The sequence below is a fragment of the Chionomys nivalis genome, chromosome 5 (genome assembly GCF_950005125.1).
Source record: "Chionomys nivalis chromosome 5, mChiNiv1.1, whole genome shotgun sequence".
Lineage (NCBI taxonomy): Eukaryota > Metazoa > Chordata > Mammalia > Rodentia > Cricetidae > Chionomys > Chionomys nivalis.
In genome coordinates, this window is record NC_080090.1 from 1,775,885 (window position 1) to 1,847,973 (window position 72,089).

Here is a 72,089-nt window from a genome sequence, read left to right on the forward strand (position 1 = left end):
ATGTATGCCCGCATGCCAGAAGAAGGTGCCAGATCTCATTACAGATGGTTGTGAGCCACCATGTGGTTGCTGGGAATTGAACTCAGGACATCTGGAAGAGCAGCCAGTGCTCTTAACCACTGAACCATCTGAATACAAGCCTGAGTCATCTGGGAAGAGGGTACTATTAATCCCAAAGATTCAAGGAGAATGACCTCTGATCCAAATCAACATGACCAAACTATTTAAAGCAGGTAGTTAAAGAAAACCTTTTTATTTGTGTCCATGGGCTGCCTTCCCCTAAGACAAGATTTGAGAGATCAGTGTTGGACAGGAGGGAGACAAAGTCTTTATAGCTCATGGGTAGGGGTTTTCCAATGGGGTATTTGGTAGGAGAAATAGGTGAGATTATATTATAGGTGCAGAATATAACAAGTTGGTCATAATGACCTCCTGAAACAAAGACATGGTTGCAAGGTGGGCATAATCACAGGTAGTCATAACAACAGGTAGTCATAACAAGGTAGTCATAAGCGGTCAAACTAACCTTTTGAAACAAAGGTAGGGTTGCAAGATGGTTCTTATGCTTCTTGAAACAAAGGCATGGTTACTGTTTCCTGAAACAGGTGGTACAGAACCATTTGTAGTTAAGGGTACAGGAGGGGCATTGTCCAATCCTTGAGAAACAGAGGTTTAATCATAAACAGGAATGAACCTAGTTTGTCTTTACTGTAAAATGGCTTTCAAGCTTAAATTGGAGACAAATTGTTTCATCAGAGACCTCGATTGAGAAAATGTTTCCGTCAAATTAGCTTGTAGCAAGTCTATGAGGCATTTTCTTGAATAGTAATTGTGTTGGCTAATTTTTAATGTCAACTTGACATAGGATAGAGTCATTTTGGAAGAGAGAACCTCAATTGAGAAATGCATTCACTAGATTGACATGAGGTATATTTTCTTTGATTGATGATTGGCGTGGGAGAGCCCAGCTCACTGTGAGCGGTACCATCCCCTAGGCTGTGCAAGCCAGTAGCCAGCATTTCTCCATGACCTCTGCATCAGTTTTTGCCTCCAGGTTCCTGCTGTAACTTCCCTGGATGATAGACTATAAAGCTGTAAGATGAAACAAATCCCCTTCTTCCCCAAGTTGCTTTTGGTCGTGGCGTTTTATCGTAGCAATAGAAACTCTAAGACAGTGACTGATGTGGGAGGCCCCTGCAGCTAGACCTGGGTTTTATAAGAAAGCAAACTGAGAAAGTCAGGGAAAATGAGCCAGGAGCAGTGTTCAAGGTTCTTCCATGGCCTCTGCTTCAGTTCCTATCTCCAGGTTCTTGCCTTGAGTTCCTGTCTTGGCTTCCTTCCATAATGAACAGTAACCTGAAAGCCAATAAATCCTTCTCTCCCCAAGTTGCTTCTGGTCGTTCTATTAGGAGTCTTACTCCAAGGAACATAGGTTCCCTGCCTCCCTTCATGTGGAAACACTGAAAGGCAAGGTGAACCTGAGGCTGAGGCAGGTCTGGGCATCAGTGTGAATGTGGAGGCAGTTATGGGAAGCTTTATAGAAACCGTACGAAGAACGTCATAAATCAAGACACCTTTTCAATAACATTGGTGGGTAGATTGGGTAGGCAGATGACGAAAACTGGGGACCCTTTGCTGGAGGCCTCAGCTGCTATTCGTTAGCTATCTTAGCTTCTGTGTTGATGGAGGTTGGGAATCTGTCCTACATTAAAAAACACACACACACCCAACCACAAAAACTCTGCCTAACCCTCCCTATGTTAGATCATAGACAGAGGCAGGCAATAAATGGGGTCTAATTACAGCCTAAGATAAGTTGTAATTAAACTCCTAGTTGTAATTCGGACTTGCAACATTATATTCTTCACAATCATTGAAATTTTAACCTGTTAATCAGTCTTTATAGAAGGTTCCACGTAGGGTACAGTTTTGTTCTAGAAACTTTTCTTCACAGTATATAAAAAACTTTCTCATTTTATAGCTGCCTAATTGTCTTTACAAGGATATACCACAGTTTATTTAACCGATTCCCTATTGATGGACAAGTGATTTTATCTTTACAGTTTCTTTATTCTCAGTATTTGTTTTTTGATTTATTTATTTTATTATGTTATGTATGTGAGCGTTTTGCCTGTATGTACGTCCGTGATCTATGTGCTTGATTGGTGCCCTCAGAGGCCAGAAGAAGGCATCGCTCCCCTGAGACTGGAGCTACGGTGGTTGTGAGCTGGGCTCCATCCTGGGTCCTCCGGAAGAGCAGCAACTCCTCTGCCTTTGGTCCATCTTCCCTCACAGTACAGATTTTAATAGAAATTTCTTCCTCTGGCATTGAAGGTGATGCAATGCTTTCTTGTTGGTTGGCTAATGGCTCTGTGTAAATGTCCCTGGCCAATGTTTAATTTTGTGTTTTCACAGCATCCCAGGCTGGCCTTAATCTCCCCATTGGGGCTGGGGATGACTAGGAATATTACAGGCATTTACTACCACATCCACACTGTTACGAGGGACCAAACCCAGGGCCTCAGGCAATCCAGGCAACTTATTCTACCAAGTGAGCTACAACCCCAGTCCCTGATACCAGATTTCCTAACTCTTCCCTTCCTCCTCCCCAACCCTTTTGTTCCTACAGTGATGGCGAGCAAGGACTTTGGAACATTTAGTTTCCGAGTCACTGTGCCGCCTAGTTTTCTCCTAACACTGCACAAGCTGCAGCCACTGGAATGCAGGGAGCCTCAAGTGAGAAAATGCACAGTAAGATCAGGCTGTAGGCAGGCAAGCCTGGAGTGCATTTTCTTACTTAGTGATTGACGGCGGAGGGCCCAGCCCATTGTGGTGGGGCCTCCCAGGCCCTGGTGGTCTGAGTCCTATAGGAAAGCAGGCTGAGTCAGCCACAAGAAGCCTGGTGAGCAACACTCTTCCATAGCCTTGTGCATCAGCTCCTGCCTCCTGGTTCCTGCCCTGTTTGAAATTCCTGTCCTGACTTCCCTCAGTAATGAGCAGTGCTGTGGAAACACGAGTCAAGGAATTGACCCTTTCTTTCCCAAGTTGCATTTGTCACGGTGTTTCACCACAGCAGTAACCACCCTGACTCAGCCGGCCAAGAGCGTGTCCTTGGCTAGTGCTGTTAGCCAGTGCTCACCCGGGGAGCTTGCTGGAATGGAGATTTCCATCCGGAATGGTCTGAGGATCTCGAGTTTGGAGCTGCTCCTCAGGAGCTAAGGTGTGAGGCCCTGGCTTACGGGAGCGCGTGTGCAGCCACACAACTCAGCAAGCTACTTGGCACCATTGACACGGACTGCCACTTTCTCTGACGAGCACAGCTTGTTAGGATGGTTTTCAAAAGTGAAGTTGGCGAGCCAGTTTATTAACCTACTGAACCAGTCATCTGTGTTGATGACTTTATCCCGTCTCTGGCTCAAAAGTGGGGCAAGTAATTTGCTTAACAATTTCGGAATGTCTGTGTCAATTGGTGTCTTAGTTCAGGTTGCTGTCGTTAGGGTTTCTATCTCTCTGATGAAACACCGAGACCAAAAAGCAAGTTGGGGAGGAAAGGTTTTATCGGCTTACACTTCCACATCACCGTTCATCACCAAAGGAAGTCAGGACAGGAGCTCAACCGAGGCAGGAGCTAATGCCGAGGCCATGGAGGGGTGCTTACTGACGTGTTCCTCGTGGCCTGCTCAGCCTGCTTTCCTATAGAAGCCAGGACCAACAGCCCAGAAATGGTACCACCCACCAAGGGCTAACCCTCCCCCATTGATCACTATTTGAGAAAATACTGTACAGTTGGATTTCTTAGAGGTATTTCCTCACCTGAGGCTCCTTCCTCTCTGATGACGCTAGCTCGTGTCAAGTTGACACAAAACCAGTCAGCACAGTGGGTAAGTCACCGACTGCCGTTCCCTCCAGCCGAAAGCAACGCAGAAGCCCAGAGCCTTCAGCACAGGGCTTTCTCTCTTTTAAGTTGTCTCCAGGTCTTGGTATGAATGGGAACTCCTCCCATTGCCTGCATATCTGTCTTCCCTGCTTCAAAGCTGCTGCTGTAGGGCAGCTTCCTGATCAACTTGTTCCTTGTGGGAGAGAGCAAACAGCAGTGAGTCAGGAGGAGTGGAGGTTAACTCACCTGAACAACACCTGCAAGTCCGGCTGTGCGAGAGAGCCTCAGAACATTCCCAAAGCGTCGGTGCCGGTGCCGGTGCCTGGGGTGCTGGCTTACTGGAGAAATTTTCAATGATACCTTTTTGTTGTTGTTTTTTGAGACAGGGTTTCTCTGTGTAACAGCCCTAGCTGTCCTAGAACTAGCTCTTGTAGACCAGGCTGGCCTCGAACTCACAGAGATCCGCCTACCTCTGCCTCCCTAGTGCTGGGATTAAAGGCATGCGCCACCGCCGCCCAACCAGAATACACTTAGCTTAGACAGGGACTAGAGTAAAGCCACGCAGCACTGGAGACGAGCAGCAGGAACGGGCCCTGCTCCTGGAGCTGCTATGGGCTGGCAGCACTGTGTGAGCTCTCACTGCATCTATGTATTTTCGTGTATGCAGTACGTTTAGGACAATGTGACCGCCTGACAAAAAGCTAGGTAGACTGCCTTTTCCAGATGTGTTCCCTGCACTTAGGGTCATAGAATTCAACCCTTTACATTGCAAGTGCTTCTGATCTTGCTCAACCCAGCGGAGGAAGAGCAAACCCTGCTTGCCCTTTCTTAGTCTGACAGAGCAGGAGTGTTGTTTTCTCTCGGCACAGAAGGCACGCCCCAGCTTTCCTAGTTCCTAGTTCCCTCAACACAGAAGGCGCGCCCTGGCTTTCCTAGTTCCTATTCATGCTGCTACTCCACAGACGCAATAAATCCGAGTCTGACAAGTGTAGAAGGAATTGAAAATACAGAAGAGGGACCAACAAGATGGCTCAGTGGGAAAAGGTGTTTGGTGTATGAAGTTAAACACCCGAGTTCAATCTCCAGAATCCAAGTAAAGGCAGAGAGAGAACTAGTCCGCAAACTTGTCCTCTGACCTCCACACACGCAATGTCCCCCGTTATGCACCGGCTGGGTGGAAAGTACATGCCCACATATACCAAATAAGCAACCAATATAAGGAAGGCTGAGTGAGGGTCAATGAGACAGTTCAGTTGGTCAAGGCACTTGTTGCATGCGCCTGACGACCTGAGAGAAATCGCTGGGACCCACTTAAAGGGGGGACCTGACTCTATAAAGTTGTCTTCTGACTGCCACACCAAAGTCACCCTTGGTTAAGTGTTGAGTTTGAGGCCAGGATGGGATACGTAAGACTCCGTCTCAGAAAAAAAAAAGTTGAGCTCTACAGCTGTGTTTATATGAATGCCATTTCCTTAAGTGCCTTTTGTTTTGGCCTGCTGGAGATTGAACTGGGGTCTTGTGCATGCATGTATATTATCACTGAGCTGTGTCTCCAGCACTCTTATTTAGAGATGGTTTTACTAACTTGCCTGGGCTGACCTGGAACTCAGTCTGTGGCCGAGGCAGGCAGTGAACGTATGATCGATCCTCTTTTTGTCAGCCTCCTAGGTGCTGGGATCACAGACCTGTGTCACAGGCCTGACTTGAAGCTCATCCTTGATCTGTGTTTCCTTCCTAACGTAATTTGTGCTTTTAGCTCTGACGTCCACCCCTTCGGTTTGGTGTCCTTTACTTTCCTCTCACTTTGCTCTGAGATGTACTTTGGAATGAGATGATCATCTAGGATAGACCCTGCGGGAGTGACTTCAGAAATTAACCTGGGGGGACTAGCGTAGCATAGGCTTTGTTTTGGTATTGGGGATGGAAACCAGAAACCAAACTCTAAATACTAAGCCTGGGCTCTTCGCCTGCCTGTTTTGGGATTTTGAGCCAAGATCTTGCAGTGTATTCCAGGCTGGTTTCAAACTCATGCCATAATCCCAGAAGGCTAATTCAGGATTGCTGTGAATCCAAGGTTAACCTGGGCTACCTAGTGCATTTCAAGGTAACGTGGGCTACAGAGTTAGACCCTCAAAACAAAAACTACACTGAGATTCTATCTCACTCATAGATTGGCATCAAGAAAGAGAAAATAACAAATGTTGGCAAGAATGCGGGGGGGAAGGAACTTTTCCGCACTGTTGGTGGCAGTGTAATTAGTCAAACTTCTGTGGAGAGGAGTGGGGAGGGCCTAGAGAGGTGGCTTAGTGTGTAAGAGCACTGACTGCTGTTTCTAGAAGACCTGCTCTGGATTCTCAGTCCTCATACGGAGACCCATTTTGTAACTCATTTCAGAGGAACTGTTGCCCTCTTCTGGTCACCATGGGTACTGCATGGTGCACAGACATGCAGGTGAAATACACAGAAATAAAAATAAATCTCAAATTAAAAAAACAAACAAATAAACAAAAAAGCAGAACTGAAAATAGGACTCCCATACAATCCATCCATGCCACTCTTAGGCACATCCCTGCGTGGGGCCACCACAGAGACACCCACATTTATCTTACTTCCACAACAGTTAATGAAAGTAACAAACCTGGAGTCCATCAGCGGACGAATACAGAAAATGTACATTTGCACCAAGGACCTTTACTCAACAGTAAAGGGTGCGATTGTGTTCTCTGCAGAGCTGGAGACCATGTTAAGTGAAATAGGCCAACCTTGCACCCATGCTTTCTGTGCGGTGTCCAGGAAAACAAAAGGGAATTAAAAGGGGATGCTAAGTGGAAGGAAGTGGTGAAGGTCAAGGAGGGCAAGATTAACCTAGGGCTGGATACAGCAATGTGTATTGTATGTATGGAAACATGAATATAGTTTATACTCTGTATAGTTTATACTAACCCAAAATGATCTGTATGAGTCCAGCTCAACAAAAATTCTTGTGTTGGGAGCAGGAAGAATTTTTGAAAAAAAAAAAAGTACTGCTGTTCCTTCCTGGCAGGGCGTGAGGACTGGTGGTCCCTGCTAATAGACTAGCAACATATGCCACAACGACCATAGAGCTGTTGGTGGCCTTGGACTGAGAAGTAAGTCTTTTACTTGTACACCCTGGGGAAACTACTGTCAGACCTCCATTACAATGCCTCCAAGCCTAGTCCTTTTCCCAGCACTGGGGATTGAACCCAGCACCTTGCAGATATATACTAATAGGCAAGTGTTCTACTGTCCTTTATCCACAGAGCTCCTGGCCTTTTCTCTGTTAATTCTACCACCAGTGGTTTTGCACCACTTGCTTTGATTGAGGGGGTATCTAGAACGACCACCCGCATGGCATCTCACTGCTCCTGCACTTTTTAGAATGGTGTGTGGTACTGTAGGGAGCAAAGCTTCAGGCAGGTGACAAACCCCACTGGATTCTCATCCTTCTCCCAATGCTGTGGACGTGGTGCTCACAGGGTTGCATGGTGGCTCTGGGTGATGTGTGAACACAGGGCAGTGGCTCAGGACAGTAGCTACTGAGATGGTATCTGTCTGTGGTCTGTGGTTGTTCCAAACTCTGGTCGTGAAATAAAGAAACAAGTAGACCTGGTGACAACACATTTATTTCTGTGCCCTGCTGTGTGACTGGGAGGTGCTTTTTCTCACCTTCCCATAATTGATTAGGTCACAACAATGAAAATTCCACAAGGTAAACTAGTGGTTTATTGTTGCTCATGAGCATAAGTAAACAGACATATGGTACCACATAAAGGAATCTTCAACACGTTAAACCTTTTGGCAGTATGAACCACTAGACTTTGGCAATAATAGCCTGGTTGGATTCCTATGCTAAAGCGTGTGGCTATCTTCAGACACAGCGGTAAAAGGTGGATTTAGTGCTTGAGCTTCAGAAATATAAAACTAGGGTTCTTAGGAAATTGGGAAAAGCCAACATCACTCAAGTTTGCCTTAGTTCTTGTCTGTGTGATATTTAGCTTACTCAAAGTGAGAGCAGCCGGCGGCCACACTCCACCAGCAGTGGTCACTGTTGGCTTACAGCGTTTGTTGAAAATAACTTCCTGCAGACGGTAGCTCTATGTTTAAGTAGTTTTAACTGAACGTCTTGTGCCCTAAAGAAACTCATGCAGATCTCAAGCCAAAGCACAGAACAGTAAATTTCCCGTTAGAATCCATCACTTCCAAGCAGCTGTGCCATTTCCTGTGTTCCCTTCCTGCTTGCAAATCTCAGTGTCTAATTTCTGAGGGTTTGGTTTAAGAAAAAAAAGAGGTAGTCACCGCTAGAAGAGGATCTAGGACTGGGCTGACCACCAAGGAGGAGGTTTACATTAAATTAATATGTCACGCTGTTGGAAACTGAGGGACACGAGTTCTCAGCTCCTACAAAGTATTATGGCTAAAGAAGCAGCGAACTCAGATGAGGAAGACAGCTAAGGAAGCTAACTCAGCACAGAGAAATGATAGGATTAGTGCCGTCTCAGGAATGCGCTCACCACTAGGAACTGGCAGCACACGGCATTTCTTTGGAGGTTAAAGTGCAGGCTATGAAATGGCATAGAAAACAGTGCATGAAACAGTGAAACCCCAAGGTGCCATAGTTCCCGTGCATGGCGCATAGCCTATTTCTTGTATTCCACTCTAAAAACCCAGCTGCAGCGACACCTTTTAGCTTATTTATTTAGGCATTAAACTGTTTTACCCACTCTTGGGCTACATACAATATTTTAACATTTCAACACATAGACTAGTAGCGCATACCTCTTGAAACTACTAAATTAAGGCAAGCCCCTGTGAAGTTCAGTACTCCAAAAATGTTTTACAAAAAAAAAAAAAAAAAAAAAGAAAGTTGGTTCTAAATCATTGGCTTTCGACCTGGGGCACCCCAATAGTCTCTACAACAGTAAGGTTACTGTTGACTGCCCGTTACCGCCAGGCTCTCTACATCAGATGGGAAGTCTGAAGAGCGGTGTAACTACCGTGGAGACAGCTGAGCAGTCAGTGTGGGAGGTGAGCAGGGCTCTGCGGGACAGGGGCCAGTCCTCTTCACCTCCCATCCATGTCTTGTCATGTTTGGATGCATGTGTGTAGTGTGTACCATGGATGAACTTATACATGGGAACGAGCCATTCACACAGAGAAACCACTTCTCTGTGGGGTACTTTCTGAAATGTGCTGTCAGCTACCCACAGCATGTAAGCTTCTGTCAGGAAATGCAAGACGTCTCTCTCAGGAGGTGGGCTATGTTTTCCCATGGCAAGTCAGTTTTAGCTACTAATAATGCGTGATTTGGAAAACTCTAAATGCTACTATGCTATCCCAAAGCACTGTATTAAAGTAGAGAAGACAACTGTCTGACCTGAGTTAGCTATTCTGAGTAAAGCTCAAGACACGCGAGCTGCAGGGCTTCATTCTCATAGTTATGGGTACTCATGACGCAAGTGCAAATCTGATGGGGACCACGGGCGTGCGCAGCAGACATGTCCCTTCTTACTGTGGATGCTCACTGTGAAAGCCAGGCACTCACATCAACAAATGGAAGACTGGTGATTACATTTAGGCTAGTTAGATGTAGTTTGAAAGAAACTTCTTACTGAAGAACTAATTTGAGGCTTATTTCTTTGATGCATAAGATTATACTCTGAAAACCTGTACTTTGATGCTTACCAAAGTCTTCTACCACAACAGTAGACTAAGAAAGTCAAGCTCTGAGTGCCCAATAGACCTCCTGCAAGGCTACGGTGATATGGCTACGTCCTAGAATTGCAAAAGCGAGACCTGCTGAGAAAACAAGTTCTAGACAAGGATCGTTATGGATGACCTGGGCTGACAAATCTTTTTAGGAAACTGTTTATTTTAAAATTACCTTCCCAACAAACCATGAGACACTTGGATGCCATGTTGCGGATTCTCACTGAAACATACTACATCATAAACGGACCTTCAAAGCCAGACTTGAACAAAACCCAAGGAAGGGCAGGATCATAAGGGGATAATCCTAAGAAGGGGCAGGAAGTGTCGCTCGGTGAAAGTAACCTAAAGGATGCACAACACATCGTGTCGGACGGAGGACACCCTCATGCTTCCCTCCCACTGTGGGATTACCAACCGTAGTTTTCCACAGACGTCAACTTTCACCTGGAAAGGGATAGTTTTGACTATCTCACAGCTAAATTACTATAAATAACTGAAGCCCAAAGCAACAGATGGTTAAAAGAACAAAACTACATAATTTAGTACATTAAAATAAAATAGGACAGTGATTGTTGGATGTTTCAAAAATATACAACGGGGGAAAGAACCACTTTACACAATTTGGAGAGTGTGAAGGTGACCATTCAGAAGGTTGGACAGTGCAAGACACTCTTTTCCAGTTACGAGCTCAAAACAGAGTGCAAAGAAATCTAAAGTTTCTGTCAGAGTTATCGCGGGAGCTCAAAAGCGGTATTCAAAGGCTTCGCCCGGCTCAGCCCTTAGATATGAAATGATCAAACTAATTTCACGGCACATTTTCTTCAAGGAACTTTCCTTCAGTTGGGTCCCTATTCGTCATGGTTGACCCATGAGCACAGTGACGAGTCAGCCTCAAGACTGCTTCCCAGAGGTCTGACATCTACACAAAGAGGCGTGGCCAGTGTACCTGAACCCTACAGAGAAAAGACACATCGATGGACTCTACAGTCTCTTGTGCCTGCGAAACCGGAGGACAAATGGACTGCCAATTCTCCCCTCCAGGCAAGCTGCTGCAGAGGAAGACATTAAGCGAAGGCGCAGCTCTACAAGTGGTGCAGAGGTCAAGATGGACACCAGTGCAAGAGCTGACCAGGCAATGCATGCACCCATCCATGCAGATGTAGGCCATGGCCCCAAAGGAAAACTGAAAGCATGTATCGAATAACTGGAAACATCCCTTGCCAGTAGCTTATAAAAATATAGTCAGTACTGTAGAACCTCTACAGTAACACTCTGCGGGCCTTCCTTACCCACCACTGCAACAGCACAGTATTAACTTCTCAGACATTCCAGACAAAGGTCACTTATAACAAACAAAAAGTCAACCTTTTTTTTTTTTAAAAAAAAAACAAAAAACAAGATAGTGTCCATTTAAAAAGTAGATTTTTTCTTTCAAGTGAACAGGACATTTTATGTATTAAACTTAACTTTGAGTCTGTCAAGAATGGTTTGTTAAAATCTGTTTGTAATGTGCATATATGCTGAAACAGACAAACTTAACACATCATCTGCACAGGAAAAACGTTAGCTCCCAAACATGATAGCATGGGTCTGGTTAGTACAGATCTATTGCAAAGTAAGAGGTTCTCTGCATCAGCTCCACCAGAGAAGCGCGAGAAGGGACGCCAACCACAAGAGCCAAGTGTAGGTTGTGTTCTGATCGCCTGGAAGCCTAAGGGACGCCAAGTTGCTCCAGTATCCTGACAGGAAGAGCTGCTTAAACTCCCGGCCACAGACATCTTCCCCAGAGCTACAGCCACATTCCAATTTACTTCCTGTTCCGAAGTCGTTTGGATTTCCTAAGAGAGTCTATGGCTTCTGTCGCCTTCCTTCGTTTCCGAGGAGAGTCCTCACCCTGCCCAGAACCTGAGGATGTTCCTACTGCACTTTCCATGACTTCTCGAAGCTTCCGCTCCAGCTCTGCCAACCGTGCGTTCTGTTCACCTATGATCTGGGTCTGCTCTAGCAGTTTCTGGTCTTGGTCTTGAAGCTGTTTCTGCTGTTCTTGCACTTTGGTGCGGAGCTCGGAAATGTCACGCCTGAGGACAGTCACACCAGCACCATTGGTTTTAACCTGCTGCTGGAGCTTGGTGACCTCCTGTCTTGAAGGGTTCTGCTTGGAGAAGAGCTGCATTGTCGTCAGGGCTGCAGATGGTCCGGGAACTGTGGAGAAAGCATCTGAAGGGTTAACTGTTCATGTTTCCTACGGGACACTTGAGCTTATCTAGGTTTTGGGTTTATTATAATAAAATCCATTTTAAGTCAGCAGTTGTGCTTTCATGCAAAGAATTAGCCATGAAATGGATCTAGAGAGCATAATTTAAGTAAAACAAACAAACAAAAACAAACCCAAACCAAAACAAACAAAAAACTGAGCCACATGCCAAGGGGAGCTGCTGTGCTGTGGCGCACACCCATGTTCCCAGCACTCCAGAGGCCAACATAGGCTATACATGGTCGGTTGCCAGCTTGGGGTACAGATACATAGTGAGACCCTGTCTGTAAAAGGAAAAAGCCAAAAAGATACCTGGAGGAGAGCCCATGAGTCTTCCAGACACATCTGATCCCGGTAACTTCCTCTTCAGAATGGGAACAATCTTCTCATCAAAGTACTCCATGGCCATGGAGGAGATGTCCCGTAGCTCCTGCAGCACTTCATGGGCTCGCTGAGGGGCTCTGGTAGAATTGACGTATCTCAGTACACGGTAAATCTCATCAATCACCTACAAGAAAGAATCTTGTTAGCACTTTATAAAGCTGTAAAAAAGAGATCAGCTAAATGGCAGAGGGGATGACAGCTGCTGTGAAGACTCAGAGCTCGGCATGAGCATTCACGGCACAGGCTCTGGACGACAGCACTTTACACCTAGACTCAGAAGCATCCTTACTGCATCAGGACACTGTGCAAAGCTAGAGTCAGAACAGACTACACCCCTGCCCCGAGGGAAATTGGAGCAACCAGGGAGACACATGAGTATACACCATACAACAAGAGCCACACACGCTGCTAAAGAAATTAGGATTAAATGCAGACATCACAATTCTGCATGGAGTAGTGGGAGGGAAGGCTACCCAAGTCTACACTCAAACCTGATCCTGTCCCCAAGCCCCAAGAACTCCTCTGACTCCTCTTTCTCTTGTGTGCTGCCACCATGTGCTCTGCCCCTTAAAGCTTTGTTTTTCCAAGAGTTGACACAGCGTGGAATAAGCTTCCAGGCCACACTTCTTCATCATTACCAAAGGGCAGCAAAATGTCCCTTTCTATTTTAATCGCAATGGGGAAACTGAAGGCATAACATCAATGAAGAAGAAACAAGTGCTTACCGCACTGGTTTCCAGCCCTCTCCTCTCCTACTTGAACAGTTTCTGAACATCCTTAGCCAAGCATGCTGAGCTTTACTCCCTGCCAGGGTATTGTTCACACACGCAGAGCTTCAATACAGACCTGAAAATAGTGATTCACATCTTTGAAGACCACAGTTCAAATAATGTCTGTTGCAATGGGACTGAATCTCATAAGAACTGGGGGCGATAAGCCAAACCATTATACCACCAGAGTCTCAAACCTCCTTGAACACCATTTTCCTATTGCTACATTCATCCCAACTCTGGGTTAGTCTTGTAATCTGCCTTCTCTTTTTGACTCAGAATAAACACACAGTGTTTACTAGTTAAAAGGAAACACAGAATCTAGCCTAATAGTACCTGGACAAAGCCTAGCCTTTAATGTTTTCTTGATTAAAGTTCAAGGTGACGATCCCTGATCAGTCTAGAATGACTTGTACAGTAAGTATCGGCAAAATTAAACTGTTAGGAGGAATGGTCCTTTGCATAAACATAAGATGACTTCACCGAAGTAGCCAGTTCTGTGGGTAAGGACTGACTAAGAATGAATGAGCTGAGGCAGAGGTCAGGCAGACTGAATGGGGGTAAGACATACTGTGCTGAGCTCAATGGGCAATAAGGTGATGCGTGTCAGAGGCGGCTGGGTCAAGGTCGGGAGGACAGGAGGCAAACTGTAGATGTGGGCACATTCGTCAGAGACAGACAGCACAGAGGGTCTGGGTCCAGAGAGAGAACATGGGATCAGGGAGTCAAAGGCACAACCAAAAAACCAATGGCTAGTGCTACATTTTTCTGCCATTACTATTCCATACAGAACTCATGGTAGAAGAAAATTAACTTTTACCTGGGCGGTGGTGGCACATGCCTTTAACTCCCGCACTCGGGAGGCAGAGGCAGGTGGATCTCTGTGAGTTCGAGGCCAGCCTGGTCTACAAGAGCTAGTTCCAAGACAGGCACCAAAAACTACAGAGAAACCCTGTCTCAAAAATCAAAAAAAAAAAAAAAAAAAAAAATTAACTTTTTTCAATAACTTATTCAACTAGAAATCCAGTATATAATGAAATGAAATAGAAAGCATACATCAGACAGACTACAGTGAGTTCCATGTACAAATAAAGTACTAAGTGAGACACAGAAGGCAAGGAGGTGTTCTCACCTAGAGAACTGGGCAGTCGAATGAGGGTATGGAAATAGCAACAGGTAAACTTTCAGCAAATAGGGGAAGGCAGAGAAGACAGAAGGTTGAATAAAAACAACAGTCAGGAGTGGTGGCCAAGTCTGCAACCCCAGTGCTTAGGAGGCTAAGGCAGGAAGACCACAAGTTCAGGGCCAGCCTAGGTTACCCAGTGAGATCCTATTTTAAAAGTAAGTATGTCAAAACAAGGAAAAATAAAGGAATGGAGCTGAGGCAGGTGGATGGCATGAAAGGATAGATGACAAGAAAGGCAATTAACTAACATGTGTGATATTGTATCCAAGGCATTTATTCTAGGGTATGTTTTTTAAAACAATCATTAGCTGAGCATTAGTGTAAGCCTTTAATCCCAGCATGCAGGAGGCAGAGGCAGGTGGATCTCTGTGAGGTTGAGGCCAGCCTGGTCTACAGAGTGAGTTCTATGACAGCCAGGGCTACACAGAGAAACCGTCTCAGAGCACATCATTTCTCCTTAACTGGCTAAGTTTGGTGGGGCACACCTGTGACCCAGCACTCATAGGCTGAAGCAAGTGAACACAACTGTAGGTCAATCCGGCTACTCTATCTCAAAACCAACAAGCAACAAAAAACAGAGCACAACAAAACAAATACTTCTTCTGGGAGGGAGCAGAAACGGTGGACCTCAAGGACTATCTAATGGCTGTTGTGTATGCCTTTCAAGCAATACACCACATACCAAACCCTAGCTAGGCTTGAAGCAAAACTACGTCTTCAAGAATATTTCTGTATTTAAGAAGTTTGGCACAGTCCCCATGTGAACCATTATCACATTTCTACACATAAACTTCACTGCGCGGAGCACACGTTCAAACTGTAAAATGATACCGATCATCTGCAACTTCAGGCTTTTGTGGGCAAGAGTTTATCTTTTCAAGTCTGCTGGTGAGCTTCCACTGGGATCCTTCCACCGCCTCCATCCTTCTGTTCTACCTCTGATTTTTTTACATTAACCTCATCCTTCCCACTCTTTTAATTTTTAAAAAATGCCTTCTGTAATCAAAATGGTTCGGAGCATTCCTTGTATGGCATGTGTTTGTCTGAATCCCTCTTATCTCACTCAGAACAACAGTTTGTGTCTTTAATCCTCAATTGCTATCCCGTTTCACTGTCACCTTTCAGTCTAGTGAGTCTCTGTTGTTTGCTTCCACTTAAGACTACAGCACATAAAAAGCAAATCCGATCTTCCTAGTTATCCAAGAAGGGTGCTTAAGTAGAGGACCTGTACAGCCGCCTATATTCCATTTCTGGTCTCTGTGGGCACTTACCCCCACATACACCTTTGTTTTTTAAAAGACCATTTCTTCAATTAAAGGCTTACATCTTTAATTTGAACTATTCACAGTAAAATAAAGAAATAATCCCAAGTAATCTTATGTTTAAGAGCATTTCATAAGAAATCTAATAAAAAAACCCACAGTGTTTCAGATACTAGATAAACCTGCATTGTCACCCCTCATCATAACTGACCTGTGATAATCAAGAAACTGAAGACTGCCTGGCGTGGTGGTCCACACCTTTAGTTCCAGCATTTTGGAGGCAGAGACAAGCACATCTCTGTGAGTACAAGGCCAGCCAGGACTACAGAGTAAGACCCTGTCCCAAGAAAGAAAGAAAAAAAGAAAGAGACAAGAAAGAACAAAAGAAATAATGAAAGAAAGAGAGGGAGAGGGAGAAAGAACTGAAGAAAAAGAAAGAAAAAATTATACCCGATTATTTTAATTATTTAATATTAATTACTTGGGTATGGTTGTGCACATCTTTAATCCAAGTGCTCAGGAGGCAGAGGCAGGCGGATCTCTGTTCAAGGCTCCAAGACTGACTTGTACATAGCAAGTTCCAGGACCTTAGAAACAAGGAAGGAGAGAGAGGGAGGGAGGGAGGGAGGGAGGGAGGGAGGGAGGGAGGGAGGGAGGGAGGGAGGGAGGGAGGGAGGGAGGGGAGAGAGGGAAAGGGAGAGAGAGGGAGAGAGAAAGAAAACCACTAGGAAAGTATTACTGTGACGTAATGAAATCTGAATATAAACTGTCAAGGATAAATAAAAGTATTTTATTAATGCTTAATTTCCTGGTTTTCTACCTGCATTGTGGTTATGGAAGAAAGACTGCCCTAGTTCTTAGGAAACATAGAACATATCTAAGAACCAAGAATTACTAATATCTTTAACATATTTTCAAATGGTTCAATAAAGAGTACATATTAAAGAGAAAACTGGCTACAATTGCTGGATCTGAACAACACTATTGGGCCCCTGTTTTCCTTCCTAGAACATGAGTAAGAAACCAATCACACCCACTGTGTACATTTTAGGTCTGTTTGGACATTTGGACAGTTTCTTGGCTCTGTACAACCATTCATACTTTGAAAACCCTCTCTCTGCGTTCCAACAGAACACAGTGGTATCAGGACTCCAAGTAATGGCTAGGAGCTGCGCTTACCCACGCCACTCTTCCTTGCTGTACGGTCAGAAGACCAGCTGCCCACCATTCACCCAGAGGAGGGCAGTCTTAGGTCTGGGAGAGGAGTGCACTATGAGAGTGGTGGGGAGGTGGTCAGCTACAGCCCCGTCTGGTCTGTGTATGAACATATCCAGTTCTTTACTCCACGTGTCCAGTTGTCACTCAGAACTGGAACCAGAAAACAGAGCCAAAATGGCAACTCCCTAGTTTTCACTGAAAAACACATGCTGATCCTTCCTCTAGAAGGCAAAGTCTCAATATTGTGATGTTTGGCAACCTAATTTAAATCACACTTTTGTTTTTCTCACTTAAGCAACTTAATAAATTACTGACTCTACACCTCAATTTCAGGGAAAGGGATATAGTATAATAATCTAAAGGAATATAATCTTGGGGACAAGAAACCATACACTAAATCAAGTTTACAATTAATAGGAAAATTAGCTATTAATGTGTCTAGAGTAGCCTCAGGAGGCTCACACATGAAAGCCTTGGTTTTCAGTTAGGTGTTACTTACAAGTCTGTTAAGAGGTGAGGCCTAGTGGAAGCGGTCTCATTAGGGGAATATCCTTGTTAAATTAGCTTTGGGGGGTGGGCACTTGAGACAGGGTTTCAGGGTTTCTCTGTATAGTCTTGGCTGTCCTGGAAGTTGCTTGGTAGACTAGGCTGGCCACTAGCTCAGAGGTCCACCTGTCTCTGCCTCCTGAGTGCTGGGATAAAGGTGGTGTTACCACCACCTGGCTTAAATTAGCTATTTTAATTAAGAAACATAAAGTAACAGCAACATATATATTTTTAAAGATTTATCTATTTATTTAATGAATGAGTGCTCTATCTGCATGTATGACTATGCCAAAAGAGGGCATCAGATCACACTATATATGTTTGTGAGCCACCACGTGGTTGCTGGGAATTGAACTCAGGACCTCTGGAAGGGCATCCACTGCTCCTAACTACTGAGCTGTGCCTCTAGCCCACAGCAACATATTTTTAAAAAATAATAACTATTGAGTAAAATGCTGTTGTTTCAGGCAAAACATAATATAACACAAATTCTAATTGGTCTTAATAATAACTCAAGTTAGCTATGAGGGGCGAAAGCTGAAGGATCAGAGAAGCAGAGCAACAACGTAGAGAGTTCCTGTCTCTACCAATGTTCAGACCAAAGGGACCATTCTGTCTCTAGGAATCCTGACTGAATCTCTTTCAGAAACCTCAGACTGCCTCTGAGCTCCTCCTCTCCCCTGCCTTATATTCCTCTCTCTGCTCAGCCATATCGCTCCTGTTTCCACCTCCCTAGTGCTGGGGTTAAAGGAATGTGATCCTAAGGGCTGGGATTACCTTTATGTGAGCTCTGTTTCTCTTTTAGACAGAATCAATCTCTCACAGAGATCCGTTTGCCTTTGTTTCCTGAGTGCTGGGATTAAAGGTGTGTGCCACCACTGCCTGGATTCTATGGCTGACTAGTAGCTTAGCTCTGCAAGCTGATCTTCAGGCAAGCTTTATTTGTTAGATTACAAACAAAATATCACAACATAAGCTATTAAAGAAGGTAATTTTAAAAAACAAACAAAAAATCCAAGTATGATAAACTATTGATCTAAATAAAAATAAAAGTTATAATGTTTGGTTGTTTTCAATCAAGTACTCGTTTGCTGGAGGAAAAAAAACCCTGTGGCAATGGATTCACAGTGAGGACGGCTGTAAGGATGCAGTAGGTGAGACGCCATGCTGGAGTAAACTCTGCTGCAACCAGATTCCCTGGGCTTCAGCTTTCTTGCCCATGAGACAGGACAGGAATGTCTGCCCCACCTCCCACATATGGCTGTGAGGAGCACAAGTGAGAGAGCGCATAGGAAAGGTGCTCTGACAACGAGCATGCGCTTCATGAATGCCCAGTGTGGTAACGACAAGAAAGGGAGAGGAGGACTCCATTTTCCCAGGTGAATGTCACACAAAACCCCTCCCGGGTAAGCTCTACTGTGGGCAAATGAAGGCCTGATCTAGGAGCTGCAATGCTGAGAAACCTGAAGATGTGGCCACTGTTGCCCACTGGTTTAGTACTAGAATTTAAACTGAAAAGCTAACAAGCGGTTCCCGAAGAGTAGAACTCAACTGGTCTTCACTAAAGTTACTCAGGCAGTACAAATCTACGATTCAGGCACATGAACCCAAATGAAGAATGGCTACAATGTCTGTAAAGGTCGGACAAAAAGCACTCATCTCTGCAGGCCCCCAATCCAGTCATAAACCCCTCTGTTAGAACAACTGGCTGCACTTTCTCTGAGAGCAGGAAACTGGAAGCTATGTCTCTCTTGCTCCTATCATTAAAAATGAGATGCACAGTGAAAACTGTCTATTGGAGAGGGCAAGTCATGCAGGCTCAAAGGACTTTTCAACAGCACACAAAGAGTTAAGGGCTGTACATAGATAAAATCTGGTATAAAAAATCTGAACCCGAGGCTGGAGAGCTGACTCAGTGGTTAAGAGCACTAGCTGCTCTCCCAGAGGTCCCAGGTTCAACTCTGAGCACCCATATGGCAGCTCACAACTACCTGTAACTCCAGCTCCAGGGGATCTGACACTCTCACAGACATATTAGGCAGGAAAACACCAGTCCACATACAATAAAAATAAATAAAAATAAAAAAAAAACTGAACCCAGTTTTTAGTTAGTCATGCTCTTACAGCATAATCTTATAAAAGCATTTGTAGTTTATATGGAGAAATAAGATACAACAAGGAAAACTTGAAATCAAAGTATACGCCATCAAACCAGATGCTACTGCAAACTGGGAATGGAATAGTATCCACACTCACTGTAGCGCTGAATTGTCTCTGGAAGTAATTTCACTAGGTGTCAAGAAGTTCCTACGACTGAAAGGACACTTTTGCCAAGGTCTACCAAGAAGCAAAATGATCTTTAAATCCATTCCCAGTGCTTCTATATCTCACTTGAACTGACACTTTTCAACAAGTAGGGTGCTTCCATAAGTGTCAGATCATGCAGTGTGGCTGGGTCCAAGTACCATACTTGGTGTGATAAGGAGGACTCCTTAACCCTGGTATATTCCCACACAACAAATACTGCTCTGGTTAAATATACGCTCATCATTACCAAACATTTCTCAGATAAAACCAAACCCAGCAAACCCTCCATCCTACCTTTCCCCAAACTCTAACAATCTGTATTTTGTTCATTGTGGCATTTCTGGTATTTTGACCATAAAGGTCAAAATGTTTTCTTAACTATGAACCCCCGCCAAGCCTCTCATTTCTAGCGTGCATTTTACAATTAAGACTTTTAAATGTCAATATCACACGAATGATATATATTTATAACTGTACAGAAAAGCTAAGTAAACCCACTAATAAAAATTCATTCAGAGAAGTAATATTTCTGACACCATAAAGTGTTTTAACATTTGTAAGACTTAGTTTACACAAGGCAGCCCAGCTTTCTGGGTACGCAGCACTGGTTACCTTTCCTGGTATGAAGCAACAGAGGTTGGAGTCCACATACTTCATGAAAGTCATATTTAACAGTGACAGCCTTGTTTCCACGGCAGCAAGGATATCTGCATGACGAGCTAAGGAATGGTTTCTCCTTTCTGACTCTCTCCTGAAATAACAATAAGTCAGTGGCACCCATTAAAGCAGTAGTGTAGAATACAATGTTAGCCAAACAAAATACCTTAATCAAACAGACGAACACGCTAATTTAGACATTTGCAACTGGGTCATAACTGTAACGCTCATATATCTTTAACAAGAACTACTGCTAACAAAATACCGGTTTCTTAAAAAAATACACAGCTGGCAGTGTAGCACAGTGGTAGACCATTTGCCCAGTACTTGTGAGGTCCTGAGCTTGATCCCGAAACCTTTTCTAACAGTTTTACTCAGAAGTAACTCACACATAAAATTCAGTATTTCTTTATTTAGAAGGCAGTTGGGCACACACTGTATCAAGGCCACAACCTATTTTGTATGTAGTTTAATCAGAATAGATTCTGTGTGTTTAAGAGTGGCATCACCATTACCATTATCTAAATTTGGCACACCATCACCATAAAAAGAAAACTTGCAGCCATCTGCCAACTCATCTACCTTCTGTTTCTATGATCTCCTTAGTCTGAACACTGGAATAAACAGTACTGTGAGGGGTAGCCCTTTGTGCATCCATTTCTATAGTCACAGTTCACCGAAGGTCTAACACTGATCTTTTAATTGCTGAGTAACACGCCCTTATACTTAGATATCATCCCTTTACACATCTGGGTTGTTTCTACATTTCGATTATAAATAGAGATCCTAAGGATATCTGTGTACAAGTATGTATTTTTGTTGTGCTGGAAACCACATGTGGTGGTTTGAAAGAAAACGGCCCTCAAAGGGAGTGGTGCTATTAGGAGGTGTGCTCTGAGGTTTCCTCAGAACTCAAGGTACTCCCAGTGAGACAGACCACTTCCTGTCGCCTGCAAGATGTAGGACTCTCAGCTACTTCTCCAGCACCACGTCTGCCTGCATGCTACCATGTCCTGGCATGACGATAATGGATTGAACCTCTGAAACTGTAAGCCACCCCAGTGAAATGTTTTCCTTTATAAGAATTGCTGTGGTCATGGTGTCTCTTCAACAGAAGACAACAGCAATAGAAACCCTAAGACAGGACCTTGTACAAGGTAGTCTAGTGCTCCACTGAGCTGTAGTCTTCAAGCTTTTGTATGGACACACATTTTAATTTCTCTTGAACACACATTTGGGGCAAGCTACACACATTTATTGTAATGTGTCTGTTTAATTTAATTTGGTTCATTTTGTTTTTTACAAAAGGATTTAATCTTATGTGTATGGATATTTGGCTGCATGTATTTATGTACACCATATGGGTGCTTGTTACCTGCAGAAGTCAGGAGTTGTTGAATCACCTGGTACTGGAGTTACAAAAAGTTGTGAGCTGTCATGTGGGTGCTGGGAACTGAACCTGGGTTCTCTGCAAGGGCAACAAATGCTCTGAATTGCTGAGCCATCTTTCTAGGCTTCAGCTTGTCTTGAGACAGGTCTCATCACACAGCCCAAGCTGGCTTCAAACTTGCTCTGTAGCTAAGGCAGGCCTCCAGCTTGTGACTCTCCTGCCCCAGCTTTTTGGATTCTGAAATTAGGGGCATGTACTATACTATCTAGCTGGTGAAGCCACTCTTGCTTGTAACATCATGTGCTCTAGGGGTTCAAGAGAAAGTGTAGTTACCTAGAATCCTTTGCTAGAGTGTGGTAGTGGCCAGCTTTATACGCACAAGTTTTTGCTTTAGCCTCAATTTTTTAAACTTGTGTGTGTGTGTGGCAGAACAACCCGTGGAAGTCAGCTCTCTTTACATCATGTGAGTTCTAGAACCAGGTCATGCCCTTACTTGTGAGTAACCTTGCTGATCCCTAAGTCCCAATTTATATTATTATTATTTTGAGACAGGGTCTCTCTATGTAGTCCTGCTATATAGACCAGGCTGGCCTTGAACTCAAAGATCCTTCAGCCTCTGCCTCCCAAGTGCTGAGATTAAAAGCATATATCATATCACCTTGCCTGATCCAATTTTTAAAAAACATCATGTTTTCTCCAGCTGAACTTTCTTGGCATCCTCACTGAAAATCAAATTTAAGTATACAAGGGTTATTTTCCAGACTCTCTATTTTATTTCATTGATCTATGTGTCTATAATTATACTTGTATGTAGCATACTGTTTTGATTACTGTAGCTTAGTACTAAGTTTTAAAATCAGGAGGTATTAGTCTTCCAACACTGTTACTCAAAACTGTGTTAGTTAATCTGGGTCTCTTATATTTCCATAAGAATTTTAAGATTAGCTGTCCAAATTCTAAAAAATATGAGTGTATAGAGCTGAGCCTTGGTCAAGACTGTGTGTGCATGTATAAAATACATGTGTGTATGTATATATGTAATATATGTATGCATGTATGTATGTATGTATAGACAGACCTGAGAAATACTGTCACATTAAAAACAGAACCTTCCAGGCCGCAAACATACGCGCTCTTCTATTTCTTTATGTATTTTTTCTTCCCCTTAATCTATCTCTCTTTTCTTTCATTTTGTGTTTTTGAGACCCATGTAAATCAGGCTAGCTTCAAGTCTGCTAATGAACCCAAGGCTGGCCTTGAATTCCTGATCCTCCTGCTTCCCCTGCCCAAGTGCTAGGATTACAGATGTGCACCATCACACCTGACTCAATTTTTCTTTGTTGTTTTGAGATAGTCTCTCTATAGAGCCCTGGTTGTCTTGAAACTCACTGTGTAGACCAGGTTGGCCTCAAACTCACAGAAGTCTACCTGCCTCAGACTCTCAAGGACTGGGATAAGAGCACTTGCTACCACTGCCCAGCCTGTGACTCTTCATTATTTTGGTTCTCTGCAAGAACAAGCGAGTTATCTCTCCAGCCTTCTTCTTTTTCCTTGTTTTTTCGAGGCAGGGTTTCTCTGGGTAGCCCTTGCTATCCTGGAACTTGCTCTGGAGACCAAGTTGGCCTCAAACTCAGAGATCCACTGGCCTCTCCTCCCAAGTGCTGGGATTAGAGGCGTGCCCCACACTGCCTGGCCCGATTATTCATTTCTCACCGAGCAAACCCGTGGTGCCCCAACACTAACCAGAACATACCTTGGCAGTTGTGCTTTGACTTGCTTCTGACATAGATTGTGGTACCTCTCCACTTTCAGAAATCCCTGATTCAACATTCTCTGACAGACCAAGTCCATTCTTTTACAAACCTATAGGCAGAGGAGAGACAGAATTTAAAAGATAAAACCAATAACCAAAGCATTAACATGAACTTGGATGGGATGACTGAGGCGGGAAGTTCTCTGTACTGGTACAGTCCCCAAAGTGCTGTCTCACCCAACTCACTGCCACTGTCACCAGTGCCATGGAATCAATTATGGCCTCTCATTAAAAAATTAATGTTTGGGCAAAGAACTACCACTTACTTAGGTGTGAAGAATATCCTGTCTGCAGTATGGAAGATCAGTAAAATGATACATCTGGAAGCTTTTAATAGTTTGAAACACTCCCTTTTATCAAAAAAGTGTAAATTCAAATTTTAGTCTAATCTCAGAAATATAAGCAGAGTGAGAATTTTTATTTCTTCTGGTGATTTGGGTCATGATGTCCAAGGCTTTCAGATGAGATGCTGTTATGTTCTCCAAAGCATCTCAATGTACATCACAAAGGCAACCACTTCTGGGTGCTGAAGAAACGGGGACTGTCACGACATAAGCAGTGGCTACTGAGAGTCTGAGATCTGGTTGTGGCTGTGGACAGTATCTAGCTCAGAAACAGCTGAGACAATCACAGCAGTGAGATTAAATCACACAGGCTAATTCCTTTGGAAAACTCTAAACTGTTGCAAAAAATTGTTAGGTCACCTTAAAATGAACCTGAAGCCTCTGTTCTATATTTAATTTTCATATTTCTGAGAGCCCCTAGAATCTTTCTTATCTTTTACTATTTTAAATCTAGCACATAAAATTTAGTGGTTTTAGGTCCGTTCCCCCCCCCCCCCAGAAAATTTTATAATGGTTTGATCTTCAACCTAAAGGTTACTTCTCTCTGTACAGGCTAGATGCTGGAGAGCACAGCCACTGAAGGTAGTGCCTACCAGGGTCATGCTGTTTTCTATCTGCCCTGTTCCATCACAGCATCTATGCACAAATACCTGCTATGTACTTGTCAAGATGAAGTGCCTGAGTTTATTTCTCCTGGGAACACAGGAAGATAAAAATTCCTGTACACTGAGCTGAATTTCATGAAGACTTTCATGTTTTAATATTGAATCACAGCATGCCACATGGAACACATTAGTGAAAAGTTATTTTCAACTGTATAATAAAGTAAAAAGTAAATTAAGGGTAGTGACACACCAGCACTCAAGAAACAAGAGGCAGGAGAGTTATTTCAAGTTTGAGAAGCACAGAATGAGTTCCAGGTCAGCCAGGACTATGTAGCAAGAACCTGTCTCAAAAAATCCAAATCACTGCTTTTTAAACCTACTGAGGGATCTGTTCATTCAAAGGGAAAGAGTAATTAGGATTTAGTTTAAGGAGAATGCAAAAGAATATTCTGAATAAAGCAAATAAACATTTCTACTTTACAGTAAATAAATTTAAAAGTGAGGGTTTAATGTCATGCACACATATTGAGAAAGACAGGCAAGGTCGCACATAACCAGGCTGTCCCTGAACTTATTATGCATCAGAGGATGGTCTTGACCTCCTGATCTCCCTGCCTTAACCTCTCAAGTGCTGGGATGACAGGCATGTGTATCACACCTGATTCTAAACATTCATGCATGACTATGCGCATACATTTTATAGACTATGTAGCTCCGGTGGGTTTGGAACTCCTTACATAGACTAGGCTAGCCTCAAACTCACAGAGATTTTCCTACCTCTTAAGTGCTGGTATTAAAGGCAAGTGCCACTCCTCACTTGGTCTTTAACATGTTTTAAATGAAAATTTCTTTTTAAACCATATTTAGTGAGAAGCACACTATTTTACATTTTTTCAAAGTTCTTTGATAAAAGAAAATTCTAAAAATTAACTTCACGAGACCATACAAGTAATTGTTTTAGTTGTTATTAATATATAGACAAGCTCACAGGCCACATAAATACTAGAAGATGCTATGGTTATTTTAAAATAAGAAGTGAGAAACATAGTGTCTCATTAACAAAAGTATCTGCAGGGCTTAGCTGCTCTTCCAGCACTCACATGGTGGCTCACAACCCTCTGTAACTCAGTTCCAGGGGATCTGATGTTCTCTTCTGGCCTTCCTGAGCACCAGGCACACAGATGGTGCAGATACACATGCAGATGAAATACCCATAAACATTAAAAACAAAATCAAACCACAAGAATAAGTTATCTGCAATCTTACAGAGCCAATCTTGGAAACCTCTGTGGGCTCTCTAGAATATACTTTAGATACTCAGTAACCTAATATGGAATAAATACATCACCACAAACATGAGTACTGAATTATTTTGTGAAAAATGTGAGGAAGAAAAAGACAGTATATTTATGTGTGAAATGGAAACAGAGAGGGCTAAATTCTCATCTTCCAAAGCAGAAAGTTAAGAGAAAACATGAAATAGAGCAGTCAAAGTGGTACAGCTGGAGTAAGAGCTGGGGCCAGCAGAAGGAAAGATTCTATTAAACCCCTCTTCTGTCAAGTTAAGAGGATATTTCTTGTCTCTGCAGACTCTGCAACATTACTAAGTTCTGAGATCAAGTAATTTTTTTGAACAACCACATATTTACAAAACTCATAAGGTCCATCGATTATTACTGTAACATCTGTAAGGTAATGTTGAAATTACTTGTTCTGAGTTTTGTTCCACTGGATCTAGCTGGTTCTAAGGTCTCATTGTCTTTCTTTAACCATGCAGAAATTCAATAATGTGAATTCTTTACTAATCTGAGTAGATAAGATTCACTAATGAGAACCCAAGTACACACAAAGTCAACCAAGGGAAAAGGCACCTGACTAAAGATTTGAATTAGGCTTCTCAAGCAGAATTACATTACAGGCAATCACGTCTACGAAAGGACAAAGTCGGAATGAGCAAAGCACCACGTAAGCACTCCTGAAAACAGATCAGATGTAGAGGCAGGGTGAGAGATTTCCCAAGTCTTGAGCTTGGCCATCAGATAAGGAGAAATCTTGAAACAGACGGTACCCAGTCTTCTCAAAGATCTGATACTGGGACAGCTGGCTGGTTATTTCTGTAAACATTGTAATATTAGGGTTAAAAAATGGACTTCTGGAAACTCACCAGAGACAGCTGGAATCAATATGGATGAACCCCAGAGGAAAAAGGAAAAGATAAAAAAAAAATGCTTATAAATGAAGCCTCCACTGATGTCTATAAATGGAAGCTAACAGAAAGGACAAAAACAAAAACAAAAAAATAAAAAACACGTCACAAAGACAATTTAGAACAGCAACCACAGAAGCCAACATCAAAAACACACGAAGCATCAGTCAACAGCGTCTCACATGCAGTTTTACTGGTCCTTCTTTCATGAATGTTCAATAAACACTGACAGCACAGACACAAAGAAATGACACACTCATCTTTTGTTTAGGATTCAGAAAGACGCAGTCATCTTAGGGAAACTGGATTATACTGAATTGTCCCACAGCAAGCAATTTAATGACCACTGTTGCCAATGTATGCTGCCTTGCAACTCTAAATCACCACACTTAGGGTAAGGAGGTAGCACAGGGGTAGAGTCCAGAAATGCTGGGTTCAGCAGCACACCATACTGAACTCGCACCACACTGCACAGCGGAAACAATTCCTAAACTGCCTCATCTAAAGTGCTATTCTAAATTTAGGGGTATATTAATAATTTTCCAAGGCTCAAGGAAAAAATGTTTCTTTGGTTCTTAATATCAACGAAAATCCTAGCAAATTGGCAGTTTACTTAAAACACAAATTAAAAATATAGAGCATAATAAACAAGGATGATGCCTATGTTAGAAACCGTCGGGGTTCATAAACAGGTTAGGATGGTACAAAGGAGAGGTGAGAAGGGCTGAGTGGGTGGGAAAAGGCTGACCAACAGTCACTAAGCTCCATTTAGAGGCCGTAGTTACCTGAGTGCAAGGTAACTACAGACAGCGATCAGTCATATACGGTGCACTTATAAAATGTCAGTCAAAGATTTTAAATGTTTCCACTATAAAAGAAACTCCAAAGCTTTGAGATCCATGTTTATCCTAATTTGGACACTGCACAGCAGATATGTGTGTACAAACCTGCTCCAAGCATCAATGGTACATGTCTGTAATCTTAGCACTTGGAAGAAAGAGCTAGAGTAGAAGAGTTCATGGCTAGCCTGGGCTACAAACTAAGTCCAGGCCAGCTTGGAATGCACAGTAAGACTATCTCAACAAACTAATTAATAGTTTTCCAAATATGCACAACATGCATGCATTAACTTAAAAAGAATAAAGGCTTGGGTGGGGGAATAAAGTAGAAAACAGCTTTTGGCAGCACGCATGGTTTTTAAAAGTCATAGTCAATTTAAACATACTGGTTATAAATCCGTTAACATTTTTCAAGTTATTTTATATGTATGGTTTTGTATGCATCTATGCCTGTGTACTATGTGTAGGCATGATACCTACAGAGGTCAGAAGATCCCCTGAACTGGAGTGACAGGTTGTCATGAGCTGTCACAGGAGTGCTGGGAATGGAATCCTGATCCCCTGGGAGAGCCAGTGCCCTTACTTGTTGAGCTGTCTCTCCAGTCCCAGTTTTCTCGTTTTATTGAGAAGAAAAAATAAATGCTACATAAGAATACTTGTAAAATATAACCCCCCCAAACAAAACAAAACAAAACAAAGGGAACTAATGAAAGCCACATTGTACAGGAATGACAATGCTGTTTTAGTATAGGAAACAGATGCAGGTTTCCCTAATTCATTAATAAGCAGTATTTCAAATGTCATGTTTATCCTTTTTTAAAATCATTTTTTAACATAAGTGGCAATAAATTCTTTGTTTTTTTGAAAAGATTTTTTTTTTCTTCTTAACTTGGTGTTTTTCCCAGATGTATGCCTGTGGGAGGGTGATGGATCCTGGAGTTACAGACACGTTGTAAGCTGCCATGTGGATTCTGGGAACTGAACCTGGGTCCTTAGGAAGAACAGTCAGTGCTTATAATGGCTGAGCCATCTCTCCAGCCTCCTTTTACATAATTTTTTTTTCTTGACAATGTGAAGCAACTACATGATAAATTTGTGAAACTTGCAATTTTCTTCTAATATGTCTGAAATCAAGTTTTAGTTAATTCTAAGGTGGACACTTAGCTGAGCAGCTTATAAAATATGATGCCTTTTAATTTTAGTAGCATGTCCTCCTCTGATGACTGAGCTGTCTTCAATCTTGTTTAAGACACTGTAAAGACTTTCTATATAACTCACAGATTACCGCAATAACATACAGTCGATGAAGAGACACTCTGATTTCATAAATACTGAGTTATGAAACACTAGCTTGGAATCAAGAAAATTGTGTAATACAGCTCAGTTTTTATAACATATTGTTTGGTGCTCATTTTTTAAAAAATGAAGCACTTGATGTTTTTCTCTAAATAACTCAAAAGCTGTCATTAAAGATTCACTGCCTGAGTTTTCAAACTACTGATAGAAGTCTATAGAGTAAAACTTCCTTTTTCACGTGTTCTAATTGGGACAGGGTTCTGAGTATAGCACAGGCCTATTTGAACTTGGAGCAATCCTCCTGTCTCAGCTTTTCAAGTGCTGAGATCATACTACATCTGACTTAAACAGATTTTACAAGTTATATGCTCTGAACTCTTCAAAAGATCAATAGCAGAAAAGAACGAAAATGTGGAATATACTAGAGCTTAATTCTTTATCAGATCCAAGATGCTCCTCCCCCAAAGAAAGCTATGGACATTTTGAGGAAAACTGAGAAAGCTGAATATAAGATGGTATGGTAACTCCCTGGAAATAGATGACACTGGTTATATGAAGTAAGTATTTAGAAGTACATTTTATATTTGTGCTCTTCAAATGGGTTAGTAAAAGGCGAGCTTTATCTTTGCCTGTGTTTGTGCACCTAAAGTGCTCCACCCCCCACTTAGAGCAAGACAATAAGCAGACAAGAGAGGGTGCCAAGGCAAATGTCCCTGAAATGAATGACAGATGAAAAGTCATTTATAAAATGAATAATGAATGTGGACATCCATTCTGCCTGCTTTCTTTCTCATTTACTTTTTCAGGGAACTCATTTTCATTTCCCTCAACCAAAGAAGAATCAACTTCCCAAGTCTTACATAACAGTATTTTAACATCTCCTGAAAAGTGATGTCCACCTCACACAGACTGCATCCTAGCACTTGAGCTAGTGCACAGTATATTTATATGTTGGGGTGATTTGCTTGCACACATGTCTTGTGCACTGTGTGCCCTTGGAGGCCAGAAAAGGGCATCAGATTCTTGCAATTGGGTCATGGACAGTTGTGAGATGCCAGCCTTTGAGCACTGGGAATCAAACCCAGGTTCTCTCGAGGAGCAACCAGTGCTCTTAACCACTACGGTATATTATATACACCACAAGTACACCATAATTCTCAATCATCAGCAGGCAGAATTTTAAGAAATATTTTATCTTGGGTGGTTTGTCCCCTAGATATTCACTTGAAAGAAAACATAAATTCCTTTCACATCAGTCTAGGAACAGTCTATTCCCAGGGTTCCTGTAAAGTCAGAGGAAAGACTTTCAGATTTCTCTGTTATCGGGGCTGTTCTCAGTAAAGGAAGTGAACACTGATTAAAATGAGGATACTTTATGCACCATTAATCATTTATACTATGCTAATTTATTTTCAGAATTTTTTTGAGGGGCTAGAGAGACGATGACTCACCAGTTAAAAGTGCTTTCTGTTCTTCTAGAAGACCGGTTTGGTTCCCAGCATGACATAAGGGGGCTCACAGTTGCCTGTAACTCTAGCTACAGGGAATCCAACACCTTCTGGCCTCTACAGCAAAAGTATATACGTGGCCGGCACAGACACAAACACACACACATCTAAATAAAAGCAAAACAAATCTTAAAACATGTTTTCCTTGGGCTAAGAATAGTGGGGCGTGCTTGTAACTGCAGCTTTTAGGCGGTGCTGGCAGGAGGAGCCAGAGTTTGCTAGTGTGAAGCCGCCCTGAGCTATGCCAGAGTTTGCTAGTGTGAAGCCGCCCTGAGCTATCCCAGACCTGTCACACTCACACTCACATATATGAGTTCAGGGGTGTATGTATGCCATCCCACAGACAAGTACACGACAACATCCACACACACATGCACACAAATAAAAACATCTTGTAAAATATTTTTCATGTTGGGGGTGAATTAAAAACCTGAAAAAAAAATCTAATCTAGTTCAGGCAAATAATAAGCACCACTTTACTTTTTCAGTAGTGTAAGCTATACAGAAAACCCCTTCATCTCACAATGACGTGACTTTCTATTGTTTATTCACAACAGTGAAATGTTTTCACAACTATTTTGTTCAACACACTGAAACCTTACACTGTATCACAGACTCTGGAAGACCCAAATGAGGCATGGTGAATAAGGGAGATTAGGGATGGGTAGGATTACCAACAATGACCTTATTTCTCCCTAGGTACATGCACCTACACAGGTGAACACACATGTGCACAAAACAGGAAGAGTCATGTCATATAAGAAGTCAGATGTATCTGCACTCTGTGTGCTGTCATTGGGATCTGGAATGTCTCCCGAAGTCCATGTGTGAAGACTTGGTCTCCAGCTTGGCACTATTAGGGGTTGCCCAAAATGTTAAGACATATGGCTGACTAGTGGGTTTTAGCTCTCAGGAGCTATATCCTATTGGGGGTTTGTGGAAACTCAGCTTCTCTTCCTCCTCACTTACCAGAGTGAACACTTTGCTGCTGCACTAGGTCCAGGGGTGCAGTATGTTTGCACAGTAAAGAACTAGAACCCCAAGACAAACCATTCTCCTCTCCAGCCAATTTCCTCCTGGCCTCTTGCGCTGACAGAAAGCTGACCACCACCTCGATAGGCTGAATGATATGGATTCTTACACCACTGAACAAGCTACTGTGTTATGATTATAGCCCGTGCACATAAATCCAATTCAAAGATTTTAGAAGCAAAAGAGACCATGTCATAGAAGTTTCCTCCAAACTCCTGCTTCTAGCATTTTGTACTTAAGACTGAGTAAACCCATCATCTCAAGCCTGCCAGAGCACAGAGGCTCCTGGTTTCTTCGTATGGGTTGATGGCACCTCACTAAAACTTTCTGTGATTCTCTTCTGGACTTCAGTCAGCATTCCTAACTCCCTTTCTATCCTAACTGTACTCACTACATTAGAATTACTTTTACAAGAGTCTGCTTTCCAAGTAAGTTTAAGCTCCATGAGGGCAGGAGGGTTCAAAGGATACAAGGTTCAAGGTTACCATTGGTTACACAGCAAGTCTGAAGTTAGCCTAAGCTACTTGAGACCCTACTTAAAAACAAAACAAAATAACAACAAAAACCCAAAGCAAAAAAAGTTTGCTTGAATCCCTCAATTTTAAAAATTAATCTTGGAGAGGTGGGGAGATGGCCCAGGGCACAAGCTAAGAACCCAAATTAGGACAGCCAACAACCACTTTAAAAGACCCTGCTTATGCAAACAACCCTATGTAAAATCAGAGACTTGACAAGAGTTGAAAACAAGACTTGACAGAGTTGGAAGATGGACACCCCTCCACGAAGACTCCTACACCCCCTTTGAGAATACAGCTCCAGTGATCCAAGACTCCAGCAGGTACCACTTAAAACTTGGGCAGCTCCTGATAGTGCCAAGCTGGAGACCAAGTCTTTATCTCATGGACCTACAAAATACAAATACGGCTGGCTTCTGCTATGAAATGATCGAAGCTGTTTCCCCTTCTATTCTTGTATGCATGCATGTTCATCTGTGTACACATGCACACTGAGAAGTAAGGTTAGTGTTGGTAAGCTTCCACAGCCTCTCTTCCTTTATTCTTTTGAAGCACAGTTTCTTAAATCCAGGGCTGCCCAAAACCAGCAAGCCTCATGGCAGCTTATCTCAGGGATCTCTCCCTAAAAAGACTAGAATTACAAGTGGGCTGTCATGCCCACCTGGCATGGGTTTGGGAATCTTTTTTGTTTTTTTCTTTTTTGGTTTTGCAAGACAGGGTTTCTCTATAACTTTGGAGCCTGTCCTAGAATTAGCTCTTGTAGACCAGGCTGGCCTCAAACTCACAGAGATCCGCCTGCCCTACCTCCTGAGTTCTGGGATTAAAGGCGTGCGTCACCACTGCCAAGTTGGTTTGGGGATCTGAACTCTCATTCTTCTGACTGCTAAGCAAAAGTTGTAACTGAGTCCATGTCAAGTCCCTATTCTGTTAATGTTCTTAGATATTCCCCCTCATCAAAGGCTGTCAACCCTGGAGAATATCAAAAATAGTTTCTTACACTTCATTGTTCTGTGGAATAAAGTTCAAGTACAGCACATTTAAAACTTTATACTCCCAGATTCAGGCTCGTGCCGACCCCTTTCAGCCAACCCTCCAAGGTTCTTCAGTACTTTCTAGGGTTTACTTGCAGGTAACATCCTACTTGTACTACCTGGAGAAAACCATGGTCCTGAAGAAGTTTCCTGCTTAACTTCAACACTCTGTTATTTATGCTTTCTGCCTTTATTACTCTGGTGCTTCCTTTGTAACTGTGTTGGGAAGGGTACGTCCATTACGGCTCCATAATGGCACTGTGACAGGATTGATGGTGAACTCCTTTGAGAGTTGTCAGGAAGAATGAGCAGAGGGAGGAACTGTGCTCATAGATTATTATTCCTTACCTGTACTTAAGTACCTGCTGCAGAGAGCTAGAAGGAAAACAAAACCCACAACACGGTGTACTCTGTAAACAGGGTGGTGGGAGACCTGGGGTTTCCAAGGCCCTTTCAGGAGTCCGCATGGGCAAACCATTCTCATAATGGAAAAGAGGAAACTCTCTCACTCGCTCCCAGGTATCCAGCTGAGGTTTCCAGAGCAACACAGTAAGTGATGTATCGTTCTGACAGCTAATGGATGTGTGCTTTGTATTCTTGTGTTTTATGGGATTTCCTAAGGAAAGCTCTTGGGATCATCAATAACCTTTAAAAAAAGAGTACAAAGGTATACTGAGACAAAAAGATCAAGAACTTGTAGCATATAGTGAGAAGCAAAGCAAAGCAATTGAAAAATTGCTATTTCTAAGCAAAAGAAAAAGGCCTCTGCATTGCTCTTCATATTTCTTCCTACCAACCCAATCCATAACGAAAGTTTTCTAATATGTCAAAAACAAACAAACCAACCAACCATGAAAGGAACTATTAACAGCAGAGTCTACTTTCCAGGGTGATCTAGACAAGTCTTTTGGGGCATAGCATGGCTTTATATACTTGGCTGCTGCCTGAAAATATCTAATTTCAGGCAATAAGAATTCTTATTTCTTTAACACACAGTCATATTTATGCTCTGAAATACTAATAGTTCCACTCTATCTCAAGAGCACTGCTTGAATTACAGGGAAAACCACTGACAGTATCTACTGTCTTGAAAATCTTCTCAAGGACATGTTCAAAGTTAAGGGTAGACGCTCAATTCTTCCCCATGGCTCTTTGTCTCAAAGTCTCTCAAGCACTGACTAAGGGTCTGGGTGACACAAAGCTGCATCAGCACTAATGTGCCTGTCTTACTGGGAAAGCGACCAACTCAAAGTACATACCTTGCCATTTGAAAAGTTGTATTTAGCCAAATACATTTTAATACATTACAGGAATTAAATATTTAAAACTATTTCTGTGGAACTAGAATTTTTCAGGCTGCATATGTTTGGGGAGCAAAACTTAGTGGTAGAAAGAAAGCCATTTTAATAAGGCATTCAGACAGAACCTTAGAAACCAGAAGATTGGAAAATCAAATTTCAATTGTTTATGGTTACAGGAGGCAAAGACTATCACCAACTAACCTGGAAAAATAATTGAAATATATTCTTGTAGCAACTTCAGGTCAGAGACCTTTTACAGAAAATACAAAATACTGAGTACCTGGATCATGTGCCTGCCCTTTAAGTTAGGGGCTAGAATGGGGCAGACTGACGTCCTAGAAGACGAGGTCTATCTCAATGATGCACAGATGCCCATGGATCACAATTTTGCTTTGTGGAAGCTAACTGTGTTCTTAACATCACTCCCTTCTTTCTGAGCTTAGCCAGCCTTACTTCTTACTCAAGAAAACACAATGGAAGGAACTTGAGTAATGTATATAGCAGGTGCCAGCACACACACTTAAGTCTCTTGAATTTTTGGCAAACAACTTAGGTAAAAATAACCATTTAAATTCAAACAATATATACAAAGAGCCTAACCAGGCACTGTTTCTTTTCTATCAATTTCACAAAAAGATCAGAATTAAATTAATGCTGACACCTAGTGACAAGAAAGAACATTTGTATTTTGTGTCACTTGAATTGTATTTTCTGAAACCAATGAATCTAAAAACCAAAGATCCATCTAAGGTCACAGAAAAACCCAGGAACATTAGGTAAAGAAAGGAAGGAGACTTCCTTGTTTCCAAAACTGTATGTGCAAGTATAAACCGGCTGGGAAGTGGGAACAAGAGCAGCAGAGGGACTCCCGATGAAAACATCTTAAATGATAAATCTGTAACACTAGGCCAGGAAAAGAAGCTTAAGATAGAAAAACGAGTTCTAACTGATAGGGCACTCGTCTGGCAGGTGCAAGGCTAAGGTGGAACTCCAGGACAGTGAAAAAACAGTAACAGACACACAACAAACAAACAAAAATGAATGAAAGAAGAAAGAAAAAACTGAGGAAAACGACTAACACAAAAATAAAACCCAGTTTTTCTCGACACTTAACAAAACAACTGCGGACATCGCAAGGTTCCTGAAGCCATTGTGTGGCCGACCGGCTCAGTTCAGTCAAATGCTATATGCCAAAACGCCATGTACATAAAGCAAAAATTGTGTCAGATGCCAGTCTTTATAAAATATAAAGTAATATTTACGATTCCACATGAAATTCTAGGATGACGTTTTGAAAAATCAAGGATACTGTATTCTGAAATACCTAGTCCCAACTGAAGAAATTTTCCCATTCTGGAGCTGGAGACTGGCATGGTTAAACTGCTGTATGGACCAAGGGAAAACACACACACACACAAAACCTGCCCACCATTTGAATAAATGATTATAGGCTGTTTGAAGATGATTTCCTCCGAAATGCGATTACCGTCCATTTGGAGCTGAAGTACAGGTCTAAAATATGGCATATAGATTATTTAAGAAAATGCTACGCACAGCACATTCAGAAAGATGTCTTTGTCCTTTTATAAACAATTCCAAAGACATCTAGTGACTACATAGAACCAGCTCATAATCACTTCAAAATGTCCACCTCCTTCAATTTCCTGACTACTTAAAGGAGAAATTCACTGGAAGGAAGCGAGAGACCTTTCTGAACCAAGGAATTCACCAAATCCTTGGTCAAACCTCTGCGAGGTAGCAAAATTCCAAAGGCTTTTTTTCCTTTTTTTAAATCTCTGATAGAACGTGTTATTTTTAGGGTATAAAATAAACCACTCCGACGGCGGGGGTGGGTGGGCTTGAGGCACTTGTTTAAAAACTGATGGCAAGACCTGGGGGAGGCGGGTAACAGCTTGTCAAGGGGCAAGTTGCTCCACGATGGCTGGATAGGAAGTGACAGGGAGGCAAAGCCGAACTGGTCATCTCCCAGGGTTTTACTTAGCGGTCAGCTAAGGCTCGGGTTAAAGCCACGAAAACACGGTGCAATTTTAGAACCTCAACGGGGGTTCGCGGGGAGGGGGGTGGGGGGGGGGATAGACCAAACCTACTGCATCCTTTTCAACCAGGAAGCTTGGGCGGCTGGAGGAACAATACACTAGTCTTGCAACACAAGCCCAGCCTAGCTGGGATCCTCTGCCTACTTGGGGAGTGTGCTCCCGAAAAGCCGGGCGCTGGGGACGGGGAGGGAAGTCGAGGCAGGCCGCCAGCCCCCTCGGGGATCCCTGCTCCGCCGGGGGGCGGGCACCAAGCCTCAACTCCGTTACTTCTCGCCGGCGGGCGCGTCCCGGGGTGGGGGCGAGGAGACCCCCAAAGGCGCGGAGCCTCGCCCGCCCGGGACTCAGGATGCCGGTGCAGCAGCAGCAGCAGCAGCCGCGGCCGGCGGGCACCGGGGACACTGTCCGGCGGCAGGAAGGGGCGCGCTCCGGGTCCCGCGCCGGCCGAGGGTCGCGGGGGTCCCGCGGGAGGCGGGGAGGCTCACCAGGCGTAGCTGGCTAATTTCGTCGTAGGACATAAAGCTGAGTATGTTCTCGATGGCTACGATGGGCAGCGCCACCAGTGTGTTGTTTTGAGGCAGGTGGTCCGGAGCCAGCGCGGGCGCCGCGGGTGCCTGGGATCCCGGCTGCGGGGCCTGCGACGGGGTCGGCGGGGGCTGTCGCTGAGCGGAGCCGGAGGCCGAACAGGAGCCGCCGTCGCCGTGGCTGCCGCCTCCTTCCTCAGCCATCCGCTCCTCAGACGCCGCCGCCATCTTGGGAGTTTGAGTCCTTCCTCCACTGTAAAGGGACCAGGACACTTCCGGTGCGTCACTTCCTCCTTCTGCCTCCTGGGGCGGGGGTGGGTGAGCAGAGGAGAGGGAGGAGCTTGTGGGATGACAGGAGAAAAGGGACCAGCTCTTGCTGTGCATCCCATGGAAAGGAAGATACTGTACACCTCAAGAAAGGTGGTCTTCGCAATGATCAAAGATTCTGTAAACCCCGAGAAAGGCGGTTGTCATAGTCCCTTATCTGATTGGAAACTACTTGAGGGTAGCGGAGCGCGCCTGGTTAAACTGAAAGTGGGCCAGTTTTTCTTTCAAAGCAACTTGACAAAGGACGAGAAAAACCATGCTATCTTCCTAAGTTTAGATGGAAATTTGTATTTAGAACAGCATTTCCCAAGAGTCATTGTAATAATTTCAGCATTAAAAAAGAATAAACCACCGCTACGTAAAAACTACAAGACAGTAGGCAAGCCCTGAAAGCATGTTAGTGAAATAAAAACAGAGGCACATACGGTATGACTACTTTTAGATGAGATGTCTCATATAGGCACAGCCATAGAATCAGGGACCAGAGAGATGTCCCAGAGGTTGGAGCACTTGCTGCACTTTAGAGAACCTGAATTTGGTTCCCAGCATCCACAATGGGTGGCTTGCTCCTGCTCAACTGAAACAGAACATCTTAGTGGTTGCTGGAAACTGAGGACAAGGGAAGCATGGGAGATGACGGACAGGTAGCAGGCGCATCGTTTCTTTTTGTGGGTAATGAGAAAGTGGAATTAGAGGCCAGGAAAGTGACCTTAAACAACACTTGTTACTAAATCCGACCATCTGAGTTTGATCTCCAGGACCCACATGGGGAAAGGATAGAACAGACACACACCCAAACAAATATAATTTTAAAATGAAATTAAGGGCCTGGTGGCATGGCTCAGGGGTTAAGAGCACTTGTTGTTCTTGCAGAAGACCTGTGGCACACACATGGCAGCTTGGCGCAGAGATACATGGCAGCAAAACACTCATACACATGAAATAAATCTAAAATACGCTTTAATGGAATTAAATAGTAGTGGATATACAACCTCGTGAAAATACAGAAAACACTGCCTTGTATGCTTTAACGGCTTGTTTTAAATTTCTGTACCTATGTACGTGTGTACATGTGAGCATGGCTATGTAAAGACGCCAGAAGAGGGGGTTAGAGCTCCCGGAGCTGGAGTTACAGGCAGTTTGAGCTGAGCAACATGGCCTCTGGGACCCAAACTCAGGTCTTCTGGAAGAACAGCAGGTGCCGTTAGCCTCTAAGCCATCTCTCCAACACCCAAATTGTATGCTTTTTTTAAAAAATAATGACTATTATTCTGTGTTTTATCTAACAAAACAATCGATTTAGACAACTGCTGAAAAAAAAATGCTAAAATTAGAAGGCTAGCACGTGGCGAGGTGCAGTGCACAGTACCAAAATAACCCCCCGTGTGATACATATTAATTGCAAAAAGTGAAAAGTATGATACAGAAATTCAACAAACAGGTTCATAATTAAATGATTAGGAAAAGCACCACAAGCTGTGGAAGGAGCCAACATCACACGCCTCTTACTGGGACCCTGTCAGTGACCCAACATAATGAAGTAGTCATGCATAAAAATACAAAATCTGCATTTGAAGTAAACAAACTTAGGTTGGACTTTGTAGTGTTTTGGATGAGAATGTTTCCTAGAGGTTCAGGTACGTGAACACTTAGTTCCCAGTTGGTGTTACTGTTTGGGGATCTTTTGGGAGGCGGGACCTTGCTGAAGGAAGCTGTCAGTCACTAGGGCTGGATTATGATTGGTTGTCGCCTCACCCAACTTCCACTTTCCTCTCTGGTTTGTGCTTGCTCCTACTGCCATGTTTGCCGTTTGATGCCATGTCTCCCCACCACGGGGGACTCATATATATATATATATATATATATATATATATATATATTGCCATCGTCATGGTATTTTTATCACAGGGACAGCAGAGTAACGAACACAGACTTGAACTTGTGAGGTCTCTGCCACCCATGATTCCATTTCTTAAAGGTTTCATCCATGATGATCAAGGTTCCAGTGTAGGTGCCATGAAGAACACACTCAAACCAGACCCGTATCATAGAAGCGATGGTTAGTATTCAATAGGTATTTTATGTCTATTTGTTTCTAGATGTTTGCATATTTATAATGTGTTAATTTTCTCTCCTCTTGAAAGACCCCCGGTAGGGACCTTCCCTCAGGTGGAGACCCCGGACCCACAGACCAGGCCGAGACCACGAGTCGGATGCAAACTGCAAGAGGTTTATTAGGTAGACACAGGTACCTGCGGGCGACAAAGTCTTTCGGAGGACTTGCGCACCTGCAGACTGGGAGGAGGACTTTTTATAGGAAAGAGGGCAGCAAAAAGCAATTTACAGAAGCAGAAGCGTGGTTATCAGAATGAGGCGGGGGGCATGAATGGTTTTCCTCTCCCAGCATGGATGTCTGGCAGCAGACATCCTGCTCTTATCTTATAGGTATCCTACTTTGAAGTCATCCTGCTTTGTAGATGTCCTATCTTATAGATATCCTGTTTTCCTCTCATGAGAGCAGGCTAGCTGCTGATCCTGAGAATCTTTCAAGCAAACAGGACGTTCTCCCGGGGAGCCTGCTAGCTGCGGGTTCTGAGGAGGGGGTCTGTAGGGTCTTTCATTCCCCCCTTTTCTTTTATCACAGAGTTAAATCTTTTACTCTAAGCAGTTAGGGAACCTCGGTTTCCTGTTGTTGTACCATATGATACTGATGGGTCAGCACTAGGGCCTGAATAACTGACAGCCTGTCTTTCATAAACCGGACCAAGCAGTTTAAGATGCAGGGCCCAAACAGGAGTATCAGAAGGAGGATAATCAATCAAGGGACCCATCAGAGGAGACAATAGAGTCGTAAACCAGGGAGACTTATTAAACCACCCTTCGAACCATCCCTGTTGTGATTCGAGCAGCTTTTGTGTCTGTCTTTACCTCTCTCTAAGCTTTGTCATAGTGTGGTTCGCATAGAAACAACATTCCTCTTTGAGTGCTGCGCATAACCCTCCCTCTTGTAAAAACAACATGTCTAGCCCCCTCCTGTTTTGTAGGGCTACCTCTGAGAGGGGGGGTTAATGACTCTTAAAGTGCGCTAACCGATTCTTCCAGCGCCTTGATCTCAGTATGCATGGCTGCCTGAAGTTGTCTAAATTGGCTGGTCTCCATAATCTAAGACTAAGGGGTTGCATCTACCTCCTGGGGTGGCGTCCTGGACATTGGTAGCGGTAGTGATATCATAGCAGGGGCCACAAGCTTTTCCCCCACAAGTCCAGGGTCCCCTTCCTGAGTACCCAGGCGTGGTTCCTCTTCTGAGCATGATTAGATCCCAGGTGGAGGAGGGTTTCCAGTAAGCCTCCCCCATCGTTTCGCAACCCCATTGGGCACAGTAACTGTCCCTCGGCCCTCCACGTCCCTTTTGTGTGTTTTGTCCTGGACAAACATAGAAGTCTTTGTTCCTGGTCCCATGTCGCTCCCCCCCCCCCCCCAGTGATGGCAGCCATATCCCGGGAATGTCGCCATCCCCAGTCTTAGTAGGGCCCATATAACGATCCAAGGGCCCCACAGGTAAGCCTTATCTTTAAGGGGTTTTGAGTGCGTTGGGCTCTCCATGCTGGGGTTGCGGCAGGCTCCAGATTCAGCTGTATGGGCGGCCTTAACCTGTGAGCCGTGGATCCAGGCTGCAGTGCTGTCAACCTTTAGTGCCGTTGGGGGTCAGAAGGACAGTGTAAGGGCCTTTCCACTGAGGTTCCAAGTTTTTGGTCTGGTGTCTGCGGACCCAAACAGTATTTCCTATCTGGAAGGGATGCGGTTCCACTGGCTGGTTCAGTTGGTCTCGGTAAGCAGCAGCGAGTGGCTTCCAAACCTCTCTCTGCACAATCTGTAGACACCTGTAAATGAGCCTCCAGAGAAGGACTGTTAGCAAAATCGGCAATGTTTGAATTAAAGAAATTTATAAATGGGGGAGGAGCCCCATATAGGATTTCAAAAGGAGTCAGTCCATGAGGCCCCAGAGTGTTGCGGGCCCTGTACAGGGCCAGTGGTAATAGGAGCACCCAGTCTCTAGTGCCAGTTGCAAGCATTAATTTGGATAAGGTCTCCTTAATTGTTCTATTCATGCGTTCTACCTGTCCTGAACTTTGGGGTCTATACGCACAATGTAATTTCCATTCGACCCCTAGGAGTTTGGCCACCTACTGACTTACCTGGGAGACGAAGGCGGGCCCATTATCAGTGCCAAGACTTGAGGCATTCCGTACCTGGGAAATATTTCTTCCAAGAGCTTTTTGGTCACCACCTTTGAGGTTTCGTTTTTGGTGGGAAAGGCTTCTACCCATCCTGAAAAAGTGTCTATGAACACCAAGAGGTATCTGTACCCCTAGAGACCTGGCTTAACCTCCGTAAAGTCGATCTCCCAATGTACTCCGGGACGATGTCTCCGTGCCCGAACTCCTGGACCAAGCTTGGTTCTGCCTGCATTTACCTGAGCGCAGGCTTGGCATTCATCAGTCACTTTTTGCAGGGCTCTGTCCCTGTTCAGGAGGTATTGGCCTGACTCCTGTCTGTCCAACAAGGTTTTCATCTTCTTTGGCCCCAAATGAGTCAATTTATGCAAGTAGTCTATTATTTTATAAGTATATTTTGTTGGCATACCAATCTTTTCCTTGAAAACCCAATGTTGCTTTTCGGGGTCATATGTGGCCCCCATTTTCTTTAGGAGATCAATGTCCTCTTTACTATAGGGTAGCGAACTGGAGGCTTGGGCCTCTTCCGGGTTCGTCAAGGGGAGAGCTTGGGAGGTCTTGGTTGATTTTATAGCAATCTCTCGAGCAGCGTTATCTGCCAGCCTATTTCCCTTTTCCTCAGGGCTATGGCCTTTTTGATGCCCAGGGCAGTGCATAATACTTAATTTTGGGGGCAAAAATAAGGCTTTCAGGAGTGCCAGTATCTCAAGTTTGTTTTTAATTTCCTTTCCTTCTGAGGTCAGCAGCCCTCGTCTTCAATAAATTTCCCCATGTATGTGAGCCGTGGCGAATGCATATCGGCTATCCGTATAAACATTCAGTCTCTTACCTTCTGCCATCCGGAGTGCCTAGGTCAGAGCGATGAGTTCAGCCCTCTGGGCGGAGGTGCCTGCTGGTAAGGCTTCTGCCCAAACTACCTCAGTCTCTGTTGTCATTGCTGCCCCCGCCTTTCGTTTCCCATTTGCCAGGAAACTGCTGCCATCCGTATACCAAGTATAGTCAGCATCTCGGAGGGGTTGATTCGTCAGGTCCGGTCTGGTCCCGTGTGTTTCTGCGAGGATCTGGAGGCAGTCGTGGTGTTCCGGGTCCTCAGGCAGGGGGAGCAAGGTCGCGGGATTAAGAGCGACCACAGGTCCGAATTGCACCCGGTCCGCATTCAGGAGCAGGGCTTGGTAGTAAGTCATGCTGGCATTGGAGAGCCAGCGGTCTGGAGGCTGCTTGACCAAGGCTTCCACCGCATGGGGTGCCAGGATAGTCAGTGGCTGGCCCAGGGTTAGTTTACCCGCGTCCTTAGTGAGGACTGCAATAGCTGCTACCATTCGCAGACAGGGCGGCCACCCTGAAGAAACTGGGTTGAGTTTCTTTGAGAGATAGGCTACAGGACGCCTCCAAGGGCCCAGTTTTTGAGTTAGGACCCCTTTGACGTAACCCTGTCTCTCATCCACGAACAAGTCAAAGGGTTTGGTAATGTCAGGGAGGCCTAAAGCAGGGGAGGCTGGTAAGGCTTTCTTAATGTTTTTGAAAGCCCTCTGCTGTTCCTCTCCCCAATCAAACATTGTCCCCTGTTTAGTTAGAGGATACAAGGGTGCAGCCATTTCGGCAAACCCTGGGATCCAGAGGCGGCAGAATCCCGCTGTTCCCAGAAACTCTCGCAGCTGGCGGGGGTTCTGGGGGGCAGGGATGTTAGTGATAGTCTGTTTGCGCACCTCGGTCAGCCATCTCTGTCCATCTTTTAATTGATAACCTAGGTAAATGACTTGCTTCTGGCACATCTGAGCCTTCCTGGCTGATGCCTGATATCCTAATTGTCCCAATGTCTGTAGGAGGGACTTTGTGCCCTCCTGACATTCTTTCTCTGAAGCGGCCGCCAGAAGGAGGTCATCAACATATTGGAGCAATGTCAGGGTGGGGTACTGGACCCGAAAGTCGCCAGGTCCCGGTGCAGAGCCTCATCAAAGAGGGTCGGGCTGTTCTTGAATCCCTGGGGGAGCCTAGTCCAGGTCAATTGACCCGAAAGACCAAGATCTGGGTCCTTCCATTCAAAGGCAAAAAGGGGCTGGCTCTCCGGATGCAGCCGCAAGCAGAAGAAGGCATCCTTTAAGTCTAATATGGTATACCAAACGTGGGATGGTGGCAGAGTGCTCAATAAGTTATAGGGGTTGGGGACCATGGGGTGCATGTCCTTCACCCTTTTGTTGACCTCCCTCAAATCCTGCACTGGCCGGTAGTCCCCAGTCCCTGGTTTCTTTACTGGTAAAAGGGGGTGTATTCCATGGTGACCGGCAGGGGATGAGGATGCCCTGGTCCAAGAGCCTCTTTTTTTTGCAATAAGCACATTGGTCCCTGTCCATTTTGGCCCCCTTCCTTTCTCCCAGCCTACCTCCCTCTCTTTCTTGTCCTTGAACTACAGTGGCCAGCAGCCTGCTTAATTCTTTATTCTTTTTCATGTCTCTTTCCTCATTTATCTCTCTGCCTTTCTTTGCCTCCTTCAGCAGATCCTGTATTGTATATCCCTGCAGACCTTCCAGCCTCTGCAATTTGCTTCTAATATCTGGACTAGACTGCCAAATGAAAGACATGGATACACTTGTAGCTTGCCCTGGATCTTCAGGGTCATAGGGGGTATACATCCTATAAGCATCCTTGAGCCTATCTAAGAAGGCTGCGGGCGTCTCTTCATTTCCCTGTATTACTTGCTTAACCTGGGCCAAATTGGTGGGGCGGCGTGCCACCCCTCAGAGACCCGCTATAAGCAGCTGGCGATAGAGGCGTAGGTGTCCCTTACCTGCAGCTGTGGTGAAGTCCCAATCAGGTCGCGTCAGAGGGAAGGCCTCATCAATTTCGTTAGGCAAAAGGGTTGGGCGACCGTTGTCGCCTGGAACGTTTCTCCGAGCCTCCAAAAAGACTCTTTGCTTTTCCTCTGAGGTCAGCAGGGCTTGCAAGAGTTGCTGGCAATCATCCCAGGTGGGCTGGTGGGTCACTAAAATAGACTCGATTAGATTAGTGCCACTGGGTTTTTGGAAAAGGAAGGGTTATGCTGTTTCCAATTATAGAGATCAGAAGCTGAGAATGGCCAGTACTGTTGCTGCCCATTCGGACCCTCTCGGAGGGGAAGGGCGTGGGAGGTGGAATCAGGCGGCGGCTCGCGTCTGTCCCTCTGTTGGCCAGCCATAGGTGAGAGGGCCGGGGATTCTTGTGGGGGCCCCTTGGCCATCGCCGCTTCAGGTCCCTCTGGGCTATCTGATCCTGCATATGGAGGAGGCTCAACATTTTACAGGGGGTGTCAAACTTTTCCAACTTCTATAAGCAGTTACAAATATCATCAGGTCAATTCCAGTAAGAGTACAATGACAGACATTGTTGTTATTAAATACCATCAGTTCCAGTCTCTGAGAAACAGTTAAAACCCCAATTTTCCCCCCTTCTTAAGTGAAGAGGGGTTGTTAACGATTGTCCCATGGTACCAGATTTAGGCTCGAGCACAAACAGATATACAAAAACAAAGAACATATTTAAACACAAAAATCCAACAATCAGACACAAACAATATGGACGCTCAGCACGGCTTTGGCGCAAAACCGAAAGCAAAAATTCAGACGGAGACTGTGAAAAATCAGGCTCCGGCCACCTTTGGAATGTGGCCCGTCAGATGAGCACCGAAAAGGCTCCAGATTCAGACCCAAGTCAGCAAAGCAAGACTTTGGGTCTGATACAGATTGAGCTCCGGAAAAGCTGATACAGATTGAGCTCCAGAAAAGCTGATACAGATTGAGCTCCGGAAAAGCTGCCACCTAATTCCGGGCTCCAGGCACCCTTGGAACGTCTTCCAGGGCTTCGGGGTGGAAGTCCGAGCTCGTCAGCTCCTTCTTGGGCCCGCCAGATACAGAGCACCCAGATCTGAGTGTACAGAGTTAACAAAGCACAGAAACGACGCAGACACAGACTAACAAATCGGTGCTGGCCAGCTTACCTCCCGATGGTGGGTCGGTGGTCCCTGGGTGGGGGCCTTCAATTCCCGGCCAATGCACCAAATGAAAGACCCCCGGTAGGGACCTTCCCTCAGGTGGAGACCCCGGACCCACAGACCAGGCCGAGACCACGAGTCGGATGCAAACTGCAAGAGGTTTATTAGGTAGACACAGGTACCTGCGGGCGACAAAGTCTTTCGGAGGACTTGCGCACCTGCAGACTGGGAGGAGGACTTTTTATAGGAAAGAGGGCAGCAAAAAGCAATTTACAGAAGCAGAAGCGTGGTTATCAGAATGAGGCGGGGGGCATGAATGGTTTTCCTCTCCCAGCATGGATGTCTGGCAGCAGACATCCTGCTCTTATCTTATAGGTATCCTACTTTGAAGTCATCCTGCTTTGTAGATGTCCTATCTTATAGATATCCTGTTTTCCTCTCACGAGAGCAGGCTAGCTGCTGATCCTGAGAATCTTTCAAGCAAACAGGACGTTCTCCCGGGGAGCCTGCTAGCTGCGGGTTCTGAGGAGGGGGTCTGTAGGGTCTTTCACTCTAATAGACCGCAACTTTACTTTTGTGCCTAGGGCATTGCTACCTCTTCGGAGAACCAGTTGCAATTTAGTCTAAATTGAAATCATTTTCTAGCTAGTTTAATTTGAGTTGGAAGCTTTCTTGATGGGTTGAGTTGAGACAGAATTTCTGTAAGTGAAGTCATGCTTTAAGTATATCATGGGAACTCTCACTTAGAGGAAACACACCAGAAATCTTATAAAGAGTGAATCATCATTGTCTCATTTAACTCATGTATTTTGTTAATCGACTCATTACACCCAGTTATTTGTATGAAGTGAGCCTACAAAAAGCAATCCTATTCCCATAACTCTGTGCATGTGGGTGATTGGTTAATAGCCAGGTCTGTGGTCTGAACAACAGGACACAAGTTTGGGCATAATTTTAATCAGTTCTTGCCACTCAGATCATTCATTTTTTTCACTCTTTATAGGCACTAGATTTCCACCCTAACGTTTCCCGTGCTTGTTTGGGGTTATTATTTGTTTCGGAGGTACTCAGGATTGAACTCACAGCCCTGTGTGTGCTAGCCAAGAACTCTGCCATCCAGTTATAGCCATAGCTCCTACCAAATTTTCCATAAAGAGAATTTCAAAGCAAATGGTAGTTTTGTTTTAATTTTTTTAAAAAAAAATCAATCTTATTTTGGATATACTTCCCAATCCAAATGAATATGTGCACTCGCAGGAGAAGTTCTGAAGTCCAAATGTAGTTTTGGGTCAGTCAGCTATCAAAGGTACTAAAAAGGCAGGGGATTCAAGTAGGGGATGGACACAAACTTCTCAAGAGCCACGTTTCCCAGTGTCACACCTGTGAAAATGTGAAAGAGAATAATACCTTCCTCACACAGCTGGTACGAGAATGAATGGAGACAGCTAGTGAGTGGCCTTTATTTATTTATTTACGTATTTGGTGATAGGGATGGAGTCCAGGAACTTGCCTGTGATAGACAAGTTCTCCCCAGCCATATTTGTTTATCAGTTTATTTCTGCTGTGTTTTGTGAGATGGGGATTCTCTAGTCTTAAGCCTTCAGTCCTCCTATATGCTGGGATGCCAGTTTGCACCACCATGCACAGCATTGAAACCAATTTACAGTAACGTGGACACTGTGAGTCATTCTATCCGCTCCATTCCCATCTTCATGTCTTTCGAATCAGGGTGTTTGAAGAGGGAGGTGATGAGGCTGGGTGTGGTGCTGGGTGATAAGGGGAGATCTGGCTTGTTCGATTGCACAACATTGGGTTTATGTGTAAAAGAGAAAGAGATAACCATATCTTTTTTTTTTCTGATACATGGTAGCAGATCTGTAATGTATTAAGAAGGAATAAAGTTTTAACTCTTATCCTAAATAACAAGTCTTTGTGTTTTTGTGAATTGCAATCACAATTAAAATAAAAAGATTTATTTTTCATTATATGTGTGGGAGTGTTTTGCCTGTGTGTGTCTTTGCACCATTCCATACAGTACCTGCAGAGTCCAGAAGAGGGCGTTAGATCCTCTAGAACTGGAGTTATAGTTGTGAGTAGCCATGCGGATGCTAGGAACTGAGTTTGGGTCTGCTAGAAAAGCAGCCAGGGCTCTAAATTGCTGAGTCATCTCTCCAGCCCCACCTTTATGTTCAAAGATCCATCTTTGGGAAATGAGGAGATAGCTCAGTTGGTAAACTGAGTTTGCCAAGCAAGCGTGAGAGCTTGAGTTTAGGTCCCCAGGGCCAAAGTAATAAACCAGGCCTTTCAGCAACCTGGCAGTGGGGAGGTAGAGAGGAAGAATCTTGGGCTTGCTGGCTTAGCCAGTCTAGCTCCAGGTTCAGTAAGAGGTACTGCCTCAAAAAATAAGGTGGAATGCAATTGAGAAAGACACCCAATATTGACCTCTGGCCACCACATACATGTACATTTGTGCAGGCGCATGAGTGCACACACACCCCACCCTGAATCTTTTGACCAGAAGAGACAGTTCCTGTCTTTGCCAATATTGAAAATTGAACTATTAAATGCATTTTAAAAATTAAAGTTTTGACTCCAGAGAAAGAATCCACTAAATGTTCAGTTCAGGAAATGTTGCTGGGAGGGTAAAACACTAGGAGGATGCTAGGCTATTAATAATGTTTCTTGCAACTGGGTATGCGAGGAGTCTGGCTACAATTTCAGCTCCACAGGGAGGAGCTGGATTGGTTCCATTGATCTGGTTGGCTGGACTGGCATCTCTTTATTTCTCTAAGAGAACTCTTGCTGAAGTTGTGTATTCAGAGAACGACTCAGCTAACAGTGTTTCCCTGCCTTCAGAAAGGTGTGCAAACACAAGACACAGGGGCGTGCAAATAGAAGAGGCTACTTCTGATCTAAAAGATCAGAGAAAGTGCCACACAGGAGGTTATATGGTCACAGAGAAAGTGCCACACAGGAGGTTAATGGTCACAGAGAAAGTGCCACACAGGAGGTTAATGGTCACAGAGAAAGCGTCACACAGGAGGTTATGTGTGCACTTTGGCCTCAAGGGGTGCAATGCTATCCTTTTGTCACCATGACAAAAATGCCTGAAGTGATCATCTTATAAAAAAAGAAGCGTGTTTCTTGGCTCGCCATTTTGGAGCTCTTGGCACATGCTTAGTTGGTCCCGTTGATTTGGGTTTTTGGTGACGCATATATGAGACGGAGTAAATTATGAAAAATAGAGAGAGTTCTTAGTCCTAAGAGCATTTTAACGGGAGATGGTAAGGAACAAGTTAATATTTAAACCTCTGTATCTCAATTTAACCTCAGACCAAGTAGGCACTCTCAGTCCCCGCATCCTCGTGTTAAGGAGGTTGCTCAAAACCGTGGCCAGAAATTACCACTGAAAACACCTAAAGTGTTTGTTTACAAGGAAGTTTCCCAGGCCTTGCTTGAGACTCACCAAATCAGAAACGATAGAAAGCATGTTTTCTCAGGTGTCTCCACTGTGCATGAGCCCACAACTGTCTCATGCACGTATTACAGAGTCTGAGCTTCTATTTTTGTGTTTGCCTCCCACTACCAGTGAGAGCTGCTGTTTTTAGGTTGTATAATTGCCAGCCGAACTCACAGGACTTCAGTGCTCAGATTTGCTGAGCAGTTAACTAAAAATATTCCTTTTGGCCACTTCTTGCTTTCAGGCAATGACCCACATCTTAGCTTTCACAAAGCTCTAGGGAAGAAACAAACCTGACTTTTTTGTTAAATAAATGTTTAATGTCCTCCTGTATAGATTTGTAATTCTTCTCACAACCTTGTCTCATTGGTCTCTGAATGCCTCAAGTATGTGGCATGATGCGCTGGAATAGTAGAAGCTTGTAAATATCTATGAAGTTGGGCCTCAGGAGATGGTTCAGTAGGTAAAAGTGCTTGCTATACAATCCTGATGACCTGAATTTGGTCCCTGAATCCATGTTAAGAAAAGTCAGATGGGGCTAAAGAGAGGGCTCAGTGGTAAAGAGCACTGATCACTCTTCCTGGGTTCAATTCCCAGGACCCACGTGGCAGCTCACACCTTTCTGTAACTCCATTTTAGGGGACCCAACACCATGGCAATGCACATAAAAATAAAATAAAGGTGGTCAGTGGTGGCGCACGCCTTCAATCCCAGCACTCGGGAGGAAGAGGCAGGTGGATCTCTGTGAGTCTGAGGCCAGTTTGGTCTATAGAGCAAGTTTCAGGACAACCTAGATTAGACGGAGAAATCCTGTCTCCAAATGATGGAGGTGGGTCTTGTATTAATCTGTTGCTTTCATTGGTTAATTAATAAAGAAACTGCCTAGGCCCATTTGATAGCCAACCCTTAGGTGGGTGGAGTAAACAGAACAGAATGTTGGGAGAAAGAAAGCTGAGTCAGAGAGTCACCATGATTCTCCCACTCCAGACAGACGCAGGTTAAGATCTTTCCTGGTAAGCCAGCTCATGGTACTACACAGAATATTAGAAATGGGTTAGATCAATATGTAAGAGCTAGCCAATAAGAGACTGGAACTAATGGGCCAGGCAGTGATTAAAAGAATATAGTTTCCACATAATTATTTTGGGGCATAAGCCATGCGGGCGGGCGGGTGCCGGGGACGCAGCCCCGCCGCTCATAATACAACATCCAAAAACCAAGAGAGACAGAGAGAGGTCAGATGCAGTGATGTGTGTCAGTAATCCCAGTGCTCCTAGCATAAAAAGAGAGGCAGAGAAGGAGAATCAACTGGAAGTTCCTACATAAACATAATGTCAGAGACAAGAGAGACCCAGCCTCAAAACAAGGGAGGAGAGAACCAGTCCCTGGAAAGTTGATCCCCACTTGCCCATTGTAGTATGAACACACACACACATACACACATATTCACACATACATGTGCACATACATGCCCACAAACACACAATGCACACATTGTCACACTCACTACACACACATTCACACACATGTACACACACATGCACACATAGTTACACACACAACCCATACACACACCTTTAAATATCTATGAATTTGTAGTTGAAGTACTTGGTCACGAGTCATTTAGAAAAGAGATGGATGTCCTGCTGTCTAACAGTGGAAGACAACAGCCTACCATTTTCAAGGCTTGAGCAATGGTAAAGTCGGTGTCAGCTGTATGGACCACAAGTGATGGATAGATAATCTAAAGGACATTATTTTCCAAGCCAAGTCCTAACCAGCCCAACTTCAGGATGACAAATGTTTCTGACTTGAGACTAACTGTCTACTGAACCTTTGACAAAATATATGGTCCCAGAGATGACATGTCTCATTAACTGCTCATTTTTTTCTAAATGTGACTTCATTGTTTGGGATGTTAAGCCATAAGTGATGGTTTAGCCACTAGGTTGATTCTACAGTGTTAAATTGAAGGTAATCCCTACAGCAACAATTCCAGGTTAGTGTCTTCTGTCTGTCCTGTACCACTGCTGGGGGCTTATTTTGGGCTTCAGTATCAAAACCAGGTGCAATAAAAACAGTTGAAAGGGCAGATCAAGCTGAGTGAGTCTACCATCTACCAGGACAGGAAAGCCAAGAGCTGATAAAGGCGGAGCGCAGAGCTGGAGGCAGGAAATAAAAGCAGCTATCGGGAAAACAAGAAGAGGTGGAGGTGTCTGAAATGTTTTCTTTTTGTAAAAGTTAAGTCGCATTCATTCAGTGTGTGTGTGTGTGTGTGTGTGTGTGTGTGTTGCATAGGCAGGCACACACCACAGCATACATGCTGAAGTCAGAGACATCTTACAAGAGTCAGGTCTCTACTTCTACCATGCGGATCCTATGATCTGAACCAGGTTGCCCGCATTGGTGGCAAGACCTTTTACTCACTGAGCCATTTTGCAGGTCCTGAAATATTTCTTAATCTGGCCGTTGGGGTCTGCTACACAGGTAGCACACATTCTGTGTGCCAGTCAAATGGTGTTACTGTATCAGTTATCTTTTATGCTGGGATAAAGGGTATTAGATACAACCTAGAGGAAAAATTGCCCATTAGGATGGAGCAGCCCGCAATCGAGTATTGTAAGGGGGCTTCACAATCTTAACTATGTTATTCTTTTTAAAGACATCTTGCCTCGTGGTTGGGAGCGCTATTTGTCAGAACAATAGTTTCAGAAGTCACCACTGAGAATGCTCAGCCTCAAACGGGACAATATCACCCTCCCTACAAAAATGGGGGGATTGTGCAAAGATCATCAAAGAAGAAGGGGTGGAGAAGGTAAGAGCCAGAGGTCCAGGAAGGACGGAGTGAATCAGTGTCCTCTGAACCTGACAGGCCTGCTGCACTCATGAACTCCCAGAGGTTGTGGTTACTGCACAAGACCAATGCAAGATCAAGCCAGCTGACATTCTGGCATGGACTGGGGAGAGGCACATGAGCCCCATCACTGTCTGAGGAGCTATTGGCAATTGATAGCTTTTAGAACAGGGAGAGTCACTTTTCTTTTAGGGAGTGGCCTCTAGTAGATTATTATGCTCTAGTTGATGGCCCTAAACCCTTTGGTATATGAGCAATACAAATTTGACTCTGTGGGTTATAAAAAAAAAATAAGGGATACAGAAATAGGAGGGTGTTAGGAGTAGATATGAAAGGGTTTAGAGGGAGGAGTAAGGGTGAATATGGTAATATATTTTATGCAATTACAAAATTCTCAAATAATATAAGACATTATGTTTAATAATAATAAATTTCTGCAGAGAACAAGAGGTGATGGGCTGATGAGAAAGGCACAGGTTCTAGGCTGGACTCTGATTCTAAATGTGGACTTGCAGCAACCAGAACAGGAAGAAGTCTAATTTTACTGGTGGAACCTGCAAGATAAAAGAAACAGGAACATTTTGTACAATTCCCCCAAAGAGGGGAATGCTTCCTTCAAGGTCTTAACCACTGAATCTCCTGGCCTGTTTTGTGTTCTGTTTTTTCTCTTGACTCTCCTATTATGTGCCACACACCCCTTCTATTTCCATGCTTGTGATTGAACTCAGAGCCTTGCGCACACTAAGCTGCATTCACAACCTCTCATAGTTCATTTGACAGGAGTTGCAGAATATTTGATTGTACTGTGACACCCCAAGACTGTGTTAATAAAGTCAACCTAGATTCAGGGGGTGGAATTAGCTACTATTTGACAAGAATTAGATGACAGAGAATCCAGAATACATATAGAAAGGCACAGGAAGGAATAGGGAGGGACTTGGAGATTTGAGGAATTTTTTTATTATCCATTTTTGGTCTGAGAAGTATGAAAAGATCAGTTGGTTGCTCCTCTATTGCTTTTCTGATCTATCAGGTTTTCAGCCCAAATATCACACTACTGAGTCTTTATTGATTATATAACAACCAAGGTAACACAACATTTGGTGTTCAACATGGAGCATGTATATTCAAGCATAGAGCAGCTGGCACACTAACCTGGCAGGAGACTAGATAAAAATGCCTGCTACAGTGTGGGCTCAGCAACTTCCCAGAGCTGGGGCAGGTAAATGAGGCTATTGGCTGATGCCTGCAGGCATAAGACTCAGCTCTCACAAACCCAAGGAGGGTGGAGTCACTTGCCAGCACCATGTGCTAAGCAGAGTCATAGAAGCCTGCAGGTGCACAGAAGGGCTTTACAACAGTTTCTCAGAGTCAAAGTGTGCATTCCCTGCAGTTTATGCTCACTGCTTAGGACTGCCCCTTGGGTCAGTTGGAACAGGTAGCCTGGCCCTTTAAGGTTTAGCACATACAGTTGGGGAACACATAAAAAGTCATGTCCAGACTGAGAAAACCCCTGAACAGGTATAGAATGCTTGAAAATGAGCTTAGATTCTAAAGAAAGAGAAAAAAAATGGATATAAACAGTCATAGAAAAAAATAGTTTAAAATAATAAAATAAAATCTTTAAAGAATGAGTAAAGTAATATAAAAAGAATAAGCCACATAAGAATGGAAAATACACAGGCTGTCTGGATCCTGTAATGGTGTTTTATTAACTTTAAAATTTTTAAATGCTAAAGCAATAAACAACAGCTGCTAAGAGATATTGGGTTATGTAAACTGCTGAAATAAACCAGTCTATATTTTTAAAAGATGCTTTAACTTCAGAATGGAAGTCAAGAAATGTGCTGTTTTGGGGGAGAGGTTGATTATACCTTTGTTTCTACAGGAAATGAAAAGCTATGGATTTTCTTCAAAATTAATAAAGATCAGATTTGACCAAGGGAGACCTCCTGAAAATCTTGGCTACAGATATGAAGAAAAAAACAAGAAAACATCCAAGACAGGTGACTTATATGCTGATTCCTCTACATGGAGCAGTTCTGAGACTGGGTGAGACATAAATCTTACTGGCTACAGAGTCCTTATGACTTAATATTACATGCCATCCTTTCATATGGCATGGATGGAGATTTATATCACAGTTTGGTTATATAGCCCAAGTTTGATTACCTAATAATCAAACTTGTAGTAAGGGTATAAATATAGGTAGAAATAAGCTTTATTTAGCCTCCTATATTTTAGATAGATAGGTGATCTTCAAATACTTCAAAGATGTACAGAATATGACATTTAAGATGTTTCAATAACACAAGGCTTTTCATAACAATGAGACACATCTGCTCCTGGCAGCGCCAATCTATTTCAAAACAGGAGGATGGGAATCAAAGACTCTCCACATGGAGTTTACTTTCAATGTGGTAAATCTAGCTACTGGGTAAGACACTGCCCTTGCCTCAACTGCTGACAGTATGCTGTTCAAATGGGACAAGCAGGACACATAGGAAGTCAACTGCTGAGCTTTGCCAAGACAAAGTAGAACAGCCCTTCAAAATTCCTGCTTCACAGAAAAGTCTGTCAGATATTCTAGACCTGTAAGCTGAATACGGATGCCCCAGTGTTACAGGGGAAACTTGGATGGCTGTCCAGACAGCCAGCTGTTTCTGTCATTTCTATAGTTTTGTAACTTGTTTGCTCTGCACTTTCCGTTTACTCAAGTAATATTTTTTATTCTTCTCAGGTCTCTGATGGGGGTTGAAGAGTAGATAGGTATACCATTTTTCTTTGGTACCAAATTCAGAAAAGAAACTTACAAAAGAGATGTAAAGTTTATAAGGTTGAGGAACATAAAAGCTTAAGTTGTTTATCTAAGAAAATGTATTAAGGTCTAAAAAGATATTTTTAGGTTGGTGATACAAGTTAAGCTAGAAAGTGATGTAGGTACAAACTTTGGATTCACCAAGATAGGATAGATAATAGAATACTTTCTCCAAATTTGAATATAATTCTTTTGTTTGTTTGTTTTGATTTGGTTTGGTTTTTCAAGACAAGGTTTTTTTAGTAGCTATGGGGCCAGTCCTAGAACTTGCTCTGTAGACCAGGCTGACCTCAAACTCACAGAGATCTACCTGCCCCTGCCTCTCGAGTGCTGGGATTAATGTGTGTGTCATCACTGCCTGGAGTGAATGTAATTTTTAACTGATAATTGTGCTTATTGTATATAATTTTACTGCATCAGAGTTAAAATCTTTCCTTTTTATTTAGACAAAAGGGGGAAAATGTTGTGAGATATTTGATCACATCATGACACCCCAAGACTTGTTAATAAAGTTAACCTTGGATCAGAAGGTGAAGACATCAACTACTTGACAAGAATTAGTCATAGAGACAACAGAGGGCCCAGGATACAGAAAGAAAAGCACAGGAAGGAGTAGGGAGGGACTTGGAGATTTGCAGGGATTTTGGTTCTCCCGTTTTCGGTCTGAGAAGTGTGGAGAGAAGGTCAGTTGGCCACTCCTCTGTTATTTCTTTGATCTATCAGGTTTTCACCCTAAAATCTGACTCCCAGACTTTGTTGGTAGTAGAACAACTAAGGTAACCCAGCAGATGGACTATTGAATACCCCCATATGCCCATACATTGGATCTGCTTCACAGAGTTTAGCCTAGCAGCACTTGAGTTGGTGACTTGGCCACTCAACCTGACCTTGGGTTGCAGATATAAAGGAAATGAGACAGAAAGATGCTCTTCTTCACAAGAAGATCTTATTTACCCCTTTCTACTGCTGCCCTCTCCTTGATCTGTCAGTGCAATCATTTTAATGCCATTTAAGGAAACAAGTTTGTTTCTTTCCCCTCTGCATTCAGATGCCTTAAAGACTATCTTGATCTACTCTACACCTGTAATTCACGGAGTAACCCAAGTCAGGCTCAGATTTCTCTTCTGTTACCTCCTATTACTTAAGAACATTGCTACTTGTGAGCGCCTAGAAGAACCAGGCTGTGGTTCTTTAATCAGAGGGATGAGTGGAATGAGAAGCATATACTTAAGGGGAAAATCAATTGGTGGACTGAAGATTATATTGACTCTTTCAAGACATGGTGACGTCATCTGGTGCCCTAAATTAGTGGTTACCAAATCATCAGTGCTTATTAAAGACAAAGCTTCCTGGGTAACTCCCTTGGAGATTAAGGTTCAGTGAATCTGGCTGGTCTGGGTCCTGGGAACCTGTATATTGAACTAGAAGAAAGTCTTGGGCCTCAGCAGGTTTGGAAAATTCTTTAGGAAGATATTGCTGAATAGGAGCTGAGAATACATTTTATTTGTTAACACATTGTTTTCTTATGAAAATGTATTGACTCAAAATTAAAGGAAATTTTAAAATGTAATCTTATATTTCTATCATTATAATATATCAGTTTCACTTTTCTGTAATTCCTTATAACTCTATTCATATGTACATATAAAGACACAGAATGCACATTCCGATTCTTCTTGGATTTCTTCTTCTTCTTCTTCTTCTTCTTCCTCCTCCTCCTCCTCCTCCTCCTCCTCCTCTTCCTCCTCCTCCTCCTTCTTCTTCTTCTTCTGACCTTGTACTTCTGAAGTGTTCCCCACCATGCTGGGGAACAGAATTCAACCCAAGCCCTTGTGAATGCAGGGCAAGCACTCCACCAACCGAACTAGATCCCTAGGCTTTTACATTAAACATCAGAAATACTTTTCTTTTGAAGTCACATAAAATTTGTGACTTGGTCTATTCAGGTTGCTGTAAACAAAAGCATTATAAAGTGAGTGGTTCACCAGAAGTGTGCTTCTGACAGTTCTGGAGGTTGGGGTGTAGAAGATCTGGCTCCCTTGGGCCCCTTTAATAAGGTACTAATCCTGTCCATAGGGCTCCACCCTCATGAGGTAATAACTTATCAAGACCCTCACCTTTGTTGTGTGTGTGTGTGTACATGTTCATGTATGTGCATGTGGAGTTCAGAAGTTTGGTGTCCATTGTCTTTCTTTTTCTTTTTTTCCCTTTGGTTTTTTTGAGACAGGGTTTCTCTGTAGCTTTAGAACCTCTCCTGGAACTAGTTCTTGTAGACCAGGCTGGCATCAAACTCACAGAGCTCTGTCTGCCTCTGCCTCCCGAGTACTGGGATTAAAGGCGTGTGCCACCGCTGCCTGGCTCCACTGTCTTTCTTGATATCTGTCAACTTTATTTTTATTTATTAATTATTATTAATTTTTGTTTTGTTTTTGAGACAGATTCTCTTTACATATCCTTGGCTGTACTGGCACTCACTATGTAGACCAGGCTGGCCTTGAATTCACAGAGATCCTTCTGACATTGGGATTAAAGGTGTACACCACCATGTCTGGCCTTTATTTTTTAATTTTTGAAATTATGTATACAAATTACAATTATTTGTTTTGTTTGTGAATGTGTGAGTGTGCATAAATGCATATGTGCTCATTCTCTCTCTCTCTCTCTCTCTCTCTCTCACACACACACACACACACACACACGTTTGCTGCCATGGCATGGGTATGGTGATCAAAGAACAACTTGCAAGAGTTGTTTCCTTGAATAAGCATGGGATGAAACCGGACTCTCTGAACATGGCGGACAATGAAGGCTGATGAGAAGCCAAGGACAATGGCACTAGGTTTCGATCCTAATACATGAACTGGCTTTGTGGGAGCTTAGCCTGTTTGGATGCTCACCTTCCTGAACCTGGATAGAAGTGGGAGGACCTTGGACTTCCTGCAGGGCAGGGAATCTGGACTGCTCTTCAGTCTCAAGAGGGAGGAGGAATGGAGTGGGGAGAGGGGGAGAGGAATGGGGAGAGGAGAAAGGGAGTGGGGGGAGGGGAGTGGGAAATGGGGAGGAGGTGGAAATTTTTTTCAACAACAACAACAACAACAAAAAAAGAGTTGTTTCTTAGCCAGGTGATGGTGGAGCAACCTCTAATCCCAACACTCAAAAGACAGAGGCAGACATATTTCTAAGTTAAAGGCCAACCTGATCTGCAGAATGAGTTCCAAGACAGCCAGGATTACCCAGAGTAATCCTGTCATGGAAAGCAAGACAAAAAAAAAAAAAGAGTTGGTTCCTTCCTTCTATCATGTGGGTCCCAGTGATTGAAGGCAAGTTTGCAGGTTTGGCAGCAGGACTTGAGACAGGGTCTCCCACTGAATTGAGAGCTTGTTAACTCAGTTAGACTGACTGGCCAGCAGGCCCTCAGGATCTTCTTGTCTCTGACTCCCTAGCACAGAATTACTGGTGTGTGCACCACGGTACTGGGCTTCTTGATGGATGCTGGTGATCCAGATGCAGGTCCTCATGCTCACACAGTGAGCTCTTTACCAGCAGAGTCATTCCCCAGCCCCTTCCCACCTTCCAAAATTATCCTGTTGCTGATTAGGTTTTGACATATGAATTTAGGAGAACACAAATATTCAGACAACAGCAATCAATCATTATAGCATTAAGCATCTGTAATTAATCTGTCTATCAACTATTGAACAGTTTTGTTGTATTTAAGTTTTTGTTGATATTATAAATGATGTAATAGCTTTTATCTATTACTCCTACAAAGACTTTTTGCACTACTGCGGATAAATTTTTGCACAACGTTTCAGAAACAATATTAATAAGTCAAGGAGTCTTAATATCTTAAATTTAGAATGGCTAATATTGGAACACAACATACTTCATCGCTGACAGAAACTGGGCAACTAGTTTCATTCTTAAAATGCTTGTAAACCTTCTGCAATATATTTCCTCCACATCTTTACATTTAAAAGTGCATTTCTTTTGTTTGTGTAACAGCTATTTGGGCATGCAATTCCAATCAAAACACTGTGGGGTACAAAAAGAAAAGGTCCCTGCGGAGCTCAGATGGAACAAGAGAGACAGTGGGTGATTGTTCAGAAGCAGAGGCAAGGCAATTTTAGATAGCAATTGCAGATTGCGTGATATGTGGAACGTAACAGAGATTGAGTGGCTTCGGAGGGCAGTAATGAGAAAGCAAGGTTACACTGTGACCTGAATGACAAAGAAGGGGCCAAATGCAAGGTTATGTTAGAGTTCTTCAAAGAAGCAGAACCAAAATAATGTGTACTGATACATACATACATAGATTGCTAGGTATGCATATGTGTGTGTATGTATGTATATATATATATATATATATATATATATATATATGACAATTCACAATTGAGAACAATTTTATCACACCGAAGATTTGCACCTTTTTGTAGCTCGTTTCCATTTTTAAATCCTCTTGCCACAGCAACCACTGATAACCATACTCATTCTAAATTGTCCTAAAGCTTTTGTTTGCCTGAGATAGGTTTCCCTCTGTACCCCAGGTTGGCTTAGTACTTGCAATGTAACCCAGGCTGGCCTCAAATACACGTCAATCCCTCTCACTTAGCCTCCCAGGTGCTGGGATTGTAGGTGTGAGACGTTATGTCTGGCTGTCCTAGCATTTTACATAACTAGGGTTGTAAACACTAGGGAACTAGATGAATGACATGTCACGCACTGTCTGGTACAGGCTTCACTTCTTTTCAGTTACTCAGGATCTTGTGTATCCTAGGCAAGTGTTCTGCATCTAGCCACATCCTGGGCACTTGTTTGTTCATTTTAGACAGGTTCTCTGTGTAGCTCAGGCTAGTCTGGAACTCACTGTCTAACCCAGGCTGACCTTCACCTTGAGACTCTCTTGCCACTACCTAGTGGACGCTGATGTTACATGCAGGTGCTGCCAAGCCTTGCTCCCATTTTTCAGCTTTGAAGTCTTCATTCTTTCTAGATAATGATAGGACTCTCAAGTCCTGCCCTAAGAGACTGTGCCTGGTCCCATTGTTCCTGCTTTCTTATGGCCTTTGGAGACAGCCTTTCTCTGTATTTTCTGCCTCCTAACAGGTCTTGTTGAGCATTACTTAAAAAAAAGTTACAGCAAAAATACGCATTTCCCTTTTCACTAATATGAATTATACTGTAGCATTGCAATGTGAGTTCACACTCCTGTCACTCTTGAGAACTACTCGTCTATTCTAATGATCAAATGCTAATCAAAGACACTGACCTGCTAAAGGATGTTCTGGAAAAACATAGGGTAGCATTCCCTTGTCCTACCTCTCCTTAAGTGCTTGCCTTTTATGGATACCAAATATTTAATGATCCCAAACCAAAGCAATTACTCATGTCTTTGTTTTCCGTCCCTTGGCTTCCTGATATTATTTTTAATAGCTCCTCCATAACCATCTAACAGCTTCATTTCTAAAAGGTCACTGGGCTCCAGGAAATAATGACCATGTCAATAGGCTAGCCAATGACTTCAAACAGCTGCGAGGGGGCAGGAGCGTCCCCAGCTGGGCTGTTGAGGTTGGCAATGGAAGATTGAGATTTCACAGCAGAAATTTAAAAATAATCATGTTGCAGCCACAGAAAGAGAAGATGTAAGTGTTGGAATCTGGTGGGCTTTAATAGTGAAATTGCAGCATGTAGCTAGCACGCGTACACACACACACACACACACACACACATGCACACACAGGCTTACAGATGAAGTTTAATCTGAAGGAAGCGGTTTATTTCTGTAGAAAACTACATCCTCTTTCCCTTCTCCCTCTTTTGTGTGGCGTGCATGAGTTCCTGAGCACACGTGCAGGAGGTCAGTCAATGTCAGGTGTCTTCTGCAATTGCTTCCACTTCATCGTTTGATACAAGGTCTTTCGCTGAACCTGGACCCCATTTAGCTGGCCAGTGAGTAGCAGAGATCCACCAGTGTCCACTTCCCCAGCGCTGCGGTTATAGATGCACTCCACACCCTTGGCACTATGGGTCACACCCTTGGCACTATGGAGCGCACTTTTGGCGCTATGGAGCGCACTCTTGGCGCTATGGATCACACCCTTGGTGCTATAGATCGCACCCTTAGTGCTATGGAGCACACTCTTATTTTTATCACTATGGATTATTGTGGAAGAATTCTGATTCTTTACATTGACTTTGTAAACAATGATATATAAATAAATAAAAATCTGAAAGGGGAGTTGCTCATTTTAATAGAAACTTTGGGGCTGGCCTGGTTTTTTTTTTTTGTTGTTGTTGTTGTTATTTTGTTTTTGTTTGTTTGTTTGAGACAGGGTTTCTCTAAATAGTTGCTCTGGCTGTTTTGAAACTCACTTTGTGAACCAGGCTGGCCTTGAACTCACAAAGATCCTCCTACCTCTGCCTCCTGAGTGATGGGATTAAAGGCATGGGCTACTACATCCGGAGTAGGTCCTGTCTAATTAACAGGTAATTTACTATAATTTAACCTCTAATTGGAAGCAATCTATTGCAGTGTTATAATGTATTTTTCCTGAATTCCGGCTAGTGACAAGTTCAAATCTTTCCTAACACCAGGGCAGCATAATAAGACCTTGTCTCAAAACTATAACAAAATTAATGCAACAACAAAACCAAACCAAAGTTTCTTAATATCCTGATTGATCTAAGGTTTTTAATCTCGTGCCTCAGTTTCCTTGTGTGCAGTAACAAAAATAACAATTTTTTTTTATTAAATTAGATGAAAAGCATGAAGCACATAGAAGGACTGGCACTCAGTTTGAAGTGAGCATTGTTAGGTGCTAGGAGTCACTGCCAAACTCTTCCAAGTTTTCTCGTGAGACAGGAAGCTCAGACTCTTCATCATTTTGAAATAAAAAGTCCGGTCTTTACTTCCGGCTCTGAAGAGATAACCGCTACCTCCTTGGGATTTCCGAGTCACAGGAGTGACTGTGTTAATCACCGTGAGTCCCCTCAACCACATCCGAGTTAGCTGAGGAGCTGGCTCATTTCAGGGCCACACAGCTTCAGAATCCAGGGTGCTATACTGGAAAGAACAACCACGTGATTAACCAGGGATAGAGCTTTCAACTGACCTTCAGGAAAGAAACAAGGTTAGTGCGTGAAGTCCCTCAGTCACAGTCCAGTGAACCGTGCAGCTGAGGAAAGCTGGTGAGACGTCTAGGCAGTGAAGTTCAGGTACACTGCTAGCTCCTGACCACATTGATGTGCCCGAAGACTGACACACCCTGACTCTGTAGACGAACCCAGCAAACTGAGAGAGGAGATGCTTGAGTTCAAGGCCAGCTTGAGTTTTGAAGTGAGTTTGAGGCCAACCTGGATACATAGCAAGACTCGGTCAAACAATAAAACAATGACAACGAAAACAACAGCAGAAAATAAAACAAATAAATGAACAGAAAACAAATACACAGAAAGCAAAACAAAACTCACAATGACTCCGAAGAATCATGGCATGATAGAGACCAACACAGGGACAACAAAAAAGAAGGTAGGGTTGTTAAAGGAGTTTACAGGAAATATTGATGGCTTTACTTTTTGGGAGAACAAAAAAAAATCACTTATTCAGGATTCATGTACACGTCAAAATGTTTGCATTTCTTTTTTTCCTTTCCCTGACTATGGAAAGTCAGCTGCCACAACATCCCCTTGGCTCTTTACACAACAGACAACCGACACAGAGGGAGGTGAAGTAATTTGTTTCAGGTCAGAGGTCAAACCAAGACTTGAAGTCTGTTGGACTCTGCTGGGGCCCTCTGATGCCCCATCCTCCACTCATTAGCCTGGCAGCTCCTGGACACCGGCCTTGGAAACGTCATCACTGGGGGTTGACACTACACATTGGTTGCTCTCCAAACATGTACAGCATGGATAAATGACCCTTGGGTCCTTTTCTACCAGACAGGTTGGTGGACGGCTGCTTGTTAGCATCAGAGCTTAAGTGCACTCGTGATTACTAGAGATAACTTTGGGCAAGACCCAAATATCGAAAACCTAAATTGAGATTGCCATTAGAATCCAGAAAGACATGCTTCAAACATTACAAATGTTAAAACACAATTTCCTTCCTATTTACATTTAAATAGTTCTGAGACCTAAACCGTCACTGAAACTTGAACTTTGGAGTGGCAGTGAAGAGCTGTGGTCATTCAAGAATAGGGCTTCTAGCTGGTCCCCATTGCACTGACCCAGGAAGAATAGCTTCATCCTCCCAAACTTCCATTTCCTATATATAACAATCATAAAATAAAACCACCGATGTAGTGCTCTCCCTGGAGAGTCAAGGTAATAAACACCAGAACTGTCTTTAATGTAAAAGAAATTCATGGTTAGGTTAGGCTAAGAAACCATCAAATGAAAAATGTTCTTAAAAGTTCTATCTAGAGACAGTTGTTGGTCAGTAGCTCACATTAGTTGGGTTATTTCAAGGCCGTATTCTGAACTCTTGCAGCAAACCATTCTGGTCTCAATGCTTGACACACCCTTATGTCACAGCCCTGGGTCTGACAATATCACCTTCATCTTCATAGCTTGGAAAAAAAACCCAAAACTTCCTCCAAGTATTTACATAGCACACGGTGTTCTTTCATTGGCAAAGCATCGGTCTCAACACGCATATTTTGAATGTTATTCTTTTGGCACAGTGAACTACTGAATGCCACTTTTGTGGTTTCCTTTGCAGGTTATTTCTATTTCTTCTTCCTTCTTCTTCCTCCTTCTTCCTTCTCCTTTTCCTCCTTCACTCTTCCTCCCTCTTACACCATCTTCTCTCTCCTTTTTTTTCTTTGTACAAATCCCTTTTTGTTTTGAAGGATAGAGAACACCACATAGATATGTGGTGATATTTTGTTTGTGGGCTAACAAATAAAGCTTGCCTGAAGATCAGAGTGCAGAGTTAAGCCACTAGTTAGCCACAGAGACCAGGCAGTGGTGGCACACAACTTTAATCCCAGCACTGGGGAGACAGAGGCAGAGAGATCTCTGTGAGTTCAAGGCCACCCTGGACTATGTAAGATTGATGCAGTCTAAAAGAGAAACAGAGCCAAGCAGTGGTAGCTCACACCTTTAATCCCAGTACTTGGAAGTCACATGCCTTTAATCCCAGCACTAGGGTGGTAGAGACAGGAAGGGATATGGCTGGGCAGAGAGAGAAATAAAAGATAGTAGGAGACAGGAGGCATTGCATTCAATCCAAGGATTCCTAGGGACAGGATCTGAAGATTTGGTAATTTTTAGAGATAGAAACTAGTGACTGGCTGTCCTGCTTTTCTGCTTTCAGCATTTATCCCTATATCTGACTCAGGATTTTTATTATTAAAACCAATCAGAATTCATGCTACACAAATCATTCAGTTTATCCCTGAAGATGTAATAGTAGCATTCTCCCTAAGTATTTCTTGGAAAAAGTCAACTCCCAGATGAACAGGAAGTAAAATAATTATAGTACCAGGGTGAACACTCAGGGATGTAAGTCACAAGTGGTGGTTCCATAAGTCACAGGAGATTCAGTTCTAGGCCTAGGCAGATGTACTCCTTCAATATGTCCAGGGCTTCCCCAAATGTTGTAGAATTAAGATTTCTTGGGATTAGGGTGTTTGTTGCCCTTTGACTCGTTTATTTTCTGTTCTGTGCTAAAATCTATCACTGACCCGCTGACCACTACCTAAACTGGATAAAGGTGACAAGCTGGAGCCTATGTCATATGAGGTGACGGACTGCTCAGAGGGAAGTTCATTGGAGTTTTATGTCACCCAACAGAGTACTGCTTTTGACATCCTACCTTATATCTCTCTCCCTGAAGAACTACGGCGTGAAGTAGGGGGCAGAACAGGCTTTGGAGAGTGGGAACAGGTGAGACGTTGTTGTGTTGCTGGTGTTTACACATGGCTGAAGTTGAATAAGTCTTTGTTGAATGACTGAGTTAAAAAATCTTAACGGGTAAGTGTTGGCCACAATGAGAAGCCGAGGTAGTTGGTCTGTTCTCATTTGCTATCTACAACCTTGCTTTTCTGTTTGTCTGTCTTTACTTCTTCTGTGACTTAGTTAGGAGGGGAGGAGAAATTTGCTTTGAGGGACCCTCACTTGTGGTTTACTTTACCCCAGAGCAAAGTGTTTGCCAAGACAGGAAAGAGAGGGGAACAAAATAATAAAATAATGATAATGTTCTTAGTTGGTCATGATGGCGAGTGTGGGCAATCCCAACACTTGGAAGGTGGAGACGGGAGGATCAAGGTCATTCTCAGCTGCATAGTTTAAGGTGCCTTACTTTAAAAAAAAATCATCAGGGCTGGGAAGATAGCTCAGTTTGTAGATCTGCTTCACAACATGGAGGGCTCACTGACCAGCCAGCCAGCCTACTTGACAAATTCCAGGAAAACAACAGATCCTGCCTTAAGGAAAATAAATAAATAAGGGTGTTACCTAAGGAATGTCACCCAACATTATCCTCTGGCCTCCTTACATGAGTACATATATGTTAATGTACATCCCCCAAACCTGCATCGATGGGCACATACTTGTACACACGGACACACAAGAGAACACTTTAATTCAGGGAGGCTTTTTCTGTGTGACAATGACTTGGTGTCTATGAGGAGAGACTAATATGAAATGCCCATGACCTAGCATGTATTGTTCCCTTAGAACCTCTCCAGGGAGAGTCCTTGTAGTATCTGCTGGATAAGGACAGATCAGTCCTCTGGTGTCACAGCTACTTGCTCCTCCTGCCTTTACAACAACCTCAAGCAGATCTGTTTCTGGTCCCTCCAGATTCACTAACTTGGATACAAATCCAATTTCCACAACATGAATAGAATCTAGGGCACCAAGTTCTTCCGAAGATGAAGTGGTTAGTGCACAAGAAGTACTTGGAATCTTGCCATGAGGGTTACATAAACATCTGATACCATCATATTTTATTTTGACTAATTGACGATAGCAACCCCCTTTCCTCCTTTCCTATTCTCTGGGGGGAGGATATTTACTGGAGAGCATAGAATCTCATGAGTGCTAGACAAGCTGACCACTGAACTAATATCCTCACACCCCCTTTGGTTCTCTTTCTTCTTTCCATGTGCTTGAGCGTGTGTATGTATGTATGTTCTTAACTGTGAATGCACATGTATGCACATTCATGTTGAGGCCTGAGTTTAGTGTGAGTCATCTTTCTCAATCATTCCTCCACCCTACTCTTCTGAGACAGGGCTTCTCAGTCAAGCCAAGAGCTTGTAGATATGGCTACCCTCACTAGCATCTTGCTCTGGGGATCGCCGTCATCACTTTCTGAGGCTGGAACTACAGGCATCGATGGGCTGCCATGTGCACCTCACACTTACACAGGTTCTGGAGATCCAGACTCCAGTCCTCTTGCTTTTGTTGCAAGCGCTTTAACCACCGAGTCATCTCCTCCTTTCTTCACCTTTTAAAACTGACTTTGTTTTGAACTGGTCCCCACTAAGTCTGCTTACCTGGCATTGAACCTGCAACCCTCTGCCTCAGCTTTCCCGGTAGTTGATATTACAGGCATGTGCCACTACACCTAAAAAAAAATCTTACTGATTTGCTAAATTTTCCTTAGCAAACAGAATAGGCTTAGGCACCAGGCACTGGTGGGCGCCTAGGTCTATTCAACAGTCATAGACCATTTTCTTGCTGGGCAGTAAGGTACATAGTGAGCGTGACAAGGCAATAGATCCAGACCTGGCCAATAGGATTTTCTGGTTAATCCTTTTTTTAAGAATTTGATTTTATTGAGCTCTATATTTTTCTCTGCTCCCCTCCCTGACTCTCCCCTCCCCTTCAACCCTCCCCCAAGGTCCCTGTGCTCCCAATTTACTCAGGAGATATTGTCTTTTTCTACTTTCCATGTAGATTAGATCTATGTTTGTCTCTCTTAGGGTCCTCATGTTGTCTAAGTTCTCTGGGATTGTGATTTGTGGGCTGGTTTTCTTTGCTTTATGTTTAAAAACCACTTATGAGTAAGAACATGTGATAATTGTCTTTCTGTGTCTGGGTTACCTCACTCAAAATGATGTTTTCTAGTTCCATCCATTTTCCTGCAAAATTCAAGATGCCATTATTTTTTTCTGCTGTGTAGTGCTCCAGTCAATCCTTTTGGCCATGATAACCCGAGGCTGGCCCATCCACTTGTTCCTTCGTTCTGATACCGGGGTAGCTTCTGGCAAACTGAATCGATTCTTCTCAGGATTCTTCTGCTGGAGGCAGAAAGGAAGACCATGCTGGTTTTTAATTCTCAGATCCTAAAGCTGGAAGGATAAGAAACAGTGGAGAGAGAAAGACCTACTCAGAGAACAGAATGGACGGAGCGAGAGAGGGTAGTTCTTCCTCATCTTAGCATGGTGACATTAACTCCACTCCATGAGACAGATGGGTTAGTTGATGAGTTCCCATAGGTGAGCTGCTGTGAGGTGGAGAGCTGGCATCGTGACTAGTCAGCTCACAGCTAATAGATTAAAACAGACACTGCCCTGGCTTTTATAGAGCTACTGTCCACAGGGAGAGGTCTGGAAACTGGAGTTAAGCTGTTGCATACTCTGACAGAGCTACAGCTCTGGGTAGGAGAAACCTTTAGATCAAGAGGTCAGAGAGTGTAATATAGAGCCACATCCCAAAGGATGCATAGGAACCAGGCAGGTTATGGCGCAAGCGTGGAGAGGAACAAAGGTAAAACCGAGGAAGGGCACCATCTTTGTGTGATGAAGCAAGGTAGGGAAAAGATGGTAGAGAGATTATTCAAGAGTTCTCCTCTCTTTCTGATCACTTGGTCTCCCACAGAGGTCATGAGAAGCCATTAAAACACTTGGTCTGGGGGACAGCAGGCCTAGATTGCTATTTTAGAAAGGGCGTTATGCATAGAGTAGTGTTTTATCTTTGGCACAGCAGCTGCATCTTAATCTACTGTAATTTCAGCCAGCAATTGTGACTCTGTTTCTCTGGCAGCGGCCTAGTTGCTCAGGCCACAGCCTGGCAGGAATTCTGTTCTTGCAGGCACCAGTCCTGTTGCTGGCACTATATGTAGCATTAAATAAATCTCTATCATTCTATTTATAAATAAATAAACTCGAGACTCAAAGGCTGGGGTGAAAACCTGCTATCTCAGAGAGGTTGAGTCTCACCTAGCTAACCGTCTCTCCTTGCTGCTATCTCCCAAAGAGTCCATTCTTCTGTTCTGCCTAACAACAACAACAAATAGAAAAATGTGCCACTCGAAACCCCTCCCTACTACTTCCTGTGCATCTCTCTATCTCTTCCAGATGCCCTCCAAGGTTCTGTGATTACTTTCTGTGAATTAGTTGCTAACTCAGCATCCCGACCCAAGTTCAATTTTATTTAGTTAATGCAAATGAAAACTTGGGGTTCACAGTGTGATCGAACACTCCAACAGAATGGACTGGAATTGCACAAGTCTAGAGGCAGGGAGCATTTCCAGCTATGTAGGACCTTGATGTTGCTGATGTCGGCTAAGGAAAACAAGATGGAGTTAGGGCAAAGAGCATAAAATTGAGAAATATATGGAAGATGAACTTAGCAGTCAGTAGTGACTGGTCCTGCCTCCTCTTTACCATAATCTAGTTACATATTTAAACATGGCTTCATTTCTGGCCTCTCTCCATCTTGAAGTATTGAACTAGTTCACTTCCCTCTTCATTTACCATCCTAGGCCTTTCTTTCCAGCTGTTTTTCCTTGTTGGTATTTTTAATCAATTGTTTTTAATTAGATGACTTTCTTGGGTCCTTCATTCACTTATTCATTCTTGTTTCAAATTAGTTTGTGTGTGTGTGTGTGTGTGTGTGTGTGTGAGGCATGGTGGCTTTTGTCTAAGATTCCAGCACTTAAGAGGCTAAGGCAGGAGGATAGCTACAAGTTTAAGTCTAGCCTGGCCTCAGAGTGAGACCTTATATCAAAAAACAAACAAACAACCCAAAACTTAGTTTAAAAACTTTATTGTAGGGCTGGAGAGATGGCTCAGCGGTTAAGAGCATTGCCTGCTCTTCCAAAGGTCCTGAGTTCAATTACCGGCAACCACATGGTGGCTCACAACCATCTGTAATGAGGTCTAGTGCCCTCTTCTGGCCTGCAGACATACATGTAGACAGAATATTGTATACATAATAAATAAATAAATAAATATTAAAAAAATTATTGTAGCTATTGTGCAAGTGGAGTCAAGTAATCTACATAGGTTGCTACCAAACATGCTTCTCCAGCCAGAGAAAGTTTGTAAATCTTTATTTTTCTTTGGTGGCTATCTCCTCCCTCTCAGGCCTTAATCACACTAAGGATTTATTCTCCCACTGAACTACTCCCAGCCCAGCCTTCCTTTTTCTAAATACCATGGATATACTGTTATTCCTTAGTATTTCTATTTTGAACATAATTAAGTTTCTACCATGAAAGAGAAACTTCAAGTTCAGTTTCACCACTGGCCCTTGTCAATACTACCATCTACATAGTATGTCCCATCATTCGCATCCCAGCACAAATCTGGACCAGCACGAATCTGGACCAATCCTGGCCCACTCTGGCTGGGGCCAAGATTTTATGTAACCCTGTAAATGACAGTTTCAGACAAGCCACGTGGCACACTGTGATCACTTGCCCCTTCTTACACAACATTTTATTTTCTCTGAGGTTAATAATTGCTGTGTTTTTCTTCCCTTAATGTCTTCTAAAGTGTAATTAATTTAACCACAAACTCCCCATGGTTGTCTAAATCCTCTCCCCACTGGCTCAGACTTAGCACTAATTTCTCCTTTTTGTCTTCTTAGAGAAATCTTTCCTGTGTTCTCCCACTTGCTCTGCCCTGTCTTGGCTGCTGTCTGAGCCTCCTGGATGACTCTCTGCCCAGGACACTTCCTCAGCATGATCCTAGCAAAAACTCTGTGCCTGTGTCTTGAGTATTTCTTCCGTCTTCTTCTGTTGCCTCCTCATTTTGCTGACAAATGTTCTGCACTAGCTTTCTGAGAAACGAGGGTCAGCGTATAAGTTCAGACAATTTATGTGTGAAAACAGAAAGCATCTTCATTCTGGCTTTGTATCTAAGATCATTTTAAAATTTGGTTTTCATTTGTGTGTATGTATGTGTGCCTGCATGATTTTCTGTGCACTACATGTGTGCAGGGGCTTACAGAGCACAGAGGGTGTCGGATTCTCTGGAACCGAGTTATGGGCAGTTGTGAGGGGCCGGTGTGGATGCTAGGAATCAAACTTGGGTCTTCCGCAAGAACAATAATAAGCACTCTTAGCCACTAAGCCCACCTGCCCAGCCCTCTGGCTTTATATTAAGTTGATGTACAAGATAGAATTTTGAGCCACAGATAATTTTCTCTCAGATTTCAGAAAGCCAAGCTCTGCTCTCCCAGTTCCCAAAGCATTCTATCTTTGGATTCTTTGTTACCTACTCTCTATTCTGAAAGCTTTTACCATCTTCCCTTTATCTCTGGTGTCCTTCATAGATGTGGGCTGTTTTGTTTTGTTTTGTGTGTGTGTGTGTCTGTCTGTTTTTTCTTTTTAAATGGAAATAGTTATTTTAATTAATTTCTGATTTACTCTACAGCATAGGTCCATATGCAGAGATGATTCTGCCCAATGTGACCTAATGTATCATCTTCCTTCTTACTGCTGCCGAATGTTACACTTCGTCTTCCCATTGGTGTTGGATAACCATGGTGTGCTCCTCCTTGCAGAAGATATTTATCCTGCTCGCTCAGCATTCCTTAGCAGCCTCTGGTTATCTGTGTAGGGTTGAGGCATTCTGGTCCTTCCCCTGTGCTCTTTGGACATGCATGTCTATGATGGTCTTTGTCCAGCTGGTATTTAGGCAGCCATGTTGGTGAGACTATATGGGTATAGAATGTGGCCCTTTTTAAAAAGTTATTGTTCTGGGCATTGTGTGGGCCCTTTCCATTTGGTAACTGAAAACTTTCTGTTCTGAGAAATTTCCTGGGATTATTATTTCTCCAATTTGTCTTGTTTCTTTCTCTGTTAACTTTCAAAACATTTTCCTTATACTTTTTCTTGTTAAATGTTAGGTGTTCCTGAACACACACAACACACACACACACACACACACACACACACACACACACACACACACATATATATATATATATATATATATATATATATATATATATATATATCCTGTAAGCTGAAATAAACCCTTCCCTTTCTGAGTTGCTTTTGGCCATGTTGTTTATTTCAACAACAGAAAACAAACAAGAACCTTCTGCTTTTTGGGAACTATTTCTTGTTCCTTCTTCCTTGAAGGTCATTATTACATTCTCTTTGCCTTGAATTCTTCTTATAGGGTTTTCAACACTAACAAGATGAAATCCAACAGAGGTAAAGTGCAAAGTTCTACATTTAGAAAGAAACCAGCAATTAAAGGGCATAGAATTCAAGAATGACTGCTTAATCTCTATATAGGGGAAAGAAGCATCACATAGGGGGAAGAAGATCAAAATAACTCAATGATACAATATGACCGCCCTTCAAATGGCAAGAATGCAATGTGGGCTACATTAATAAGAGCATGCCGCTCAGAACAGGGGAGAAGTGTGCTTGGAAACGGTTCCTCTATTCTTGGTGTTTGTCAGTGAACTCTGTGGTCTCCTCTACCCAACCCTTTGACAAGGACAACGACAGCTTATGGCAGAAAGGAAGAAGAGGTGGAGAACTTCAGATGAGGAATGGGGAAGCCAGTGATGACACAAAGACACAACGTTTGAACCTGAAACGCAGGAGGGAATTGCAAAATGTCACCTGGCTTGAAGGGGTGCATTTGGGTGATGTCATGTGAAAGGCTAGAATTTGTGTGGTGCCAAAAGGAGGGCATCTGCTTAAAACACAGAAGCCTTTGCCCTACTAAGAACTCTCTGGAAAGGGTGCGGGTAGGTAACTAGGAAGCTTCTCTGTCCCTGGAAGGTTGGTAGTTGAACTGAATAACATCTGAGGTATTTTCTGGCCCTGAGTATGATCTAGAAGCACCTCCCCCTGTTTTAGAAAGAATTTGGAGGCCATCTGATCAGTGCCTGGGCAAGTTCTCCAGCCAAGCCTTCTGTTCCCATTGGAACATTCCTTCTGGAACCTTCCTTCTAACCTTTTTTCTCCAAACTACCTTTGTTATTTCAGACAGCCTAACACACTTGAACACCTAAAACAAGAGCGCAACCATGGAGACACATGCGTGATTGTTCACCCCGGGGCATTTGTGTTTGTAAATGGCAGTTTCCTAGAATTTGTGCACTTTTTGTAGCTTCCTAGCACTCAGGTCTTAAAGGAACTCTAAGTTTAATACCTTAGGGCATTGGGTGGCATTGTTGGCACAGCAAGAGGTAACTGCATAATCCTGCCTTGGGAGGAAACACACATTTTTAAGGAATATGCTTTGCTTGTATGTCCTGAGACTGAAAAGTCTGTCCCCTTTTAGAGTCTGAATACTGCCTGTGATTTCTGAAGCTTGTATATGTAATAAGGAAAATGAAGTTTGTATACATAATAAGGAAACGTATGCCTTCATGTGAGCAGTTGCATGCTCACTGAACCTTGGCTAGTCTCTCCTCGTTAATCATGAACGCTGGGTTTGGCTATGTCAGACTAACAGTGCCTCCACTGTCCTCACATGGTAAGGACTGACCGGGTCCAGGAGCCCAAATGTGAGAAGGAAGAACTGAGGTGAAGGCAAGCTGTGGGCATGGAAAACAAAGGTTAAGGCATGCG

At 43.4% G+C, this 72,089-nt stretch overlaps 1 protein-coding gene and 1 pseudogene across 1 annotated transcript; both read right to left on the minus strand.

The window, feature by feature from the left end:
- Window positions 1-7,535: 7,535 nt before the first annotated feature.
- Fbxo28 (F-box protein 28) lies at window positions 7,536-36,892 on the minus strand. Its single transcript, XM_057770470.1, has 5 exons — window positions 36,611-36,892; window positions 23,335-23,444; window positions 20,147-20,285; window positions 12,174-12,369; window positions 7,536-11,809 (listed from the first exon to the last, which is right to left on the minus strand). The coding sequence occupies exons 1-5, from the start codon at window positions 36,875-36,877 to the stop codon at window positions 11,415-11,417; spliced, it is 1,107 nt and encodes a 368-aa protein (XP_057626453.1). The 5' UTR covers window positions 36,878-36,892; the 3' UTR covers window positions 7,536-11,414.
- A 6,469-nt stretch (window positions 36,893-43,361) lies between these two features.
- LOC130875204 (uncharacterized) lies at window positions 43,362-44,919 on the minus strand (annotated as a pseudogene).
- Window positions 44,920-72,089: the final 27,170 nt, after the last annotated feature.

Excerpts from the sequence above, each read along its gene's own strand:
- Fbxo28 (XM_057770470.1), bottom strand. The coding sequence starts at position 36,877 with ATGGCGGCGGCGTCTGAGGAGCGGATGGCTGAGGAAGGAGGCGGCAGC. Across the intron at positions 23,445-36,610 it reads AAATTAGCCAGCTACGCCTG|GTTTGTAAAAGAATGGACTT; the intron begins GTGAGCCTCCCC and ends CTCTGCCTATAG. Across the intron at positions 11,810-12,173 it reads ACTCATGGGCTCTCCTCCAG|TTCCCGGACCATCTGCAGCC; the intron begins GTATCTTTTTGG and ends CTTTCTCCACAG.